Source organism: Balaenoptera borealis (assembly GCF_965194805.1).
Source record: "Balaenoptera borealis genome assembly, chromosome: X".
NCBI lineage: Eukaryota > Metazoa > Chordata > Mammalia > Artiodactyla > Balaenopteridae > Balaenoptera > Balaenoptera borealis.
Genome location: NC_138881.1, coordinates 30,616,467 through 30,688,555, shown reverse-complemented (window position 1 = coordinate 30,688,555; position 72,089 = coordinate 30,616,467).

Genomic DNA, 72,089 nt, shown 5'->3' with positions numbered 1-72,089 from the left:
TAAGATCACCAGGTGAATTTATGCTCTCCAAAGTTCTAGATTTATTGATCAGAACATTTCTCATTAAGCTGATAGCTCTTGAATTCCTTTAAAGCAGTGGTAGAAGTGTTGTCTGGTTCTGAGTAGAGTAGCTGTACTACTTAGGGACAAAAAAAGCCAGGATCATACACCACAGGAATTTACAATCTGAGAGGGATCTTGGTACTTGTCTTGCACATCTTCACATTTTATCGGTGTGGAGACTGTGCCTTAAAACTGTTGAATCCTTTTTGTGAACTGGCACAAAGGGCTGACAATTGAATCTAAGACTTTGACTTCAACCTTTAACTCCAATATTTGACATCAAGTGCACTCATATGGCTTTCTTCTGCTGAAATTATTCTACCATCTTTGGAGAAAACATTATTTCTCATAACTCTAGACATCCTGCTTTCCTCTAAGTGTTCCAATTTTCAAGGAAAAAAGAAAGGGGTACAGTTTGTGGTCTGATTTCCTAAATTTTATGTATTTGTGGGAGAGGCAAATAACACCTGTGCATGGAATGATTTGAAGCACTGCTCTCACAAACATATATACTTGCTGTTTGCCCTGTCCTCTCGCCCTACCCCAAGCACAGAGTTTCTTACTTTCCTCCACAAGAAATTGGGGATTTAAGTAATTTCTTTTTACTGTGGTTCTTTAAAGGATTACTATGTTGGAAAGAGCTGATTCATTATTTTACCAATAGCTTTACAAAACAAATGGGTTTTTGATTGATTCCTTCTGTGACTGGAAGCCTTCAAGGCAGAAAGAAACTGCTAGAGGCCTTTTGTTTGAGGGAAAGAAAATATTTTGATACTATAAGTGGGGTGGAGAGTACAAAAGGGGGATTGAGAGGAAACCAAAGATAAATAATTTATTGAATGGTATTTCTGGGGATTAGCCTGAAATGTGCCTGATAAAACAATATTGAGGAGTCAAGGGAGGGGCCTCACATTGATTATTTTCTGCCTTTTTCACCATGAAATGAAAATTTAAACCCAAGTCAACATGTTTATAAACAACTTCACATATTAAATTCCCTGTATTTGAAATACTTAACATGATTTCTTGGACTCTGTAATGCTATAAAACTCTATTAGGTGATGCATTCCAAGATTTGGTAAAAAGAAAAAATATTTTGTTTATTATTTATTTTTGTTTCTGTTAGATTCATTGATATTTTTGTATTGAAGTATTTAGTATTTATTGTTGTTGGTTTAAAAAAAATTTCTCATGGCCTACAATTCTATAAACAGAAATTAAAATATAAATATTGAGTAGAAGAAAATAAAAAATTTAGTTAACAGTTTTAAATAAAGCCTGCGTGTCAAGAAAAAAAAAATGGTTGAACAATTCAAAATACAGATAGGAAAATGATATGAACAAGTGATTTGGAGGAATGCCAAAGAGCATTGTACAGTAATATGAAATTAAGTTCAGTTACACAATGAATTGGGGTACTTCACATTAAGACATCAGTGACACACTATTTTTTATTTTCCATTACATTGACAAAAATGAAAAAGAATGCCACCATCCAAAATTGGCAAAGCTGTGGGAAAATACACATTCTCATGTACTTTTTGAGAGTGTGTGAATTTGTCTATCATCTTTCAGTGGGGGTTAGTTAGCATCACCTACTGCTATTTAAAACGTCCATATCTTTGATACAGAAATGCCACTTCTAGGAGTGCATGCTAAATAAAAAACCCCACATGGGCACAAACCAAAACAGTTGGAGTTAACTAAATTTATGGTATATCAATACTAGGTAATACTAAATAGTTGTTTAAAAGAGTAAGAGCTTCATATACTAAAATAGAGAGCTGTAGGGACTTCCCTCGTGGTCCAGTAGTTAAGACTCCACGCTCCCAATGCAGGGGGCCTGGGTTCGATCCCTGGTCAGGGAACTAGATCCCTCACGCTGCAACTGAAGATCCTGCAACTAAGACCCAGTACAGCCAAAGAAAGAAAGAAATATTTATTTAAAAATAGAGAGCTCTTGAAAATAGTAGAACAATAAGTATTACAAATCTATTTATGATTTTGCCAATTTATATTTTGTTAATTATGTTGTATTATCTCACATGATACTAGAAAATGTATAGATGTGATGTTTAGAATGGTACTATAATGAATACTGTTATGCATTGCCCAGAATTCTGATTAAAATGGAAGGATTTCCCACCCCTTCCCAGTTTCTCAGTGGGTGGGCTGCCTGCTGACAGCTGTAGGCTCTCAGTCTTTTCTGGAAATTGCCCTTGGCTAAAAAGTCTTGCTTCAGTAAAGATCACAGGGCCTACACATAATGTCTAGTCATTACCAGGGTAGAAATGCCAAGGCTCCTTACTGTAATGCAGGACAACTCTGAAGGGTCATCCCAGATTTCTCCATGGGCTTGGCTGTAGCCTTGGTCGGGATTGCATTGTAGCCTCCTTTTCCCCTCTGACCACTCCTGCATCCTTCATTCCCTTGCACAGGTATTGATCATGGGAGCACTTCCTTATAAACCTCTCACACAGCAATCTCTGTTTCAGAATCTGCTTCCCAGAGAAACCAACCTGTAACATTTAAAGTTTATTAATAATGTGTACTTCCACTGAGGTAAATTTGAATGGAAGGGAAAAAGAGGGCTCACAATTTTTATTTTATTGACACCTGACTTTGAGCTTTTATTCATGTGAGGTCCATCACACTCTGGGTTTATGTCACAATTTTTCTATCAGTATGAAACTGTCTTTCTCTAATTTTAAAAATAGGTCAGTAAGTGAATTCTATTTCAATTACTGAGTTTCAGTTTAAACAATAACCCTTTACCTTATATTTTTTTACCCTGAATTTGGAAGTTCACAGCCTTCTTCAAGATTTTATAGACTCTCATGGGCTTTAAGTTCTCCTTGACATGGAATTTCTGTTCACCCAAAAGACTTGGTTCCTGCATGTTCTTCTACCACTACTGACCCTCTTTCCACTCATGCTCGTCCACATTTCACTTTCATCACTTCATCAGCCTCCTCCTTACCTCAAAGCAGCACCACTGTTAAGTGGAATAGGCTTTGTGGTAATGGAGAATAGAGAATAGCATGAAATAGGAATTCACTTACAATCAAAAGTAAGAAATAATTGTTCTCTAAGTTCTCTGACAATTTCTGGTACTAATACATCTCAGTGGCCCTTTTTCTCCCTTAAACTGTATTTCAACCACCTCCTCTCTTCTCTTCTGTCTGTTCCAAGGCTTCCCAAACCCTGAGACCTCAGCTTGACAAGAACAGATTCTAAAGCCTACTATTTGATTCTTAAAGTGATCTATCTCTCACCCTCTACCCTAGGATATTTTGTGGGCCTACCTTTGCATAAGAAAGAAAATAGTTATGCTGTATGCTAAACAAAAGTTCATCAACCCTAGGATTTCACTCTTAGTAATACAAAAAGTGAACATAAGTATTGAAATTTCAATTTCCTTCAACCTATCTCAGGCCAGACTTTTGGGGAGAGCATTGTATACTATACAAGAGTGTACTACATTAAAAATTTTTTTGGTTACATAAATTGGCATATCTCAGTCTGTCTTTTAAATTGAATGTGATAAACTCCATACATTAGTAATTTTAGTACAAGTACAAACATTTGATTCAAGGGGTCTTCTACATGTCTGCATAATCCTAGCCCCACATTTCTGAAAGGGCTGCTGACCCTGGATTACCCATGTATGCCATGTATAGCTACCATAGCCTGTTGCTGAAAGTATGGAAGCTAACTAACTCCTCTTCATTGAAATATATCCTTTCTTTAATGAATTCCAGAGCTGTCATCTCATTAAAATAACTCTAATTTATCCTTGTTGTTCCTAGTAATTCCATAACCTATGCATCCTAATGATCTTTGAAAACTGTACCACTGATTAACAGAGTCATTCCCCCAAACAGTCATTGAGTGCCTGCTATATACCAGGCACACAGTATTCTAAGTGTTTGGGACACAGTGTGATATAAAACAGAAAAAATTCCTTTCTTATCCTAGAATTTATATTCTGGCAGAGGGTTAAAGCTTATGAGTTTCTATTTATCTACTTATTTACTACTTTACTTACTGTAAATTATATATGCTATGTTAGAAAGTGGTGAAAAAGAAAAATATATACTGAATATATCTGTCAAAAGAGGATAGGTTTTGCTGATATAACTGCGCCAAATCTTAATGTCTTTAACAAAGCATATTTTATTTCTCACTTCATCATCTACAGCGTGGCTGGTTCCTATTGCAGTGGGGAGGGAAAGTGGCAAATTAAGTGTTGGCTCCTAAAGGCTTCCAGCCAGAAGTGATACATGTCATTTATGCTCATATTTCATTAGCCAAAGTAAATCAGATGGGCAAGGTTAACTTACAAGTGTGAAGTCCAGTTCTTCCACGCTCCTAAATAGAGGAGAAGTAGAATCACTATTAACTGTTCCAGAAATTTTTGTGAGTGTGAAGAACTGGGGCATGTGATGAGGACAGTTGCAGCTTTAAGTAAGATTGTAAAGGTAGGTTTCATGGAGAAAATGTAATTTAATCAAAGACAGGGGAGGTAACACCATGGATATAACTGGGGGAAACCCCCCATTTTGTTTTTTTAAAAATCATTTCCCAGATATAGGAAACAGCCAATGTAAGGTCATCAGGCAGGAGCATGCTCAGTGTGTGTGTGTGAGGAACAGCAAAGCCAGCGTGGCTAGAACAGAATGAGCAAGGTGGAGGGCAGTAGGAGGTCAGATCAGAGAGAAAAAGAATCAGCGATAATATTTAGGGCTCTGTAGGTTATAATAAGGACTCTGGCCTTTAAGAGAAATAGGGAGTCATTATGAGATTTTGATTTCCCTGTAGACTGGGCCTCTTTCTCCTCTTAGGTCTTTGCTACTCCTGTTATGAAAGTATTTTCCCTTTTCCTTTTCCCTGATCTCTCTGAAAAACTGACTCTTTTTCCATAATCGACTCTCCAAGTTTGTTCAGGACCTCTCAGTGGCTGAGTGCAAATAATCTCTGCTCTGCCAGGACTCTGCTGACATCACTCCATTACTTAATCACTGGTGCCCTCCTCCCTTTCCCTAGTCATTATATGCCAAATTGTTTACACTTACTGTCCCTCACATTTTCCAAAGCCTTTGACTCAGTAATGCTGCCCTTCAAAATCAGTTTTCCTTGAAAAGACCAGAGAGCACTTTGGTACTTTCCATGCAGTTTCCCTATGTTTTCTCTACTGGACACAGTCCATACCACTGAAAGCTGCCTGAGAGATGGATAGGAGCTATGGCATTGCAAGGACTCCACAGTTTCTTTCATTGGTGTGGGCACAGTGTAATGCATGCTACTTGTATTCAGAGTAAAAATTTATTTGCCCAATATGGCAATGTCAGTTTTCTGAAGCAAGAGACACTAATTAATATTTACAGAGAGTTTCTTTTTGCCATACCAGAAGCATACAGCTACAAGTAAAAAGAGAAAGACTTCTCAAGTGCTCTCAGGAGATAACATTGAATATTATATCTGTATTAGTCTGTTACAGCTGCTGTAACAAAACTATCTTAGACTGGGTAGCTTATAAACAACAAAAACTTACTTCTCACAGTTCTGGAGGCTGGGAAGTCCAAGATCAGGGCACTAAGAGATTTAGTGTCTGGTGAGAGACTGCATCCTGGTTCATATATAGCCATCTTTTTTCTGTGTCCTCACATGCCAGAAGGGGCAAGGGAGGTCTCCAGGCTCTAATATAAGGACACTAATACGATTCACTCTTGTGACCTAATCACCTATCAAACGCCCCACCTCCTAATACCATCACAGTGGGGTTTAGGATTTCAACATATGAATTTTGGAGTGATACAAACATTTAGTCCCTAGCATTCTACCTGACCCCCACAGTTCAGGTCCTTCTCACATGCAAAATACACTGATTATGTTCCAACAGTCCTAAACTCTTAACTCATTCCAGCATTAACTCTGAAGTCTAAAATTAAAAGTCTCATCTAAATATCTAAATCGGATATGGGTGATATGATTCATCCTGGGCCAAATTGCTCTCCAGCTGTGAACTTCTGAAGCAATAACAAATTATATGCTTCCAAAATATGATGGTGGAACAGGCATGGGATAGGCATCTCCATTCCAAAAGGGAGAAATAGGAAAGAAGAAAGGGATAAGGGATCCCAAGCAGATTCAAGCTACAAGGCAAACTCTATGAGATTTTAAGGCTTGTGAGTAATCCTCTACTTGATGCTCTGCCTTCCAGGCTCAGCAGGATGGCCTGGAAGTGGCTCTTTGCATGGGCCCTGTGGCCCTTGTTGGCTAGAGACCCAAATCTGTGGCTCTTTGTGGCCCCATCCTTTGAAACCCCACAGCACATGTACTCTTGGTGCCAGTAGAGATGGCGCCATGTTAACACCATTGGAATTTGTTGCCAATACCCTCTGGCAGGGTGGACACTGTGGCCTGCTCTGTATCAAGGCCTGCTGGAGCTCTTCCTGGGGCGACAAAAGACCATAGGGCTGGAGTGTGGGGAGCGGAGTCCGGGGTGTGAGGTGGTGCCAGGAAGCATGTACCAAGGTGCTGCAAGTACTGGTGACTCCTCCTTTGAAACCATTCTCCCCTCAGATCCTTCTACTCTGGACCTGTGATGGGCATGACAGCTCTAATGAACTCTGAATTGCATCCAGGATCTTTCTTCCATTGTTTTGTAGAATAGCTCCCAGCTTCTGTTGAGAAGGCTGATACATACTAATCTCCTGTCACTTGGCCACACCCTTATTATTCTCTTCTGACCATGCTTTCTCTTTTTTTACAATATGGGTAGGCTGAGAATTTTCCTAATCTTTGAGTTCTACTGCTTTTTTTGCTTAACAATTTCATCTTTAGGTCATTTCTCACTTCTCACATTACTGCTGACTATAAGCAGTCAGGAGGAGCCAAGCTGCACCTTCAGTTCTTTGTTTTAGACATAACTTCAGCTCAATATCCAATATTCTCATTCCTAAGTTCTACCTTCCAATAGAACATGAATACAATTCAGCCAAGTTCTTTACCACTTTATAACAAGAATTGCCTTTCCTTCAGTTTCCAATAATATGTTCCTCATTTCTGACTGAAACCTCATAAGAATGACCTTTATCATCCATATTTCTACTAACATTTTGTTCAGGACTATTTATGTATTCTCTAAGAAGATTGAAGTGTTCTCTACAGCTCTCCTCTTTTCGTTCTAAACTCTCAACAGAATCGCCTTTAAATGTCCATTCATTGCAATGTAGGTGTGTTCTAGCATAAACCTCAAAATTCTTCCAGCCTTTACTCATTACCAGTTCCAAAGCCAGTTCCACATTTTTAGGTATTTGTTAGCACAATGCCCCACTTCTGAGTACCAATTTCTATCTTAGTCTGTTCAGGCTGATATAACAAAAATGTCTTAGACTGGGTGACTCATAAACAACGGAAATATATTTGCCACAGTTCTGGAGGCTGGCAAATATAAAATCAAGGGGCTGGCAGATTCAGTGTCTGGTGGGGGCTAACTTCATGCTCCACAGATGGCCATCTTCTCACTCTGTGTTCACAAGGCAGAAGGGATGAAGAAGCTCTCCTGGGTTTCTTTTATAAGGGTGCTAATCCCATTCATAAGGGCTTCACCCTTGCCATCTAATCACTTACCAAAGGCTCCATCTCCTAGTACCATCACATTAGAGATTGGGATTTCAACACGTGAATTTTGGGGGGAACATACACATTTAGTCTATAACAATATCTAAGCACAGTTTCTGGAGGGAGAGAATGTCTGGGTTTGAATCCTGGCTCTGATACTTACTAGATTGTGCTCTTAAATTCTCCTTAGTTTCCTTGGCTCTTAAAAGAAAGAAATAGGATATATCTCGTATATATTGCTGCCTGGCACATAGTAAGTGATCTATAAAGTTAAGTTGTTTTTATTATTCATCCTCATGCAAGTCAGTGTCTCTGCTAAGGCCCTAGACTACCCCTGATTTAATGGAATGATTTGAAGCCTTCTCAGCTCCCTTTGGTCATAAACTGTCTTTTGCTTTTCCTGCGTTTACTTAATACTGCTATTCCTGCAAGAGCAACCCCATAATAAATTGAGTGACAGCTATTGATTTCTTGGCAACATCACTCTTCCTCTTTAGTTTCCTTACCAAAGTCTGAATGAAATGGTTGCCTCTGTCTTGTTTTCAGGACATTATCAAGTGAGGTTCCTATTGGGTAGGAACGCTCAAGCTGCAATGTGTGCACTATGAAAGTCAAAGCTGTCTACCTGTCAGTTACAATAGCAGTGAACAGCCATGCTTTACGCAATGCCAGCCACCAATGAAAAGGCTGAGAGCCAAAAGATCATGGCTATTCTGTAGCTTTTCCCAGCAGCCCTATGGCTGCTTATGTTGGGCTCATTTCTGGAATTTTGATTAGAAACCCAGAAGTCATTCACCAATTTGAGAAGTGAGAACTTCCAATGACTAAAACCCCCAAATTATTTTTAGAGTTGGGATACTCTTTGGTTGTGTAATTATATCAGAGATATCTACTCTTTGGTACAGTAGAAATACAGTATATGGAATCAGTATTTATTTCCTAAATTAAAAGTTAAGAAAATCAGATTTACTTTTGTTAAGAATTCTCAGATGTTTCCTGAAAAAGACATACACTGAAATTGCAAAATGAGATCTGGGAATTATCATGCCACTTCTTTAATCATCCCTTCAATGGCTTCCTCCTATTGCCTGCCATTTATCATGTGCGTTTTTGACCCTGGATTTCAAGGATCTGCTTCGTCCTCCCACACTATTGTTTAGCCTACCCTCCAATTCATCCTCCATACATTCTCTGTGCTCTAATGAAATTGGCCAAATCTGATTTTATCCAGACATGCTCTCTAATGTTTCTCTTCCATGTGACTACTAATACTAGTCTCAGTTTATAAAATTCTTCCCATCTGTATCAAAATATTTGAGGTGGGCTCAGTATTTAAGTCCACCTCAAATATAATCTTGTCCACTATGTCTTTCTAGAAATTCCTTTGCAACTGGTCTTTTCCTCCATCGATGTTCTACAGTCTATTGTCTGTAACTCTTTTATGGTACATATACCACTCTTTTTTTGCCATAGTTCTGTATTTTCCTTACAGCTACTTGACTATACATGCCTAAAAGGGAAATTTTGGGTGCTCTATCCAGATCCATTTTTGTTCAGGGTGAAGAACGGGTTCCTTCTAATATGCAGTAACTAATAGCAGTACCTATTTTGGGAAAAATACTACTGGAGTGGTTTTGTTTAGGGAGAAGGAAGTGCCTAAGAAATCACTGCCCTCCAGCACGACCTTGGGGCAACCCTTGACTGATGCCTGACAGACTTTGGATTTTGGAATCCCAGCTCCCTTTCTTGTGAGGAGGCTGTGGGGGACAACTCTGAGATAAACTTACACTCCAGAGGTATCCTGCAGTATCAGGGTCTATCTACTCTCTACTGGGATTTGAGATCTCCTGTCTATTGGCTTCCTCTGATTCCCCATTCTGTTTCCTCCACTGCCTTTCCAGTTCCTCTGTGAGCACATCCTTTTTAATAAATCCCCTGCACAGAAATCTCCATCTCAAGGTCTCTTTCTGGAGAACTGAGTCTAAGGCAGATCCTTATGTTAAAAGCTATATCCTGTTCATCATTTTACTTCCCAGAGTTTCCAATAGAGTGCCCAATATACAGTAGATCTTTAAATATTAGCCGAAAAATAAAAGAAGAAATGAATACATTAATAGTGAACTGTTTATTGGTATTTCAGAAAGAAGTCCAAATAACTACCCCAAAAAGTAGAAAACAAAACTTTTGACCATTTGCTACCGCCCTTTACCAACTTCGCCACCAAAGCCAACAGCATTCCCTTCCTCAAGATCATTCTGAGAATAAAGGTGTAGTATCAGAATCATATCATTCATCCATGCAATAAATGTTTATTGTACACCTACAATTTGTCATGATCTTTTAGGAAGATTTTTTATTAAGATAATTTACTCTATATTGTTGCTGTAAAATAAAACCAAGGTGTTACTTGATAGTGAAATGATAACCAATTAGATTAAAGGGCACACATTGATATTAAGTTTCCTCTTCAGTTAATACTCACTCATCCAGTGGGGTTGAATTGTGGAAATGGGATAATAATTTAATTACTGTTTAATATTTCAATTATTTATATTTTTAGAAAAGTGAATTTTTTTGAACTTTCATGCATTTTTAATAAATTGATAGTAAAGATCATTAGTTATGGCTATTAAATGATATTTGAATTTGTCCAACATTGATTTCTTATTAATAGAAAAGTACATATCATATATACTCAAGAGTTTCATATTAACATAAACACACACACATACATACACACTCGGAAAAGACAAAACATTGCCTATGGGAGTTAAAACATTAATTATTTTTACTAACCTAATCAGGAAAACAGAAGAAAAAAAACCCAATAGATTTTCCCTTTTAGGTACTAATATATGGCTCTTGAAATTTCAAAGTAAAATGTTATAATTGGGGTAAAAAATGTTTCAGTCCTCACCCCTTTGAAAAGATTTTTTTTAAACATCTTTATTGGAGTATAATTGCTTTACAATGTTGTTAGTTTCTGCTGTATAACAAAGTGAATCAGCTATATATATACATATATCCCCATATCCCCTCCCTCTTGCATCTCCCTCCCACCCTCCCTATCCCACCCCTCTAGGTGGTCACAAAGCACTGAGCTGATCTCCCTGTGTGATGCGGCTGCTTCCCACGAGCTATTTTACATTTGGTAGTGTATATATGTCAATGCTACTCTCTCACTTCATCCCAGCTTACCCTGCCCCCTCCCTGTGTCCTCAAGTCCATTCTCTATTTCTGTGTCTTTATTCCTGTCCTGCCCCTAGGTTCGTCAGAACCATTTTTTTTTTTTTGTAGATTCCATATATATGTGTTAGCTTACAGTATTTGTTTTTCTCTTTCTGACTTACTTCACTCTGTAGGACAGACTCTAGGTCATTCCACCTCACTACAGATAACTCAATTTCATTTCTTTTTATGGCTGAGTAATATTCCATTGTATATACGTGCCACATCTTCTTTATCCATTCATCTGTCGATGGACACTTAGGTTGCGTCCATGTCCTGGCTATTGTAAACAGAGCTGCAATGAACATTGTGGTACATGACTCTTTTTGAATTATAGTTTTCCCAGCGTATATGCCCAGGAGTGGGATTGCTGGGTTGTATGGTAGTTCTATTTTTAGTGTTTTAAGGAACCTCCATACTGTTCTCCATAGTGGCTGTATCAATTTACATTCCCACCAACAGTGCAAGAGGGTTCCCTTTTCTCCACACCCTCTCCAGCATTTATTGTTTCTAGATTTTTTTGATGCTGGCCATTCTGACTGGTGTGAGGTGATACCTCATTGTAGTTTTGATTTGCATTTCTCTAATGATTAGTGATGTTGAGCATCCTTTCATGTGTTTGTTGGTAATCTGTATATCTTCTTTGGAGAAATGTCTGTTTAGGTCTTCTGTCCGTTTTTGGATTGGGTTGTTTGTTTTTTTGATATTGAGCTGCATGAGCTGCTTGTATATTTTGGAGATTAATCCTTTGTCAGTTGCTTCATTTGCAAATATATTCTCCCATTCTGAGGGTTGTCTTTTCATCTTGTTTGTGGTTTCCTTTGCTGTGCAAAAGCTTTTAAGTTTCATTAGGTCCCATTTGTTCATTTTTGTTTTTATTTCCATTTCTGTAGGAGGTGGGTCAAAAAGAATCTTGCAGTGATTTATGTCATAGAGTGTTCTGCCTATGTTTTCCTCTAAGAGTTTTATAGTGTCTGACCTTACTTTTAGGTCTTTAATCCATTTTGAGTTTATTTATGTGTATGGTGTTAGGGAGTGTTCTAATTTCATTCTTTTACATGTAGCTGTGCAGTTTTCCCAGCACCACTAATTGAAAAGGCTGTCTTTTCTCCATTGTATATGTTTGCCTCCTTTATCAAAGATAAGGTGACCATATGTGCGTGGGTTTATCTCTGGGCTTTCTATCCTGTTCCATTGATCTATATTTCTGTTTTTGTGCCAGTACCATACTGTCTTGATTGCTGTAGCTTTGTAGTATAGTCTGAAGTCAGGGAGCCTGTTTCCTCCAGCTCCATTCTTCTATCTCAAGATTGTTTTGGCTATTTGGGGTCTTTTGTGTTTCCATACAAATTAAAAAATTTTTTGTTCCAGTTCTGTGAAAAATGTCATTGGTAATTTGATAGGGATTGCATTGAATCTGTAGATTGCCTTGAGTAGTATGGGAATTTTAATACAAAAGCTCCATTGAAAAATATAAAGGAAAAATAATTTACATGACTCAAGTACAGGTTAAAGGCTTTTTTCAGCTTATGTGTACCAAGGAGCACCTGAAGACCAGGTAACTGCCCAAGTGGAAACATGATTGGAGTTTTACAGGGCTTGGGGAAGAGAGGGGTGCGTGGCAGGATGCACTTCTCTTCTTTAACTACAGCAAAACTCAAGGTAGAAATGGTTTTCTGTGCCTCTTGCTTAAGTTGGTTGGTGCAGTCCCCTCCTTGCAACTGTCAAAACACTTCTTTCCATAGCTGTGTTTGCAAGCCTTGCAGTTCCTCAAGGTTCATGAGAGGAGGAAGTAGCCAAAAAAAAAAAAGGGGGGGGGTGGCGGCGGGGGAAGAGGAAGAGGGAAAGAGAAGGGAAGAAAAGGTAAAGGAGTCAAGATCAAGGCAAGGGAAAGGGAAATAGGTCTGTTTAAATCCTTTTTATAGAAACCGTATAATTCCTGAAATTTTTCAATAGAAATATCAACATAAGAAACTAGTTATTTTAAAACCTGATGGAAATTTGAAAGTAGTGACCACAAGTCTGACTCAACAACTTTGTAATATAAAACACAGTTATCTGGTCACCCTATTCTATTTTTCTTATTCTATTGCATTTGTCACTTTGTATTTCTATTTGGATTTGGGTCTGAATTTTCTGAACTTGTCATATGACAACAAAAATTTGGGTTATGTTATTACTTTCAGATTCCTATTCATTTTAGTCTGTGATTTATCCTGAGAGTTAACCACATCTGTTGACCAAGTCTATTTTAATTCAACTTCCCTGTAAGATTGTGTTGAGAAATAATCTGATGACAAAACCTCCTCTAAATTCTGAAAATATATTTAAATACTATCATTCTTGAGATTTCTGCATTATTAGTTTTTTCTTAGGAACCACAATCTCCGTAGCATAGTGAGATTTGCTGTCTTTACTGCACTCAGCAAACCGTAGTGAGGTTTAATTTTGACTATTTTGTACATTTTAACTAACAGTTAAATGGATCTATTTTGAAATCACTATAAATAGGAGATTAAAGCAGAACACAAGTGCAGAAATGTGAAGATGTTGCAAAACCATCTCTTTCAAAATGGTAAATAACGATGTATTAAAAAGGATTGATGACCAAGTGCCATCCATTTGATTGCATTAAGTATCAGTTTGAATATATAAAAAGTTCTTAAATAAATAATACTTCAAATAATACATTTTAGACTACATATATATGGTATTTAACGCGATTCTGAACTAACCATAACATTTTAATGCCTCACATTAAGCACTGTAGTCTGAGAACACCAAGAGAAAAGTTAAAAAGAAATAAAATATGGTTTAATAATCTTTCTCTCTTGTGCATTTTGCAATAGAGCTTTCACTAGTTTATTTATTGGCAATATTACTTTTAAATATAAAGTAGTTAAGATTCCTAAAATATTGCTTCCTACTTAGGCTTTCAAGCCCAATAGCTTTCTCAAGCCCCATAGTTTCAAAAATTTGTGCCTCATTCTGCTATTGGATTCTTCTTACCTTTAAAATGGTATTCCAGAGATCCTAAAAGTCATAGAAACAGCGCACAATTGATTATATGGATGACTTTTTGGCATCAAGGAGAAGAATGGAATGGAAACTTGAAGAATGGAAAAATTCTGATGTCTTCAACAAAGCTTAGTAACTGACTTTTTCTATCTAACTCAGTCTACAACTGCCTCAATACTTAGAAAATGTTCTAAGACTATTTCATTCTTACACAAGAACCACGAGGAGATCTACTAAATTCATTACAAGAATGATTCAAACAGTTGCTTGATAACATTTGAAAATAACAGTTCTGTTATTTTTTTACTTTTCACTTTTCTGTTTTGATGATTTTTATATCATAGCATACATAGGGCAAGAGAACTGGATAAAGACATGATCAACCTCTAGAAAAGAAATGAATTATGAGGAAGTTAATTTTGACTTCTTGGGGATATGCACTAGATTTAAAAGTTACTGGCTTTCCTTTCATATGTAGGTTTTCCCTTATTTAAGAAACTCAATGCGCATTTACATTTAATACTCTTTTTTTGAGATTTATTCTGGGTGCACTGCATTTCCCCCTTTCTTCATACTGGACTTAGCTACGGAATATGGAATGTTTTTTGCTGTTGTTGTACATGTACATTTCAGATTGGTATTAAATTTGATTCCCAGCCTTTTTGTTTTATTTCTTCAATATCTCACTTGAAATGTAAAAAAAAAATGTATTCAGGGATTTCAAACATAAATGAGTAACACCTGCCAGTAAGTGTAATTATTTTCAGGAACACACATCAGAAGTGACACTTCTTTAACTTAGACTTGCTACATCATTTTGCTTCCATATTTCCATTTGAAAAATTTAAACAAGTGCTAGAATGGGAGATTCTGTGGTAAAACTTCAAATTTTATTTTTTAAACTGTTTAAAGAAGTTAAGAGTAAGAATCTACATGATTTTGGCATATAAATATGGCTCAAAAGCCTGGAATTACTTAGGCTTCCCTGGTACTAACTAAGCACATAATCAAGTAGGTGGCAGGAAGATATCTGTGTTAACATTTTTAAGGGAACTCTACTTTAAATTTTTTTTAAAAATTTATTTTTATGTACTTGGTAGTATCATAGATTCAATTAAAATATTTTGAGTTTCTTTTACATGTGATGTAATAGCCAAATTAATATGGGCACAATTCATTAAGCTAATATACTTATTTTGAAAGTCTACTTGTTTTGTTTGGGAAAAGAAGCTTTTTGAACAGTTGACTCTTTCTCTGATCTATCTGAGGCTTGTTCATCTTGTCTGGAGAACAGATGGAGATGGGATTGGGTGAACCATGTAATTATTCAACTCATACTCTCCAAAACGCCTGAAAAATGGGCGGGAATGCATGACACAGGTACCAGGAACAACTTGCTTTCATGGGCAACTTGTTTTACATCTGATATAGGTGAGGAAGAAAATAATCCACTCCTTCCCTAATTTGTGGCTCTGACTGCCTTAGCTATTGCGTAGCTCTATTTGGGGATGTGGCAGGATTCAGGGTGGGCCTCTTCACCTACTTTGCCAGAGAAAGAGCCCATGGTGCTTTCTCTTTGTGACCATTTTCAGATGGATTTAGGCAGATGCATGCACAGCACATGTGCAATGGCAGTCATTCTCTCTGCCTCTTCCTTAAGTGCAGAGGCCAAGTCTGCAGTCCTTCCAGCTCTGTTCAAGCCAAAGACACAGAGGAGCAGGAAGAGGCAGAGAGACCAAAACAGAGGTTAGGGACCAGGGTGTGACTTCCACCACTGAAGCTGCAGTAGGAAAAACCATTATCATCCTCCTCTGTGCTCTTAATCAAGGAGTGACATGTTATAATATTAAAAGCTTTATGTAGCAACCCAGTCAACTGCCATGTGTGGGACAAGGATGAAAATAAAGAATTCCCAAGAATTATGGACATGGTTTTTCTGGGAGAAGCTAGATATATTGGATTCCTTAAATAGCTCATAAATATTCAAAGTGTTTCAATTAATTCTAAAACTATTTTAGAATTGGAATAGTCAGGGATGCCAAGAAAGATTATTTCAAAAGCTTATAATTTTCTTTGCAGAACCACTCCATGAAACATTTTTTATAGTTTTGAAATAAATTTTTCAGTGTGGCAGGCAAAAGAGAGGCAAGCAAATTCTAGTAATAATTACTCTCAAGGGAAATAAAACAAACCCCAAACATTTGTTCAGTTTCCCATTAAAAGTCATTTTTCTCACCCCAGTAGAAGTCAAATACCTGGCCAATTGGAGATAGAAAATTGTGCCTCTGGTAACCAGAAATCATCTGACTCTCAGAAATGAGATTTTTTTGCATTCCCATTAGGGCTTTCATTTTGGCTTATTAAGACTAAATGGGCAGCCAAACAAGATTACCTGTCCCTGATAGGAAGGGAAATAAAGTTAATGGTAAGACAAGCTGGCTGGCTCTATTCCTTAGCCTGCCTCCTAAACTACTTCCCCAAATCTCTACCTGAGGACTTAACACCATGAGGAGCTTGATTTACACTTCAACTTGAAAATTTGGTTTAGGAAAGCACTTAGTATTGTATGGGATAAGAAAGGTAGTGCAGGGAAGGATGATGTAAAATATCATCCTGTTTATCCTCCTCCCAGTGCTCAATATTTCAAGTCAGCATTTAAAAAATTTCCAGCCTACTGGCACAAGAACAGAAATATAGATCAATGGAACGGGATAGAAAGCCCAGAGATAAACCCATGCACAGATGGTCGCCTTATTTTTGATAAAGGAGGTAAGAATATACAATGGAGAAAAGACAGCCTCTTCAATAAGTGGTGCTGGGAAAACTGGACAGCTACATGTAAAAGAATGAAATTAGAACGTTCCGTAACACTGTACACATAAATAAACTTAAAATGTATTAAAGACCTAAATGTAAGGCCAGACACTATCAAACTCTTAGAGGAAAACATAGGCAGAACACTCTATGACATAAATCACAGCAAGATCCTTTTTGACCCACCTCCTACAGACATGGAAATAAAAACAAAAATAAACAAATGGGACCTAATGAAACTTAAAAGCTTTTGCACAGCAAATGAAACCATAAACAAGACGAAAATACACCCCTCAGAATGGAAGAAAATATTTGCAAATGAAGCAATTGACAAAGGATTAATCTCCAAAATTTACAAGCAGCTCATATCAAAAAAAAAAACAACCCAATCCAAACATGGGCAGAAGACCTAAATAGACATTTCTCCAAAGAAGATACACAGATTGCCAGCAAACACATGAAAGGATGCTCAACATCACTAATCATTAGAGAAATGCAAATCAAAACTGCAATGAGGTATCACCTCACACCAGTCAGAATGGCCATCATCAAAACAAATCTACAAACAAATAAATGCTGGAGAGGGTGTGGAGAAAAGGGAACCCTCTTGCACTGTTGGTAGGAATGTAAATTGATACAGCCACTATGGAGAACAGTATGGAGGTTCCTTAAAACACTAAAAATAGAACTACCATATGACCCAGCAATCCCACTACTGGGCCTATATCCTGAGAAAACCATAATTCAAAAAGAGTCATGTACCACAATGTTCATTGCAGCTCTGTTTACAACAGCCAGGACATGGAAGCAACCTAAGTGTCCATCAACAGATGAATGGATAAAGAAGATGTGGCACATACATACAATGGAATATTACTCAGCCATATAAGGAAACGCAGTTGAGTTATTTGTAGTGAGGTGGATGGACCTAGAGTCCGTCCTACAGAGTGAAGTAGGTCAGAAAGAGAAAAACAAATACTGTATGCTAACACATATATATGGAATCTAAAAAAAAAAAAAAGGTTCTGACGAACCTAGGGGCAGGACAGGAATAAAGACGCAGATGTAGAGAATGGGCTTGAGGACACGGGGAGGGGGAAGGGTAAGCTGGGACGAAGTGAGAGAGTGGCATGGACATATATACACTACCAAATGTAAAATAGATAGCTAGTGGGAAGCAGCCGCATGGCACAGGGAGATTAGCTCGGTGCTTTGTGACCATCTAGAGGGGTGGGGTAGGGAGGGTGGGAGGGAGACGCTAGAGGGAGGAGATATGGGGATATATGTATATGTATAGCTGATTCACTTTGTTATAAAGCAGAAACTAACACACCATTGTAAAGCAGTTATACTCCAATAAAGATGTTAAAAAGTAAAATAAATTTAAAATAAAAAAATTAAAAATAAAAACTTCCAGCCTGCAGAGAATGGTTATTTGTATGTATAAAGTGTACGGGGCGAGATAGCTGATGGGTGGGACCTCACAGGCTATGGGGGTAGTTTCTATATTTCACTACCGGAGGACTTCTGTCCTAGGACGGTGTATTTTTTTTCCTTTGGGAGTTTAGAAATATTAGCAGGTGTGACCCCAGACAGGTGTCTTCAACTCCTCATTTTATCTTTTTTCCTTTTTTGAGAAACCTGCTTCCCTACAATATGCTCAATAACTTCTTATCCCTCTACCCTTTATGACACAGATCAGAACCTGCTATGGAAAAGATCTTATAATTTTAGTGAACTTGTTGTGCCTTACACTTCATTCTTAATTGTGGAATGAATTATCCTTTCGAAGGCATTTCAGTCTTCACCTAGCAGAAAGGAAAATGCTCTTTAATGGAAATTTAGAAATCACAGCATGTAGCCACTAGCCCTGCAGCTTTGCTGTTCCACTTTGCTCTATAGGGTTTTCCCTCTAATTTGCTGAGAAGGCTCAGGGTTTAGCACAGTACTTCACTACCATCAAGCTAGTTATTTTAGACTAACATTTCCATTGATAATTTTTGTATGGAGGACTCCATTTGTCTCTAGCATGCCTGAAGCATCATGATATAGTTTGTTGTCAGCTCTCTGGTGTACTAGTCTTAGAGGATGGGATTAACAAGGAGTTCATGAGGAATATTAAACTTGGTGATGTAGATCACCACAAAAAATTTACAATACAGTTGGAAAGATAAAATGAACACATGTGAAAACAACAAATCCATGAACCATTACATAAAAAAAAAAAGTATGCTTTAACTCCACAGGAAAGGAAGTTATTATGAGCTGTGATAGAGATAGAGATAGAGATAGATTTTCAGTGAAAAGATTGGTGGTCTATGAAGAGAGCCTGAATGGCTGCTGGGATTTAGATTGGAGGGGGTGAGGTAGGACATCCCAGATAAGGGGGACAAAGGCATTATGGCAAGGAGGGTACAGAGGAAGCAAGTAGATGTAATATTGTGTAGACAGTAATGGGGCAGATTATTGCTGTGTTAGAAACACAAGAATTTAGATTTGATGTGAGAAGGCACAGGGAACCCTAGTAAATTTCATGGTAGAGTGAAAGGATAATGAAATAAAATGGCAAAGGCATATCTTTGTTTGAGCTCTTACTGTGTGACTTTTACTAAGTTACAAAGCTATTTTCATCTTCAGTTTCTTCAGGTACAAAATCAAGACATAGGATTATGTGAAGATTTGAGGACCAGTGAGAAATATAGGAAATACTACTACCACCACCACCACCACCTACAGTAATAAGGAATGATGTCTATTTTTAGTATTTTATGGTTGTTGATTTAAGCAAATTGAGATCCCTATAGTTTCTATGACCCCCTCTCTTTCCTTCAAGAGGTGGAAACTACTTCCTCTCTCCTTGAATCTGGGCAGGTTCTGTGATTGCTTTGATCAATAGAATATTGTAGAAATTATGGTGTGCCAAATTATAGATCTAGGCCATCTTCCACTTCTTGTTTCTTGGAGTATATCTTCTTAGTATACTTCTTCTTCACTATGATTTGAAAAGCCTGACCCATGTGGAGAGGCCACTTGTAGATACTGCAGTTCATAGTATCAGCCATACTCCCAACTGACAGCTACCAATAACTGTCAGTCATGTTGAGTGAGCCAGCAAGCCTTCTTGAAGCTTCAGTGTATTTCAGTCCCAGCCGCTGTCCATCAGTTGGTTCCAGCTGAGACCAATTAACTCACAGACTGTTGATGAAAAATAATACATTTGTTTTAAGATCAGTGTTTAAATGAGTTTTGAGATGGTGTGTTATACAGCAGTTGATAACTGGAACATTGATTTCATTTTTAAATCATGATAATATAAGGGGTATTTGTTTGTTGTGAGTGTTACGTATGAAGAACAGGATTCCAGTTGTGGAGGAGATGAAGGCCTTGATTAGGGAATCAATGTTGCAAATGAAGAGTATTTTTTTCATTAATCATTCATCCATTCACTCAATAAATATTTATTGAGCAACAGCATCCAGTACACCAGGTTTGTGAAAGCTATTTATTATTTGGCTATGGAATTACAAAAAATAATGATACTGTATTGTAAACTTTAAAACTTCATATTTTCCTGCTGCCTCAACATCCCCACAATCAGGCTGTGGGCACCCTGCTCAGGTGACCAAGTGCACCAGTGTGATAAGTCTGGTCCCTGCCACAGGTTCCCTTTCTTGCTGTCCCCTGCCTGTGACCACCGATGAAAACTCAACAATGAAATCCCTTCCGACCTTTTGCTTGTGTACTCCACCCTGACCTTCAGTAAAGGCACTTGTCTACTGGTTCTCACTCTCCCTTGGCTTTTCCCCTGCTTGCTTGAACCTGTCCCTTGGAGCTCCTCCCATCTGGCACACTGTGTCATGTGCTATGCCATTCTCTAGGACCTGAGTATAATAAATCTTTTAATTTCATATGCCTCTCCAAATGTAATTTCTGCATTCATGTTGGAGTGATCCTTAAGGACCCCACAAGGGGACTTATTCCCCCATTTACAACACAGATAACTGTGTTCAAAACATTAAAATCTTACAGTATTGGCCAGGACACTAGCTAAAACCAGACTGTTTACCAGACATACAAGAGAGATTGGAAATCCAACACTGTTGAATGTTTACCAGACATACAAGAGAGATTGGAAATTCAACACCCCTAGACGTCCACATCTCCTACAAAAGAAAAAAAGCAAGCAAGAAGTAAAACACATATACACACACACATGGTGGAGTCAGGAGCAAGTGACATGCTAATTTAAATGCATCATTGACTCAGAGTGTCTAGGTTCAATCCAGGTACCACCAACAGCCAAGTGCAATCTCAAGTAAGTCACTCTTATATAAAACGGAGATAATAAAGCAAATTATAACATATCGTGTTAATAAGTATTAATGAAGTAAATCTATATAATTAATTGTCACCCCCCCCCCTTCTTGCATTGGTTGAATAATTTCCTACCAATTATAAATGCTATGTTTCAACCCTCAGATTTCTAAGATGTATCTCATGTTTCAGCATAATGCATTCCGTGACTTTTCTGTTTGGTTGTTGCAATGTTTCCTCTATTGTTTTCATTCTCATAAGGGAACCTTTTATAGGAAAACATATTTCTCTTAGTAGAGATGTTAATGTAACTGCTTTTGTCCTTTCCTTAGATTTTATATCTCTTGGCTATGACACTTTTTTTCTTCTTATATAAGTTTCAGATGTAAAGTATTATAATTCAATATCTGTATACACTACAAAGTGATCACTACCACAAGTCTAGTTACCATCCATCACCATACAGTTGGCCCCCTTTATTCATTTTGCCAACCCTCCAACTCCCGTCCCCTCTAGTAACCACTGATCTGTTCTCTATATCCACGAGTTTGTTTTTGTTTTATTTTGTTTGTTTGTTTGTATTTTTTTTATATTCCACATATGAAATCGTATGGTATTTAGCTTTCTCCATCTGATTTATTTCACTTCGCATAATACCTTCCATGTAGTTGCAAAAGGCAGGATTTCATTTTTTTTATGGCTGAGTAGTATTCCATTATATACATATATACATCAAATCTTCTTTGTTCATTCATTCATCAATGGAGATTTAGGTTATTTCTGTATCTTGGCTATTGTAAATAGTACTGCGAGGAACATAGGGGTGCATATATCTTTCTGAATTGATGTCTTCATGTTCTTCAAATAAATACCCAGAAGTGGAATAGCTCAGTCATATAGTAGTTCTATTCTTAATTTTTTGAGGAATCTCCATACTGTTTTTTATAGTGGCTGCCTCATTTTATAGTCCTACTAACAGTGCACAAGGGTTTCCTTTTCTCCACATCCTCATCAACATTTGTTATTTCTTGTCTTTTTGATAATAGCGATTCTCACAGGTGCAAAGTAATATTTCATTGTGGTTTTGATTTGCATTTCCCTAATAATTAGTGATGTTAAGCATCTTTTCATGTGCCTGTTGACGATCTCTATGTCTTCTTTGGAAAAATGTCTGTTCAGGTCCTTTGCTCATTTTTTATTATTTTTTAATTTAAGTATAGTTGACTTACAATATTATATTAGTTTCAGGTGTACAACATAGTAATTCAATATTTTTATAGATTGCATTCCATACAAAGTTATAAAATATTGACTATTTTCCCTGTGCCATCAACGTCAGGCGTGAGTGAAATTGCAGTTCGCCCTCCATCTCCTACTGCTGATGATCCTTCAGGTCTACCATCTCCCACATCCTCTCCCTCCTCCAGTCAGTAACTCTTCTTGCTGTTCACTCGATGCCAGCCCCTGTGTGCCAGCTGTTGTACTGTACTACTGTACTTTTCAAGGTAATGTACTGTGAGATTAAAAATGTTTTCTTTATTTTTTGTGTTTGTTTTTTATGTATTATTTGTGTGAAAAGTATTATAAACCTATTACAATACAGTACAATATAGCTGATTGTGGGTACCTAGGCTAACTTTGTTGGACTTACGAACAAATTGGACTTATGAACATGCTGGCGGAATGGAATTTGTTCGTATGTGGGAGACTTACCGTACTAGTTTGCATTCTATATCTGTGCGTCTGTTTCTGTTTTGTTGTGTTTGTTCATTTGTTTTATTTTTTAGATCTCACATATGATGAAAACATACAGTATTTGTCTTTCTCTGTCTGACTTATTTTGCTAAGCATAATACCCTCCAGGTACATCCATGTTGTTGCAAATGGCAAGATTTTATTCTTTTTAATGGCTGAGTAATATTCTATTTTGTATATATGTGTTCTTTATCCATTCATCTGTTATTTGTTTTGTTTTGTTTTTGAGTTGTATGATTTCTTTATATATTTTGGTTATTAACATCTTACTGTGTGTATTATTTGCAAATATCTTCTCCCATTCACTAGGCTGCCTTTTTGTTTTGGTTATGGTTTTCTTCATTGTACAGAAACTTTTTAGTTTGATGTAGTCCCATTTGTTTATTTTCTCTTTTGTTTCCCTTGCCTTTGATGTCAGATACACAAAAACATCATTAAGACCAATGACAGGTTACCATCTGTTTTCTTTTAACAATTTTATGGTTTCAGGTATTAGAGTCAAGTATTTACTCCATTTTGAATTAATTTTTTGTATGGTATAAGGTAGTGGTCTAGTTTCATCCTTTTGCATGTGGCTGTCCAGTATTCCCAACACCATTTAGTGAAGGGACTTCTCCTTTCTCCATTGTATGTTCTTTGCTCCTTTGTCATAAATTAATTGTCCATACATGTGTGGGTTTATTTCTGGGCTCTCAATTCTGTTCCATTGATCTGTGTGTCTGTTTTTGTGCCAGTACCAGCCTGGTTTCATTACTGTCTCCTTGTAGTATAGTTTGAAATCAGGGAGTATAATACCTCCAGTTTTGTTCTTTCTGAAGATTTTTTTGGTGCTTTGGGATCTTTTGTGGATCCAAACATATTTTAGAATAATTTGTTCTAGTTCTGTGAACTATGCATTTGGAAATTTGGTCAGGATTGCATTGAATCTAATTTTGGTCATGATTGGGTTGAATCTATAGATTCTTGGCCATGACTCTTTGACCTTTTATTAGCTACTATGATTCTTATCACAGTCTTACCACCTTATTTTTTTCCTCTTTTGTTCTATCACATCTCTTCCTTCTATGTCCAGGTTCCTCATATTTTCCAAAGAGGAAATCCTTGCTTTTAGGTAAAATCTCTCCTTCACAAATAGCTGATTAGACTGGTTTAATATTTAATAGTCATACTTACATTCACTTCTAAAAGAGGTAATAGTAGGAAGTGTTTACATTTTAAAAATATAAACACATGGATGACTTTTAGGAGATTTAATTGATACCCACGAAAGTACTTGAAAATCTTAATCACTGTGTTGTCAGTCCTATACATATCAATTTCCAGCTTTTGGGGGGGGATAATTTAGACTATTTTCCTTATTATCTTTTGTTCTGTATTATCAAAGTGCTAAACAGATGGTACTTCTAGAGTCATACCCAACACACTGCCAAATACTTCTCTCTGAAATATTGAGCACCCCTCAATTTAATTTAATCTGAAACAATATAAAAAATTCAAGAAAACACAGAATTGTGATAGCATAGAGAAAACTCTACTCCAAAAGAAAGCAAATGTAGTACAGTAATTAGCTGATTTAAAGCTCATTGTGAGAGCACTGCTATTCAGAACTACAACACTAGGTGGCATGATAAGTACAGATTAATAGAAAATAATAAGGCTGGGAGATTCAAATTGTTTCTTAATGCTTCAGGCAAGATAGGCATTATTAAAACAATAGAATACTGCAGTACTCCATTTTCAAACACCAGTAGTCTATGAACGCTTACTTCTCTTTGTCATTATTGCATAAAGAGTATGAGAAGGCAGGATCCAAAGGGTATATACATTTACCTAATAGTCAAAGTTCCAAGATGAGTTTTTCACTAACCATCAGACCAGAAACAATTATAGTAATAGACCTCACACCTAATACAAGCCCACAAAACGTTATGCTTTGCATTAAAAAAAGTTCTCATATATTATTTTATCTGATGCTCACAAAAAAATCCATATTACAGAAGAGGGAGGTAACAGAGATATTAAGTGGCTTGCTCATTATCACATAGACAGTAAGGTGATATTATAAAAATTAAAAGCAAGGTCTTCTGCCTAATGGAGAAATGGCTCACAAAATAAAATGTTCTGTATTTACCATAGGGAAAATTAATAATGGATCTAGATTTTAATCTAGATTTTAATTAAAAAACATGTCAGCGTCAACCCTTTGCTAAGGAGAGTAAGTTGAGCCCAAAGCTCTGAATAAAAAAGCTGTAAAAAATAAAGTTTCTTACCTCTTTAAAATATTTTCCCAACCGATTTGTGGCTCTGTCAAGGCAACGTCATGGATAGTGGTGGAGGGAAACGTAGACCTGGAGAATAGACTAACTTGGAAACAAAATTAACAGAAGGGAGTAAAGAGGAGAGAGTCGTGAAGCATTAGGGGAACATTAGCAACAAGTATCAATAGTTAGAAATGGGTGTGGCATCATCAGCGAGATTAGTCTTCAGGAGCAGAGATCCAGTAATCAGTGATCAGGCCCTGAGAGATGATGTAAAAGTAAGAGAAGGAGAAGACCCAAGTCTCCAGGGTACCCAGGCAAGAGAAACCAGGTAAATAGTACTTAGAAATAAAGCAATAAAATAGAGGCTCAGCTACTGTAATGGTGTAAAAGCAAGTGCTTGGCCACAGAAATGAGGCAATTACCGACTGCTACAACTGGGAATAACACCTGAAAACTTTTATCAGCAAGGCTGGCTGCAGGCTGAATCCTAGAAACAGGCCTAGAATTTGTAATACTGTGTTCCACATACCACATGGTGCCTTCTGATATATGAGATGATAATGAGCCCACAAGTAAAACATGAGAGGTTAATTTATCATCGAAATTAGGTCAGCTTTGATGATTAATGGGAAATTGGTTTTATTATACTAATGGACCTATACAATCATTCTATACAAATTGATTTTAAAAAGATAAATTCTAATAAACATTAGATAATCATGTACATTAAAAATAGCATAAGCAGAATAGTTATTGTTGGTAATATTTACATACTTCATCTCTAATATTTTTCATTGGTATTTGTCTGAAAAATATTTTTGTTCAATATGATATTGTTAATTTAAAAATCTTCATAAAGTTGAAGTTGAATTTATTTCAATCTTTGGAGTTGAATTTATGGCTAATAAATTCAATTTCTTATACCTTCATTGAGTCTCTGTTAAACATACTGTTTTTTATGGAGGGGTGAAATATATGGTAAGTTCAGAGCAAATTCTACAAAATAGGAGATAGTATCAATTCTATTTTTAATTAAAACCTATAAATACATCAGCTCAAATATTTATTTTACAGTTATTTTTACAAATAAACTTGTCAAATAATTCCTCTCTATTTATAAATCTTTGGAATGTTTCACCAAGTTTAAATGCCTAAAAACCTTAGGTCTTCTCAATTTCACTCCATTCAACACAAAATATAAATTTCTCCAATTAAAAATAGATACTCCATCAAAAGATCCTTCTAAGTCAAGATATTTGAAAGAACAGTTATAGAATTTTAAAATTAAATCTTCTACACTCTTGAGTTCTCATCATTTAATATTTTTTAATTCTTCACTCACTTCTCCAGGGTTGAATTTTAATGTTTTCTGCGTTTTAAATCTCCTTCCCTATGATTGCTACTCAATAAAATCTTGAAAGGATGATAATTTAGGACCCTACTTTAAAAAACTTCTTTATTAACAATCTTCAACTAAATATGAAGAAAATGAACACAAAATATAAGAGGGATTGTTTATTTAAATAAAATTGTAGGATACAGAATAATTTACAGAATAGTTCTTCACAAGGTCAAACATTTCTAAAATTCAGTTGAAGACAGGCAGCAAAGAGAAAAGGCATGTACAGCCAGACTGAAGATTGTTTTTGGTAATCACCATTGGCTTCATCCCAGCTTTTAGTCTGGTTACTATAGATGTAAATTTCAACAGCTACAGCTTTTATTTTGATTAGTCAAATATGAATTATGTGAACCTCAATTTTAAGAATGTTTGTATTCCATAGATTTCTTAATTGAAACCCAACATTGTTTTTTACTATAGCACTGTGCTCCATTAAGTCTATATTCCCCCAAAGAATTCTCTTTTCAATATTAAACTTTAAAATTGAATTTATAAGAGCATTCATAACAATGTCGAATGTATCACCTCTGACAGACTGAACTTCTAAAGGTTTTACTTTCATTTTATAAATTGGATGACAAAATTGAACCATTATTGGCTTTAACTTTATGTAATTTTTTTGAAGCACCTGAAGATGACCATATAAAACTGGCATCTTTAACTATATATGAATTTCTTTTGCTAATGGAACCAACACTAACAGTGACTTTTTGTATATGTACAAGAAACGTTAAAATTGAAAATTAGTGAAATTAACTTAGATCAGAAATTATTTAATCTAAATAAAAAGTTATTTTGTGTCTTGTTATTTTCATGTGCTCAGTGATATCATCTGTATGGATACTGAGCGTTGACAAACATTTTGTGCTACTTACCTATACACAAAATCAACTCTCTTTAAAAATGGAAATTCAATAGAAAAACTTGCAATAAATTTTTCTTTCCTTTCCTTTTCTTTTTAGTCATATTACTCTCTAAAGGGCTTATTGCAAAAAAAAAAAATTACCAAACAAATATAAATGAATAGTTGTACATTTATTCCATACAATAAATGACAAAAACCATTATAGTAAAAGCATTCAGACTACTTTTATATGCTCTATAGTAAAATTGCTAAATCTCTAGTTTCTACACATAATTCACATATACTTAACCTATAATTTTCCAAGTTTTCCACTGAAATGTCAAATGACTCCCTGGTAGTCAAGCCATAGCATAAGCCAAAGAACCCAAATGGCAGGCAGGGCAGCAGTGCTAAACACTCCTCCCACCACAACTGTAGATGGGAAACAGTTTCCTGTTACTACTCAGTATAGTCTGAGTTCCCTTCAGGTTGTCAGCAGGAGCCCTGTATGCTATCCTTAAATGGGAGGTGTTCGTTATGCTGAAACTAAGAAGAGTCAGGGAAAGAGTTTATTTTTTGGCCATGCAGCGTGGCTTGCAGGATCTTAGTTCCCTGACCAGGGATTGAACATGCACCCTCTGCAGTGAAAGCGCAGAGTCCTAACCACTGGACTACCAGGGAATTCCCCGAGAAGTAGGTTCTTGACAGTCTTTTTTTTCAGATTTAACCACATGTGGATGTGAGGACTATTTGAACTACACATGTATGTCACATAATACTAGATGAAACCATGGCAGAAGCAAAAAAACAGTAAGAAGTGCTCAAAGAATGTTGGGAACTTTTAAAAAATAACACAAAAGCCAGCCTGAAGGAATTCTTTATGGGGCAAATCAGGGACAGTTTGAGCATCAAAATAAATACAAGAGTAATAAATTATAAATAAGGCAAATAAAAAACTAGAAGGAATTCTTGAGCAACAGAAGCACACCAGGACCATCCAGGTATGCTGGGTTATATGGTCACCTGAATAATGGGTGATATGACAAACAGTACTGGAAAATTTGGAGAGTGGATAGAGGATAGTTCAAGCAGTCCCTTGTAGGCCATATTGAAAAAAATGGGGTTTTTTTTCAAAGTGAAATGGAAAACAAATCATTTTAAGCAGTTGTTTGATTCTTTTTCTAAGACTATTCTAGATGAACAGAGTGAAAGAATTTGGTAAGGTGAGAATAGAGATTCCAGGAGGCAATGACAATAGCCAAGGCAGGAAAAGAAAGTGTTTCCTAAAGGTTAAAAAAGAGGGAAAATACCCAGGAAATGTCATCCTTCCCATCTTTACCTAAAATCTGTGTATTCATTTTTCAACACAATCCCAAACAAGGTTTCTTGCTAACAAAAATCTTTCTCAAATAGCAGGTTGCCACGTTGTGATGCTGCCTCAATCCCAGAAAATTAGGGAGGAAATTAGAAAATGTAAGGTCTCTAGTCATCCTATTTTGTTGCTTAACTTTTAGATTTGTGGCAAGATGATAAATTCACTGAAGATATATAATAAAAAATGAAATGGTATGCAATGCCAGCATTTCTTTTATTTCCTGAAGGAAATATCATATTAAAAAATAAGCAGTACCATCCAAATCATTCGGCATAAGTGGACTCATATTTTAGTGGGTTAGATATTTATCAGGCCGTATTTTGTATTTTAGCATCAACAGCCATTAAAGGAAGAAAAATTGAATGTCCTGTATAGGAGAAGATGCATATCTTCGAAATCACTTTGACTCTCCACTGGAGACTTCAAAGTTCATATTCATAACAACATTATAAGTGCAAAATAATATGGCTTGGCACTAGGGTAAAAAACTGTTTCCCTCAGCTATACTGATGATGATGCATGTTATCTTTCTTATTTATAGAAAATAATATGAACATGGCATTATGAGTCACCTTCACACTTCTTTGCTATTCTTTCCTCCTCACATCAGCCCACATCAATAAGATATTGCCTGCAGAATAACATGCCAGTGTGATTTCCAGTTATTTCAGTATTGAACCTCTCTTATTTATGGGAAAGGAGAGATCAGGTAAAATAAGCGTGCATCTACTCAAATGGGGCTGTGTTCCCAAGCTTATTTAGTCTCAATAATCCAATAGTAAATGAAAAATCACTCATTCCTTATGCCCCATTTGAGCTAAACCCAGTGACACATTGTATACTTTTATTCCTATAGAATTTTTCTGTCTCATTTGCCCAGAGGAATCTGACCTATAAATTCCAACAAATAGATAACATGTAAATTATATATTCCACAATATTTTATATGCTGATCATTATATTCAATACTGTTAAAGAGTCTGAGAAATACCTGTGTGCTGAGGCTGAGAGAGAGGTCATCCTTTAAAACTGTTATTAACCTGACTAACATTTTCCAAAGTACCATGCTATTGCTTACTATACTATGTTATCATTCTCTGTGTGATACCAAAAATAGTGGGGTTGGTGTTTTGAGTCTCTAGGAAGAAGAGCTCAATCTCTGCATGTTGAATGTCTAACGTTATTAAGATAGTGCAGATTGAAATTGAGCATGATATTGGTCATTGATCAAAACAACAACAAAACCCATTAAAATTTCAATTTTAGAATTTGAGAAGTGTTATACTGAACTGTCAGGGATGACTTAAATGAGTAAGAAGTAAACTTATACTGTGTCAGAGCCATTAAACATTTTGGATCTTCTTGTTCATAAATTAACCCACCTAACTTATACACTATAGGATCAGTACTGGGGGAAAGTTATTGATACTTCTGCTATCCAGCTGACTCCTGAATGACCAACTGGGGAATTCATTCGCATGGAGTACTAAGGCTCAAAACAGCTAGTAGGGATGAGTATCTAAGATATGCCTGTATTGTGGTATTCATAGGTTTATAATATTCTGAGGTCTGAAGAAGTATAACCATATGGTAGGTAAAGAAACTCTATGGTAGGAAGCTAACTGTACGGTAGGTAAAGTTCTATGGGAATCCCAAGCTCTTCCCTTGCCTTTTCTTTACTCTCTCACTAAATCATGCAAGAAATTCTATGGTGGGTTAGGTTTAAAGATACTTTATCTGCCACCACTAGTGCATGGTGTTTTCTTTCTCCCTGATTTTGCGGGGAGGGTTTCAAAATTGTGATCCCTTTGGTTCACTTTCTTTCCTGTACTCTGTGTTTCCTAGAGCCAGAGGTATCAGAGCAAGAGCCACTCCATGAGCTTATTCCATTACATAAACCCTTTTCAGGGTAAATAAAACATGGTTGGAGGCATCATCCTGCTCAGTGGAAAAAAGCTCTCTAAACGTCACAAAGATCACCAAAAGAAAAAAAAAAGGCCAATATTATTTTCAGTATGTGTGGGGAAACCTTAAGGGGGGAAAACTCACAAATCAAACATTACAATAAATTTAAAAAATTGAAACATGAACCAAAAAGATTTATTTAAAAATGCTAGGATGGTTTAATGTTCTATAAGCACTGAACATAATTCATCACATTAATAGGTCAGTGAAGAAATATGATGTGATGGCTTATTATTTACTGAACTTGCGTGGTAATGAACATTTGGTGGGGCAATTAGTCACCTAATAGTGAGACAGGACTCGCTGCTGATCCTGCATAGATTTCTCTGTGTTTGAAAAATTTGTCTGTTGTCATTAGTGTACAAAACAGTCTAGGGACCTCTAGGGTTTGAGATCAAAGGAACCAATAGGATTAGAGCCAGGAGTGAGGAGAGTGGTCAAATGGAGACCACAGGACAAAGCATGAGCATTTGGGAAATTAGCATCCTAAAGAGCCTGGTCAGGGGCAGGGGGACTGGGACTCTGACATAAATAGCTTCTATTTAAAAGAAACTGAAATAATTAGCAAAATCCAAGCAGGGATTTAGGCACCAGGAAAAATATAGGTGTAAAGAGCCAGAAAGTATAAAAGATAAGACTTTGATTTAAAGATAAATCAAGAGTCCAAAAAGAGAAGGATACGAGCAATATAAGATTAATATCATTTGTTATCTGGTATATTGAGCCATTTAATGACTAGCCTAGGGTTTTTTGAGTCTAATACTACCATAAATAAGAATAGGAAGGGGATTAAGTGGTATTGAGGTTGGGGTATTTAATGTTGGATATTAAAGAAAGGTGTCAGATGAAAATCAGGCAAACTGAGACGGGGGGATAATGCAGAATGAGACTGTATCTACAATACAAGGGAAAAGGGGAAGCTTGAAGGCACTGTGTGCCTGGGCCCAATTGTCCTATGTATCAGTATATAAAACTGAGTTCTTCTGTTCTTGATTCTTGAAATAATTACTTTTAATGAATGATATTAAATTCAATAGGATCCTATAGGTAAAACCAAGCACAAGGCATAGCACTTAGTATTTATTCAGTAAATATTAATCCTGTGGAAGTGTAAATTGGTACAGCCACTTTGGAAGATAGTTTGGCAGTTTTTTACAAAACTAAACATTGTCTTACCATACAGTCCAGCAATCACACTCCTTGGTATTTATCCAAAGTAGTTCAAAACTTATGTCCACACAAAAACCTGCACATGGATGGTTATGGCAGCTTTATTTATAATTGCCAAAACGTGGAAGGAACTAAGTTGTCCTTCAGTAGGTAAAAGAATAAATAAACTGTGGTAGATCCAGACAATGAAATATTATTTAGCACTAAAAAGAAGAGCTATCATGCCATGAAAAGATATGGAGGAAACTTGAGTGAGTGTTACTAAGTGAAAGAAGCCCATCTGAAAAGGCTACATACTGTATGATTCCAACTATATAACATTCTGGAGAGGGTAAAACTATGGAGACAGTGAAAAGATCAGTGGTTGCCAGGGTTTAAGGAAAGGGAGGGATGAATAGGCAGAGCACAGGCTTTATAGGGCAGTTAAACTATTCTATATGATACTATAATAGTGGATACATGTCATTATACATTTGTACAAATTTTTAGAATGTACACCAAGTGAAGCCTAATGTAACCTGTGGACTTTGGATAGTTTTGATGTGTCAATGTAGGTTCATCAATTGTAGTAAATGTACTACTCTGCTAGTGTGTGTGCAAAGAGGGAACCTACCTCAACATAATAAAGATTAGGTGACCATAGGTGCTTGGGTTTATCTCTGGGGTTTCTATCTTGTTCCACTGATGTATATTTCTGTTTTTGTGCCAGTAGCATACTGTCTTGATTACTGTAGCTTTGTAGTATAGCCTGAAGTCAGGGAGCCTGATTCCTCCAGCTCCCTTTTTCTTTCTCAAGATTGCTTTGGCTATTCAGGGTCTTTTGTGTTTCCATACAAATTGTGAAAGTTTTTTGTTCTAGTTCTGTGAAAAATGCCATTGGTAGTTTGATAGGGATTGCATTGAACCTGTAGATTGCTTTGGGTAGTAGAGTCATTTTCACAATGTTGATTCTTCCAATCCAAGAACATGGTATATCTCTCCATCTGTTGGTATCATCTTTAATTTCTTTCATCAGTGTCTTACAGTTTTCTGCATACAGATCTTTTGTCTCTTTAGGTAGGTTTATTCCTAGGTATTTGGAATCACCATTTTTAAAAATCTGTGTTTAGAAGTATGGTTTCTCTTCATTTTCTAAGCTGTTAATTCATGTCTAAATAGTGAAGCTCTTCTTGCTTAAAAATTATTTGCTGAATTTTAAAATTTAAAGAATATTTTTTGTTTTTGGTTTGGTTTCCAAATTATATGCTGCAACTTAATCTCCTTTAAACAGTTATCCATGCCTTCCTGCTGTCTTGGTTGTCCTATTTGGTTTTCCTCTCTTGGGCTTCAGGGTCTCATTTGGGTTTTGTTATTTGCCTTTTTTTCTCTTGGCTCTGTTTGCCTTGGGGGTTATGTCTGATGTCCAGGTACTTTAAGCAGAGACACTCTCTAGAATGGTGAGGAGTTAGCAGTCTCTGGCTGTCTGGGCTGTCAATACCCTAGGTCACAAGTTGTCAGTTCCCTGTAGAGGCACTGGAAGGATGCCTCTCTGCTGCTTATTCAGTTACAAAGGCTGAGACTCTCTAAATTCAGTAACAGTGAGTACTCATACCACTTTCTCCACTCCTCTGAGACACTTTCCAGTGTTCGTGGAGACCAGTAGCTTCATCAGAAACACTCACAGAAGCCAGCATCACCATTCCACTTGTACATCTATTGATTCTGCTGGCAACCAAGCGACTGTGGTATCCTGAGTTTCCTCCTAAGGCTTTCTGCTGTCGTTCGCAGATCTTGGTCCCACGCAGACAGGAAAAAGTTTTTTGCCAGCTCTTTCTCAAATCAGACCCCAGCAGAACACAAGGCCAATTCTTCACCCGCTGGTTTCCACCTGTCTGTGGGCTCCAGCAACTATTCTGTACATAAATAATGGTTTGGAGTTGGATTGAAATCAGAAGAAAGTGCCACACAGATGTTTAGGCTTTCATCTTCCCCAGAAAGTCATACAATCCTTTGCATTTTCATTTTTTTACTTCCGTCTCATAAAGCACTTATCACAATGAACTGCTAATACATGATTATATTTCTAATTGTAAGATAACCAGGGCTTCATCAGGGCAGGGAGTGTGAACATTTAATTCACTATTTTATCCACAGTGTATAACACAGTATATACCAGCACATATTAGGTGCTAAATAAAAATTTGAGGAGTGAATGAAGTTATGAATGCATGATAAAGAATTGAAAGAAGGTTAACCAAAATCCTTAGAAAATTAGAAATTAGACAACCTCTCAGGACTTGAGCAGGAAGAAAGTAACTGTCAGGAGACCATGAAAATAAGCTGGGGCCAGAATGGAAAATGTCCACACAATCACAGTCGTTGTTCATTGAAGAAATGCATAGTAAAAGAGGCTGGGAGCATGGTGTAAACAGAAAAAAACTTGTCGGTTTTACATATGAGCTACACTCTTAATATTGTTAGATGCTGAGTATTTTGTTAATTAAATTGCCTAATATAATTCTGTGCCAACAGTGCTTCAAAATATGGTGCACAGGGAGAAAACTGCATTGTTTTGTTCAGTGTAATTGGTGTTCTCATGTGTAAGGCATACTATAACAAGAGGGATTCTTATAAAAGGCATAATTATATACCTAATTATTCATTTATTTTCTTTAGAATATTTTTTCTTATAAGTATATTAGGTTCCATTTTAGACCCTGAAGATTGAATGCTGAACAAATCAGAAATCGTATAAACTCCATGGAGTTAATAGGCCAGTGGGAGTATAGATAAATAAAGAGCATACAATATGTCATGATAGGCTCTGTGTTCTGTGTTTGTTAGGGTAAAACTAGCTGTTATAGAAGATAAACCCTCAAATCTCAGTAGCTGAACATGATAGAAGTTTCTTTCCTGCCCGTATACGCCCAAGGGGCAGTGGGCTTAGAGAGGGATTGCTCTGCTCCAGGCAGTGATTTGGGGACCTAGATTGATGAAGCCTCTGATGTATTTAACATGTTCCTTCCAAGGCTGCCTTGAGTGTCTACGTCCAATCAGTGGCTGGGAGAAGATCACTCCTGGATGCCATGTATCTCTCTTTTGTCTATGTTCTGAACTCAATTGCATGGCAATATTCAGCTTAGGAGGTCAGGGAAAGCTTCCATTGAAAAAGTGATTTCAGACCAAAAATCTGAATGATAAGTGATAGCCAGACAAAGAGTGGAGGAAAGAGTTTACTAGGCAGAGAGAAGAGCTAGGGGAAAGGCAAAAGAGAATATGCCATTTTCTAAAATACTGAAGTATTTTATTATGGCAGTGATATTACTATACTACGTAGAACTTAAAATAATGACAGAGATAAAAAAAGAAGAAAAAAAAATAATGACAGAGAAATATCTTTCCTTAATGCCATGAGGTATTACAAATATTTTAAATATTTGAAATTTTGTTATGCAATTTGATTGAAGCAAAAGCTTGTGAGTACAGATATTGTCATTATTTTGAATAACATGTTCTAAGTAAGTGGTTCTTACTACATTTTGTTGAATTTAATCCCTACTATCTTAGAAATGAAGGAACAGGGGCAAAGAGAATTTACATGAATTACTCAAAGGCAACTGTCTAATTAGTTGAAAAAAATTAGAGGGACTTCCCTGGCGGTCCAGTGGTTAAGACTCGGCACTTCCATTGCAGGGGCACGGGTTCAATCCCTGGTCAGGGAACTAAGATCCCACATGCCCTGCTGTGCAGCCAAAAAAAAAATCCAGATTATGTGCACTAATATTAAGAAGAATATTTTAGTTGTTTTCAGTGAGTCAGTAGAGAGCCATCAATTGATGTCTCCATCCCTCTAACCAAAAATCTGAAATGATTTTGAACCCAGACTTCATTTTCATTGAGAAAAATTGAATTTATATACACACACACACATTTCCATAGTGTATATATACAGTATGATAGATATAGTATGTATAATATTATATGTAATATATAATAATAATATGTATAATATATAATATATATAATTCCATATTATGGTATTGTGTGTGTGCATGTGTATATATGTATACATCCACACACACACCTGAAAGTATTATATATATAATGTGCATTACTTTATATAACATATATACAATAATATACTATTGTAGTATGTATACAATAATAACACATAATGTACATTGCTTTCAGGTATATGCAGGTATATGCATGTATATGCATGTGTATCTGCGTATGTATACAAATATATGAAATTATATCTCTATATCTCTATATAATATCTACTATATTATAGATACATTTTATATCTATATGTATGTATTCAACTTGTGTGTGTATATGTGTTTGTGTGTGTACTCAGATATTACTTTTCTAGTTTTGCCTCTTGAAAGAAATCTCTGACTAGTGCAACTAAAGCAATATTATCTTTTTTTAGGCCAGACTGAAATTTTTTTCTTCCTTGTCCTGTTTCTCTTCTCCTACATCTGTCTCCTCTGCATCATTTCTTTCTTATTTCAGGGGTTTTATTTACAGAGATATTTTAGTCTTTCCCTATACACTTGCTCAAGTTTTCCTTTAATTGTGTTCTTCATCTGTGAAGTTAGTAAGGAAGCTTTATGTCCTGCTAACAATTTGCTCCAAACTGCTTCCTGCCTGCTTTTCCTACCAACCCTGTAATGCTTGAATTCTATGCAGCTCGGCCACTCCCTCTGCAAGCACTTCATAACTTTGTCTTACGTTCTGCTCTGGGTTGAGAGGGTCATTTTAATCTCCTGTTGTCAGAAATTATAGTCTCTTTCTGATTTGGGTCCAAGCTGAACCCAGATTCAAGCTGAACCCTTTGAGTAGAAGCAAGGACACTAAGAAATATCCTTCATGACACGATTAAATATCTTCCCTCTTCAGCCTTTCCCTGGTAGATAGGGATTTTTCAATTTAACTTTTTTATCCCACTACCATATGGGCTATATATGTAGAAAGGTTGGCCCAATTCTACTGAAATCAGTGCAGAATTCAGAGAGACAATTTTTTGATTGTCTGCTAAAATAACCCTAAATCATTGATGTGTCACATTATATAAAGTCTTAATTAAACTACAAAACAGCTATTTAAATTGAGCCCTGATGACCTTTGAATTTCTTCTGGAGTAGGATTTTTAAAGCAAATAGATTTATACCATTAATTGTGATAACATTTCACAGGTCACTGATCAGGCTTTTTAACTGATAAAATAGTCTATCATTCTCTTATCACTACTAACAAATAGGTTCAGTAGTGGTTTGACTATAACAGAACAGAAAGAAGGCTGAATGGAAGCTTCAGTCTAGATAAAACAAAGTTAGCGCTGAAGAAGAAAATTCCTTTAGGGTGAGAGGTGAATCAGTCATACTTCACATCATGAATTTCATCAATTTAAGGGAATCAGGACCTGGTAAAAATCTTAAAAGTGGGCTTGGAGCCAAAAGGTCATTACATTTTCTGGGGAATTTTGTGTTCTCCTATTATGTATCTTATTTTTTGAAAAGGTATGGAGTATGTTAAGAGAGAGCTAACAGTGAACAAGAACTGTGGACTGGCTGAAGCCTAGGCTTCTGAATTGGGAAATGATTATTTTATTTCATCAACTTAGAGACAAAAATGTGACATATTCAGAGAGAAAGTTACAAAGTATAATCAAAGCTGGGGATAGTTGGGGTTATTATTATTTTCTTTGAACACGTTCTCCTCTTTCTCCTTTCATTATAAATGTTCACACACACACACACACACGCGCGCACACACACAGAGCCTTATTTCAAAGATACAGATGTACCATGGAGCTAAATACAACAGTTCTGTTAAGGAGATTGAAACATTTTGACAACTTGACACTTTGGAAAAGCCTATTCTTTTCAGATAATGCTCTGATATGAGACAGATGGATAGTGCCAAATTTGACAAAAATATAATAGTCACATCACTCACGCAAGCTGGGATGGCATTTGAAACTTCTCCCAGAGTGCACATTGCTCTGTATCTTCCAGCCATCTCATAGACTGAATTTGAACTTTTTGTTCTGAACTTCCAAGTTATATTCTACTTGGTTGCTGATCCCAACAAATCTTTTACCCCTTCAAATTCAGTGACAGAGTTTCTTTGACTCTAATAGAAAAAAAAAAAACAACTGTGTTTGGAAAACAACAGTGAGTCCAATTACAATCTTATTTTCACTGTTAGCTATTTTGAAGTATTATAATAATAATAATGGTTATGATATATTTAATAACTGTTGAGGTAGTATAATATGTATATAAATTTTTAGATTATTTAATCCTCAAGTAATAAATCTCTGAAGGCAAATATTAATGTCAAATTTTGCATTTGAGGTAACTGGGGTATGGAAATTTTAACTGACTTTTGTAAGTCCCCAAACTAGGAAATGAAAGAGTTATGCTTAAAACTCCAAAGCCTATATGATATTCCTATCATTCTAATCTGTCAGGACTCTTTAACGAGTAGAAACATGTCCAGTGCAGAAAGAGTAAAAACCATATCAGACTGAAAAAAAAAAGTTCTGTAGTAAATTAGCCTAGGAGGATAGATGCAGGCAAAGCCAGGTGCAAAGTTCATAGGAATCATGGTTTCTCCCAAGATCACACAGTAGCTGTAAAATGTAGCAGCTCCCTCTTTGAGTGATTCCTTATCCATGATGGCCCAGATTCACTTTGCTATTCCCATCTATTACTGGGAATGCCCCATTGCTCAGGTGTTGCTCCTTTATGACAGCGTCACATCCCTAGTTAATTCCCCCTTCTCCTAGTCCTGCATCGGAAACAGTATCCAGTCCAGAACTGATCCCCTCATAATCCTTCAGCAGGAAGCCAACCCTTAAAAATGTTGCTTCCATCCTCTGGAAGGACATTCCTCTGGATTGTCCTTCCTCACTGAATGAGTCAATAAATCTGATTTTGTCTGACTACAGTCTTATTCCTGTTCTTTGGCTGATCAACTTTTTAATTTAAATGCTAGTGTCAGATATTTGTAGGGTTATTCCTTGAAGTAATAGAAAATCACGCCTATAATTTGACTGCATAGCCATTGCTGAAAGAACTTGAGAAGGTGAATTGTTTTTTAAGATGCTGCTCAAAAGTTTGTGTTGATAATATGGATGTTTTAAAGTATTATGTGGCAATGTGGGCCATTTGGGAGTCAAAAATAATGTTTATTAGTTTACGAATTAAGCTTGCACTGACTTTCCACTTTATGTCACATAGTGTGCTAGGGGTTAGGAATACAAAACTCAGTATTTACAGAAGAGTCTAGTAAATTCTTTGATGGAGATATACACAATGTGTTGTGGAAGATTACAGAGAGAGAATAATCATAGAGGGAACCAGAGTGGGATCTGGGAGAGGGCATCAAAGCAGGCTTCCTAGATAAAATATCTTTTGACTAGAAATATGAAGGGTGAATAGGATTTAGATAAGAAAAAGTAAGAAATTTGAAGAAGGAATTTCCCTCCAGATGTAATAGTACCTTTAAAGACATAAAAGGATGAGATGAGAATTTCTGTTAAAGGAAGTGAAGGGACATGATACAAGTGAGGTAAACTAAGCCCGCATCCTGCCATGCTTTGTGTACTAATATAAGGGGTTGGGGCATTATCCTGAAAACTACTTGGGACTATTATAAATATTGCCAGGTACCCTACATTAGTTCTATTCCAATATACACTCTACTCACAGTGTGTAAGGATGTGTTTCACACAGCTAGTCTCGTTAACAGAGTTTGGTATCAAATTTTGGATTTTTGCCAATCTGTTCAGGCAAAAAATGGTATATCAGTATTGTTTTCATTTGTACTTGTCAGTTGTCTTTTGGCTTTGCCTACAGTGTCTGTATCATGTTTATTTTTTTAAATAATTTTTGCTTCAATGATCAATCTTTCCTTTAAAACAGACAACATTCCTTTAAAGCATTTCCTTTAAAGCATGGTCATAGTTAGGAAAGCCTTCCCTATTCCAAGCCTCTACAGAGATGCTCCAGTGTTTATTATAGTACTATTATAGCTTTATTCCTTATATTTAGGCTTTTGATCCATTTGAAAATAATTCTTATACATGATATGAAATATGAACTTTTTTTCATGTATGGATCTAGGTGCATAGTCTCCATTTACTTAATAGTCAATAATTTTCTCAGTGATCAAAAATTCAAACTTTATCATATATTAAATGAAATTATCTGGGCCTGTACCACACCACTGTCATTATTTAGTTGTTTTAATTTACTTCCTCATTGCTTTTATTTTTCATCTTTTCCTGGCTATATAAAAATTTATTTTAATGAATTAACTTAGAGATCAAGTTTTCAACAAAAACATTTTAATATGTTTAATTTGGATTGTGGGAAAGTTTTAACTTACCTAGAGAAAAATTGATACATTTTTATGTATATTTTTCTTAACTAAGAACACAGGCTTTCTTTTGTTCAGGGCTTATTTTGTCCTTCAGTAGTGTTTTATATTTCTCTTTATGTCTTACATTGTACTTAAATTTAGTTTTGATTTTTGTTGTCATTGTATGTGGGGTTTATTCTTCCACTGTATCTCCTGTTTATTGTCAGCGTATGGAAAATCTGTTGGTGTCTTCCTGTAAATATATTATTCACCCGCATTAATGAATTCACTTATTTTTTTTGCAGTATTTTGGAGTTGATTGTTTTGTATATTCTAAATACACAATCATACCATCTGCATGCAGTAATGATTTCATATGAGGGAAATATCGAAGAATTCCATGGAAGACAGTAGCAGTAGCAAAAAGATGTTAGATATAGAGAAAAGAGACAAAGATGACTCCAGTTTCATTTAGCTGAGTAGCTATTGATGCTGTTCGCTAAGATAATTAAGACAAACAGAAGTGAGAGAGTGGCATGGACATATATACACTACCAAATGTAAAATAGATAGCTAGTGGGAAGCAGCTGCATAGCACAGGGAGATCAGCTCGGTGCTTTGTGACCACATAGAGGGGTGGGATAGGGAGGATGGGAGGGAGATGCAAGAGGGAGGAGATAGGGGGATATATGTATATGTATAGCTGATTCACTTTGTTATAAAGCAGAAACTAACACACCATTGTAAAGCAATTATACTCCAATAAAGATGTTAAAAAAAATTACAGAACAGGCTTGCGGGAGGAGAAAAAGTCAAAAATGATGGATTTGATTGTGGATACATTTGGTCTGAAGTATCCATGGGATATCCAATAGGCAATTGACTTTTTAGTGTGATGTTGGCTGTAAAAAGTGAAGGTCAAAACAAAGTCTTGGGGAACAGGAGACAGCTGAAGAAGTGGACACTCTGGTAGACAATCTTTAAAGTGGCTCCTATCATCCCTGTCTCCTGGTATTCATGTCCTTGTGTGTCCATGTCCATACTCTCCTCTTGAGTATGGGTGGGCAGGACCTGTGGCTGGCTTCTGACCAAAAGTGACTGAATTTATGTGATTACATTACATGAGATTGTTACATAGAATGGGAATGCCTCATTTGCTAAGAGACTCTCTCCCTGCCTGGTTTTGAAGGAGTGTTTGTGTTAGGGAGGACTATGTGGCCTAAGTTGAGGGCAGCCTCCAGCCAGCAAAAAATAGGCATCGATTCCCCACACTGTAAGGAACTGAATTCTGCCAACAACCACATGAGCTTGGAGCAAATTTTTCTCCAGTCAAGTCTCATATGAGACAACAGACCCGGAACCCCCTTGATTCCAGCATTTTGATACCCTGAAGCAGAGGACCCAGCTAAGCTGTTCTCAGACTCATGACCCACAGACACAGTGAGATAATAACTGTGTGTTGTTTTAACTCGCTAAGTTTGTGATAATATTATTATGCAGCAATAGATAACTAATAGAGCAACAATAAAGAAGAATGAAAAGGAGTGGTCTAAGGTAGAAGGAAAATAAGTGTGTTATTCAGATGTCAAGAGAGGAGAGGATTTCAAGGATGGGAAAACTACTGCACAGTGTCAAAAATCACAGACTGAGTCCAAGCATCATAAGCCTATATGCTATGAGGAAGGGATAAGAAGTACCAATAAGAAATATGAACATTAGCAAGAAAAAATATCATTAGTGTGCTTTGGGACCAAGACTCATGAGAGTATGCTGGAAGTCAAAAAGTATAGATAGGTATAAAGACCAAGTCAAATGATGAGTTTTATAAAACTTCTTTCAGCACTTGGACTTATTTACAGCTAAAATTGCTGGTGATTAATTTCAGTCTGGTTGCATTCAAATAATGTAGTTCCAGCTAATTTTAGGTCATTATTCAAAACCATTTCAAAAGTTATATTTTTATTACATCCAAATATTATACAGTTTTAAAGGATTATTCATGTGAGATAAATGAGGTAATAGTGATTATTACAGCAAAATATTAGCAAATTGATAATGTATCAAAATAAAATCTCTAGCTGTGTTTATGTATATCTAAAGCAACTGGATAAAAGTGAACATATCAGAACAACTGATTATACAGCATCATGTAAGAAGAGAGATAACAGTCATTTTATTGAATTAAACAAATGATATTGACCACATCAATTAGTTGAGAGTTGCATTATACAAAGAACGTTTCTGTGCTAGGAGCACACTGTGAATCACAATTCCAGATGCTTATCTAACTAGTTTGATTATTTCATAGCAATCAATGGTATGATTCACTTAAATAACTTTGGAGTCGGAAAAATGTAATTGTATAGGATATAATGAGATAAAATCATAAAATCACAAAATTTCCAATGTATATTGGTTCAGAATTGATAGAGTCTCAATGGGACTAAATGTAATATAGTACGTTTATGAGGTAGTAACATGAACAACTGGTTGTGAGGGAAGTCTAAAAATTATTTGCCATTTGAAAGGTATTAATGATTTTGATTAAATGTATATCAGATATTTGGACATCTGTATTTCATAATAGCACACTTATGTTTTCAGTGAGGTATTGGTTAACAGTTGAAGGTATCTGGACTTATTATAAACATTAGTTGTTCTATTTATATTATCAAAAGCAAGAGAAACAAGAAAGAAAAACCTTGGTATTTCAATGGTTCTTTCTGAATATATTTGACTTATTTCATCCAGAAAGCCATCCCTTTATACTAAAATTCATTGCAGACACAAAAAGATTTAAGATTAACGAATCCACAGAGATGGAGAGAAATAAGAATTTTCAAACAAGCATCTTCTAAAAAGTTGAATGACCTTTTGACATGGTATTTGCCAGCAATTTTTCCACTGTAATATGGGAAGCTGAGAAATAGCAATAGCTTTTGAAAACTTTCATCCTGCTTTTTAAAGCCTGCTCTGATGTTCAAGCAAATTAAATTTCTCTTTGGTGGTTTCACTGCTGTCATTTTTCTTCATTGATAAAATATGTAAGAACTGCGCACTGGACATTAAACAGCATCCATTTATACAGTGATGTTCCCATTATTCTTTGAGATTTGGGGGCATGCATTAAGGGGAGGGGGCTTTTTATTTCTTGCACTAAAACTAGACTGTTACTTTTGTATACTTCCATCTGGTGTTATATAGTAACTTGTCTGATGCCCCTGACAGGTAGTATGTTAAGCTAGACCTGTATCTCAGCCAGTTATACCATCACAGAATATGGGATTTCAAGGAGAAATATGTATCATGTGATTGCTTTGAAGGTCAGACCACAATAAGAAGAAAAAAAGATAAGGATGGAAACAACTAGATGGTATAAAGACAATTTCCTACAAATTGAGCTGGAGTAAACAAGACTCACCTATATAGCTTGCTCCACAGTGCCTGGTTAGGTGGGCCTGACTGAAAGACACCAAGTATGATGGTCAGTCCCTTGAGGTCTCCAGGTTAGAGTCAAGACTCTGGCTTGGTGAAAGAATCTTGTTTGCATAGCCACAGACAAGGCCAGGATTAACTGGAGTTGTTTTGAAGTTGTTTATGCTTCAGAGTAATACATGTAAGTGGAGCTAGTGGCTTCCTCACATGGTATCCAAATTGATAGTCCAAGGGAGGAGACTAATCAGAATTGGTAGAAGTTATCCAGGTTTATACATGTCTATGAACTTCAAGGGCTGTAGATAACAAGCCTATTTACTTCTCAGTTTCTGAAGCATGTAGTTAAGATGAAAGACCAAGTAGCATGCAGGTGAGCGTCACTTGCTGAATTCCAGATACCATCTGAAGGCCCTGGGCCTCATGAATCATAAAGCTTAAGATCAACCACCATTAACATTTTTTTAATATTAGGGTCGGTTTCTTCTTAGATCAGGCCATGTACTTCATTAAAATACCAACCAGGAATATGACCAACTTACCAAAGTCACTAAGGCCTGGGCTTTTAGGTTTTTGTTTGCATGGAGGTAAAGCACATTTGGGAGACATAGATACTTGTATGAGTTTTATAAGTAATACCTTGATTCTGGGAGCCAGCCCAATAACTTATTAAAATCGTGAAATTGAAATTAGAAGCTTTTCAAGCCTTTCATCTTTGCCCCTTTTATGGAAACAGCAGAGATTAATAGTTAAGAAAAGTAAGGATGGTGTTCCCCATTTGGTCAAAATCAATGATATACAGAGTTTACCTAGGATTGGCTTGAATAATTGGAAGAAGTACTACTTCTTAATATACACTAATTTAATCCAAACAGTAGGAAAGTTTGGCTGTAATGTTCTTCCTCACTTCGTGTTCTCTTTCTGTCACACATGCCTGGAATCATTCATGGAAACATGCTGTCTCTCTCTCTCTCTCTCTCTCTCTCTCTCTCTCACACACACACACACACACACACATACATCCTAGAATTATTCTCAATTTAGTATATAACCTACTCTGTGTACATTCCACTCAACTTTACAACTACTTTAAGGTTTGTATGGTGTTCAATTTGCTTAAAGAACTGGAAAGAATATCAGTGTTTCAGACTGAAAAAAGCTGAATTTAGTGAATATTTTCAGTGAGTTATGTCATCTCCATCCTAGTGTGAAAAAAGAGAAGAAGAATGAAATATAGAAAATCAAAAGTGGTTGGCGTACTTTAAAAACTTCATGGACCATACAATACAGGGAAGGAAAATACGTGTATTTATATGACCAGGATCTTAATAAAACTGCACAAAAAACCTGCAAAGAATCTTAAGCAGCTATATAAATAGCTTTGACTTCTGTCTTCTGATTAAAAACAAAACAAAACAAAACAAAACCCCAAAAAACTTTTATCCCCACAGGAAAGTTGATTTCAAAAGTTTTTTTCTGGCATTTGGCTGCTATTTTGATATTTAGTGCAGCTACATATATAAATGATGGAAATGATAGTCATGTAATCATCATTACATATTACCCACTGTGCTCCCTGTGATTGGCAGGCTTCTCTGTGGTCCCTACTCTATGCTACATAACTTGGGCAAAGATGTATAATAAGAATAATTAGTCATAGGTAATAGAACAGGCCTAATGAGTACTGTGGATATTTATATAAGGCCCAGGATATTGGATGAAAATGAAAAAAAAAAGGATGAAAAAATAAAACAATGAAATAAAAGAATGAATGAAGGAAAGAAAAAAGGCAGAAAGAAAGAATGAAAGAAAGAAAGAAAGAAAAGAAAGAAAGAAAGGAAAGAGGGAGGAAAAGAGGAAGGAAGAAAGAAGGGCAGTAGAAGAAGAAGCCAAATCGAATATAAATTCAATCCAACAAAAAGGAATGTGAAGACCAGAGAAAATAAGGAGGAGAAGAAAAAATAGATTCAGAACCATATTTTTGAAGCCCAGGATAGTAAAAGCTTTATTGGCTGTTTACGAGTAGGAAAAGCTCAATGGAATAAGATAAATTCACTTCATAAAAAGAAACTCGGAAACTCATTTGGAAGGCAGAAGATGCTTTAAGAAAGAATTCAGACACAGGTGTGCAAAGGATATAGCACACCATTGCTTAGAATTAGAGAAGATGTGTCTAAACAACACAGTGGTCCTCTGTAGTCATCGTTGATATTTGGTGCCAGACAGATAAGGTGTCATGATTGTTGTCTTGATTTTATGCTGGTATTTTGGTATTCAGTGGAGACAGCTAATGCCCAAACTTCAAGAAGTAGCATGGAGATAGTTGTATTTACCATTGTCTTAGTTTGGGTTCCCCCAGTGTGGAATCTTTGGTAAGGATTTCTGTGCATGTGGTTTATTTGGGATGTGATCTCAGGAAACAGGGTGATGGAATAGGAAAGTAAAACCAAAAGGAGGGGAGGAAGGGCTCTAAAGGATACATTCATGAGGAGGTTACAGCTGTGGGAGAATAAACCTTGGAATTTTTCCACTGAGGGATATTCACCAATTCCCATCCCTCACTGGTTGGAGATCTGGGGGCATTCACTCCCCTCCATGGCATTTTTGGATTCCACCACCCATAGAATAGACACAGGAGTCTATAGACATGCATGGGAACTTGAGAAGTCCACAACAGCTTCTGCTACAACCATGTAATAGTCTTCCTTTTCACATATAATATAACAAAGATTTACACTTTAGAGTTCATCTATGCCTTGTGGACTTACTTCAAATCATGAAAAATTTCCAAAATCACTCTTATACATTTCCAGCAGGTAGAATGATTACATTACACTCTTGAAGAATATGATTTCAATGAAGCCAGAAATTTTTGTTTTGTTTTTCACTACTTGTATCACCCAACACTTAGAATATTTCCTAGCTCATAGTAATTTCTCAATAAACATTTGTGAATAAATGAATTAATGGAGCTGCATCAAACAACAAAAGTCCAGGGCTTCCCTCGTGGCGCAGTGGTTAAGAATCCGCCTGCCAATGCAGGGGACACGGGTTCGAGCCCAGGTCCGGGAAGATCCCACATGCCACGGAGCAACTAAGCCCGTGCGCCACAACTACTGAGCCTGTACTCTAGAGCCTGCAAGCCACAACTACTGAGCCCACGTGCCACAATTACTGAAGCCCGTGCACCTAGAGCCTGTGCTCCACAACAAGAGAAGCCACCGCAATGAGATGCCCGCACACAGAAAGCCCGTGCACAGCAACGAAGACCCAACGCAGCCAAAAATAAATAAATAAATAAAATAAAAAACAACAACAGAAGTCCAAGCCAGTCTATTTTAAACATTATTAAATGTGTCACCTCATAACACATTAGCAGTCTTTAGAGTTATCTATTAGTTGTAATACCTTTCTCAGAGATTCTCCTGGCTCTGTTTTCTACCAATGAATGGTTGGCACATTTGCATATTAGGAGCAAGATGGCTTACTCAAACCCAGGCCTCATATCTCAAAACGACCAGAGAAAAAGACAAGGGAGAGCTGCTTCTGAAAAAAAATTCAAAAGATTATAGAAGAGCTTTCCCAGAACTCCGCAGCAAAACTCTCCTTTGTATCTCAATGTTCTAAATCACATTAAATGCCCTTTTCTGAAACTAACACTGGCCAAGAAGGTGGCGTAACTCTTTAACCAATCATCCTGGGAGTGTGGCCAGCTTTTCCTGTGGCATATAAGATACATGCTACCCACTTGATGCCTAAACAGAATTGGAGCTTTCTTAGGAATCGGGAGGGAAATGGCTCATACACTGCATAGGCATCTGTTTATTGGTTAATAGCAATAACATTTACTTCTACATATTCTTTTTTTTTTGTAACATCTTTATTGGAGTATAATTGCTTTACAATGTTGTGTTAGTTTCTGCTGTATAACCAAGTGAATCAGCTATATGTATACATATATCCCCATATCCCCTCCCTCTTGTGTCTCCCTCCCACCCTCCCTATCCCACCCCTCTAGGTGGTCACAAAGCAGGAAGCTCATCTCCCTGTGCGATGCAGCTGCTTCCCACTAGCTATCTATTTTACATTTGGTAGTGTATATATGTTAATGCTGCTTTCTCACTTCGTCCCAGCTTACCCTGCTCCCTCCCCGTGTCCTCAAGTCCATTCTCTATGTCTGCGTCTTTATTCCTGTCCTGCCCCTAGGTTCTTCAGAACCATTTATTTTTAGATTCTGTATATATGTTTTAGCATACAGTATTTGTTTTTCTCTTTCTGACTTACTTCACTCTGTATGACAGACTCTAGGTCCATCCACCTCACTACAAATAACTTAGTTTCGTTTCTTTTTATGGCTGAGTAATATTCCATTCTATATATGTGCCACATCTTCTTTATCCATTCATCTGTCAATGGACACTTAGGTTGCTTCCATGTCCTGGCTATTGTAAATAGTGCTGCAATGAACATTGTGGTCCATGTGTCTTTGTGAATTATGGTTTTCTCAGGGTCTATGCCCAGTAGTGGGATTGCTGGGTCATATGGTAGTTCTATTTTTAGTTTTTTAAGGAACCTCCATACTGTTCTCCACAGTGGCTGCATCAATTTACATTCCCACCAGCAGTGCAAGAGGGTTCCCTTTTCTCCACACCCTCTCCAGCATACTTCTACATATTCTCGTTACCAAATACCAACATGATGAAAATCCATACAAAAGAAAAGAAAACTGTGATGCTTATTATTTATTTATAGCCCTCATTCTAAGTTCCAGGGTATAAGTTTGGGTAATTTACCATCATTTTGTGACGTAGCACATGTATGTGTAAGTGTACGCTGGAGAAAGGCTTTTCCTTTTTGGCCATATGGAAAAGTGAAAATGGATTGAAAATTACTATCTTTCTGTTGACAAGTTAATTAAGTCTCATAATCAGTCACAGTCATTTGAACAGCATGGTTGCTGGAATGAGAATTAGTAGTAGGATACCTCAATGGACGAATGGGACACATTTTGTAGAAAGAAATCCCTTTGATGAATACACAAATGTTGTGAAAATATGATGAAAGGAAAACCATGTTTTAAAAGAGAAAAGACAATTTAGTTATTAGTCAGACAATGGGGCAGATGTTAAGGAAATTTATTCAAAAATCCAGGAATGGAATTGTGCTCTTTAAACATTAATCTTATTTCACTCAACATATTATGTTAAACTATTTTATACCTATTTTTCCCCACTTGACTGTACATTTCTTGCATATAAATATGATGTTTTATCTTCTCCTCTTGTTCTGAGCACATTGTCTTTTATACAAATGTTTGTTGCATTAAATTAAATGAAATAATTTACTTTTATAAACCACACTAAATCACATTATAGATTCCACATTGTTTTCAATTTTTCCTCAAAAAGTTTAACTACTGGTAATGGCTAACAGTGATATTTTCCTAATAATTCTCACTATTTACCTTCAAAAGATTGACACCCCAAAATGTTTTCTGGGTAGTGAAATTGTGGAAGATAGAAAATTTGGTATTTTCCCAACTAAGATCTTGTTTTATATATATATATATATATATATATCTGAATATAACTTCACTTGTAATATATGTTTACTTCAGATGTTAATATTATAATATTATTGGTAGCAATGATCAATTTTATAGCTATTTGCAGACATTCCAGAAACCAAAACTAAATTAATTGTTAGCAAAAGATATGATTCCTTTTATTGTTATCTATACAAATATAAATTTTACTAGGTTGCAATATCTTTAATAAACAGCAGTTTTTTGTTTTATGAACTAAACGTTTTATTCCAGAAATGTCAATATTGTTACATAGCTTTATAACAGTCATTTTCAATGCTTGCCTAAAGTGTAATGGGATTCCTGTACTATAATTTAAATAGCCATTCTGCTGTTGTACATTGAGGGTTTCCCCCCCCATTTTTTGTTACCATATCAACATTCCAATGAACATGTTTCACTTATAATTTTCTCCAGTATAAATTTCTTGATATGGATTCATTGTGTGGGAACACATTTTTTTTTTTTTTTTAGAATAACCTTATTTTTCCTGATTAGGGGTCTGAGGAGTGTCTAAACTTCTCAGACACATGATCTTGGGCAAAAAAAACACTCATAAGGTCTCTTGGTCTTAGCTTCCTCATGTATTGGAAAGAGAGAATGATAGAATTTGTGCTTTCTTATGATAGGATTACTTGGTTAAAAAAAAAAAGAAAAGAAAATCACTTGTGTTAAAGTGAAACGAAAATAAAAAAGGGAATTTAAAGAAAACCAAAGCAGCAAAAAAGCCTCATCTGCAACTCAAACAAGAATGTGAGCAGTCTTCTGTGACCAAGGTTCCTCCATCTCACCATTGCCCGTGTACTTTCTTTATGGCTTTTCCTTTTTTTTTTTTTTTCTTTTTGTGTTTGTTTTGTTCCTCTCTTTTTGAACCCTGCCTTCCTTTTCTTCTCTTGCCCACAGTCCATCATGGTGAAATGCAAATGAGGTCACTTTCAGCCCCTGAGGTTGCATGACCTTCTATGCCTAAGGCTCACACATAACTTATAAGCGATTCTTTCTGCAAATTACCAGAGAACAGAAACTATATGTGCCAGCTTGGATCAGATGTCTGTTTGGCCACAACCAGAGGAAAAGTTACACGATATTTAAGGATTTCAGTTTCCCATTCCTTTTAGTGTGCTAAAACTGGAAGTGATCTGAATAAGCTACCCAGGTTTGCAGCATCCCAAAATGTATTTATTCATATCTCTAGAAACACTTCATATCTGGTAAAGTGATAAGTAAATTTTTTATTCATCAGCATTATTCATCGATAATATTATCAATTTTATGCATCAGTAATCTTTGACTAGCTCTCATTTGCTGGGCATAGTGCTATATATTATGAAAACAAAGAATGCTAAGACACAGCCGCCTACATCTTCATCTGTTTAAATTGACACCCTGTTAGGAATGTAGTATCTACTGAAAAAGAATCTACATTTTGTCAGGTTCCCCAGTAAGTGCTGTAAGTACTATGCCTACATTATGCATCATTGGACTGAAAGGCAGGACACATGAAGTATTTAATTTCTGGATCTGTTTCTAACCCAATTCATTCGGTTCTGTTTCTTTGTCAATACCAAACTGGTTGCTCTAAGTATTGCTAGACCATGGAACAATTTTCTCCTGTGTAATTGCTCAGTGCTTAAAGTATAGGCTTCTGTCTTGATTACATAAAATTCATCAATTGTATTTTGCATATCTCTTCCTGTTGAAATTTCTCATTCTTAATTGCTCTGGTAAAAGTCTATGCAGTACAACAATGTCTAGAAATCTAGTTCATCTGTGCAACTCCTTTTAGTAACTCTCTTCTATAAGAAGTGTTATAAAAATTCCATGTTTTTACGTGGAGGGAAAGTATATTTCAAACTGTTTCCTAGAAATCTTTTCCCCATAATTCAACTATTGTTTTCTTCATGGCATTTTCATGATTTTCACTGTAAGTGAAACATATATATCTATGTTTCCCTATCTGCTTACTACACTTAGAAATTTGTTGTTTAACTCTTCCCTAGCTACTACATGTACATTGCACATATATAACTTAATGTGGATTTTAAAGAAAAAATGGGACATTTCTAGAACTTGATATTCATTATGTTTAAATTTTTTTATTCTTGAATTTGTTTGTTTCGCTCATGGTTACTTGACGTAACCAAATATCTTTCTTTAGATTTTCTGTGTAATAAAGGGGTTGGACTAAATAATATATTGAGTCACTTTCAACTCTGACATTCATTTATTTATTTATTCCTTTTTTCAACAAAATTTATTGAACACCACTGGTAGGATATAATGCTGTTGGTTCTGGGAATGCAGAAAGTATGCGTAGCCTGGAAGCAACTGCAGCTGACAAGGCAAGATGGTTATGCTGGGATGACATTGACAGGAATAGCAAGCAAACAGTAAGAAGAACATCCCTTCTTCCCTCTTCCCATCTTCCATCCTTCTCTGGTGCCCTTGCTGGCAAAAGGTAAATGCCTTTTGCACAGTCCTATCTGCAGCATTATGTTGAACATTATTAAAGGGTTGATTTGGATTGGGATATGCTATATATGACTGGCACAGTCCTCCCCTTTTGCTATGGAGCATTTATTTACAAACCACACTACATATTTGAATTTCCGTACAACAACAATATTAACTTCTTCAAGGATTGGCTAACAAGATGCCAATCTTTTGTACAGTGACAGTCACATCCTCTTTCCTAAAGGAGGGGATACTAAGTCCCAACTGATAATGTACCTATCCCTAGGCAATGTTAAATCCTTTGCCAGTTCAGTCACAATCTCATTTCAATGCTTTGTAACTTAAAGACTAAATTTTAAGGTTAACTTCCCCCATATCCTCTATAAAGTAGTAATTTAAAAGGAGAAGGAATTAAAAATAAATATTACTTATCTACATACATCTAATAATCAAGAAAGAAAATATGCATATCTGAGGTAGTTGTCATTTTTGTAAGTGATCATAACGCCAGAGTTGATAATTATAATTTCCTTCTTTTACACCACTAAATATTATCTTTGTCTTCAACAAGCATTTTAATTAATCTGGATTCTTTACCTGGCAGGATGACCCCAAATTTCATAACCAAAAGATCTGGATCCTCATTTGTTCTGCAGCTTTTTTGGTTGCTGTTGTTTCTATGATCTTCTGTTAGCATTTACTATTGTGCAAGAAAGTAATAGAGAACCCTAAAGAATCCTCTGGGTTTCAGACATAGCCTATCCTTCCCCATCATGTAGTAGCAACCCCATTTTTTCTGGGAACAACCGTCTCAGCCAATGGAGTAACTCCCTTATTTGTTCGTTGGCTCAGAGGCATGTCACAAATGTCCAGGTACTGTACCATAAAGTATCTTGCTAATTTCTGTTCATCAGGTTCAGTCTGCCTGATGTTATCAATTTCTGAGGCATGGCGTTATGAACAGCTCTGTCAGCCTCCCTATGGCAGAGACTAGGCATATTGACATAACCTTGAGACAACGCAGTGAAAATCAACTTCTGCTGCTGCTCCTTGCAAATTGGTGTAGAGACAAAAGCATTTGCCAGATCAATAGTTATGAACCTTTGCCAGGGCTGTGTTGATTTGTTCCAGTAAAGATACCACAGCTGTAATAGCAGCTGTAATTAAATAACCATCTGATTAAGTTTACAATAATTCGCAGTCAATCTCCAAGATATGCACAGGCCAAACAATTCAGTTGAATGCATTTTTCAAGCCTTTGATGGTAAGACTCCTCTCAGTAGTTTCCTCTAGGAATCAGCATTACTTTTGGTTTATTTTCCCAGTAGGGAAAGGAAGACAGGAGGCCTACATTTAGCCCTTCCTAGTCTGTCACCCATGATTCAAGAAGACAATTACACATTCAAGAACAGGAAAAAAATAACTACAGGGTGAGCTTTTGCTCCACTGATCCTATGGGAGACCGATTTGGGCCTATTCTACTTTAATCACTTGACTGCCGTGTTGCCTATTGACTGATAGACCAGAGTGACACTTTTTTGTCTCCAGAAATTATTGTCAGTTCAGATCATTATCTAGTAATTCATGAAACATATGGATATTTCCCTTTTTCCAGTATAAAATAACCTTTGTAAATGGCTATAGATCACTTTGGGGAAGGTTTGAAGAAAAATTCACAAACTTGCAGGACTCTTCCTCAAGGAAGCCTGGCTCTCCATCAGTCAAAGGGCCTTAGGGCTGTGAACTTGCTTAAGTCCAGAAACTGAGTGACTTTCCATTTTGACAGTTTGAGTCAGGCTTCTAGCTACATGACCTAGATATTTTTCTGCTATAGAGATATTTTCATAGACTAACCATCTATAAAATTTCTTTGATTAATTAGCTACTGCTCCAAATCCCATAGGTCAAAATATTGTGATTATGATTTTGTTCCTGCTGCCTGTTTGTCAAATGCACACACCTTGTCTCTGATGGTTAAACACTCGGTCTTTGTCACTCTGGAATACATTCACCCCCACTGAAATAGGGAAACTCATTCGCTGGTGGCATCTTTTACTCTCTGCACTGTTACACAGGAGAAAGCTACTGTAGAGCATTTCCAGGAAGTCAGTGTTCCCATCTGAAGGTATTTCACAATGTCTTAGGGAAGGGCATGTCTTCTCCGCCTTCTCAAAGGTTATAGTGTTTGGGGTGGATATGCAGGATGCACGTAAGTACACTACAACATCCCTGTCTCCCTAAACTCTTGTTATTTCTTCTTCTACAGGGTGCCATGGAAGTTCTAGTATCTCAGCTTCTTTGAATGTAAGCCATTGCAAGTTCAAGTTTCAATTAACCAATCAAATAATGTCTTAAAGCCACTTACAGTTCATCTTACCATATTTAACCCCAAAACTTTTGTAGGTGTATCCATATCAATAAATTCAGTCTGGTTCAATAATTTATAATATCATACTTGGCTTAGACCAAAGATTCCCTTAGAATCTATTCTTGCATGTATTTTTTAAAAATTATTTATTTTTATTTATTTATTTATTTATTTTTGGCTGTGTTGGGTCTTCGTTTCTGTGCGAGGGCTTTCTCTAGCTGCGGCAAGCGGGGGCCACTCTTCATCGCGGTGCGCGGGCCTCTCACTATCGCGGCCTCTCTCGTTGTGGAGCACAGGCTCCAGACGCGCAGGCTCAGTAGTTGTGGCGCACGGGCTTAGTTGCTCCGCGGCATGTGGGATCCTCCCAGACCAGGGCTCGAACCCGTGTCCCCTGCATTGGCAGGCAGATTCTCAACCACTGCGCCACCAGGGAAGCCCTCTTGCATGTATTTTTCCCACATTTCTGAAATACTTTTGGAGTGCAAATTATTTCTTCCTGGGTCTGATTTAGCACTTGTCCCTCAGAGTAGGCCAGTGTCTAACTCTGTTTATAGTTCTAGAATTAATAAGGGGTGGTTGTGATGGAGCTTGAGCAGAATATGCATCTGCTTGTGAGACAATTGCCTCAGTTGATGATATTTTACTACCATAACATAAGTGAAGCCTACTATCTTCAGACACAGAAGTAGGGTCTGCTTCCTACAAAAAGGGAACATCAGAGAGTCTTGGAAGTTTGTTTCATATCTTTTTCCTTTTATTTCTCCAGAGATCGACGTTCCAGTTCTTAGAGTCCCACTCCTTTTCAACTGAAGCTATAAATTTCACATTAGACACTTGACAATCTGTGAATTAAACTCTCATTGTAATCCTACAAATAATGCAGTTAATTTTGGGTCTTATTTTCAGGGACATTTGATATTATAAGAAGTAAGAAATTGTTTACAAGGCTGCCAAATAAGCTTTCTGTTCATCTGACTGTGACCTGAAGTGTGTTTAAAGCCCTGAATTTTCATTGTCATTTTATAAGCTCTCTAGTGGAATCAGAAGTAGATATTCCAATCCTCAACCCTTGTGATCATTAATGCTAACATAATGGTCAAGTTCATCTGTGCTATTCAGTGGTAGCCGCTACTCACATGTCTATTTAAATGTAAATTTAATTTTAATGTAATGAAATAAAAGTAAAAATTAATCTCCCAGTTTCACTAGCCACATTTGAAATGCTCAATAACCACAAGTGGCTACTGGCTACTCTATTGGACAGTACAGATAGAACAGTTCAATCAATGCAAAGAGTTATACTAGACAGTGATGCCCTAGAGACCTAAGTGGGTATCTATACTAGATACACATACTCAGAGTATTCATAATATTGAATTTAATAGCCCGAAACTGGAAACATCCTAAACACTCTTTGGCAGTAGAATGGACGAACACATTGGATAAACACAATGAAATTGTAGTATGTTAGTCAGTGAAAATGAATGAACTATAGATACACACCACTTGATGAATCTTAGCAACAAATTATTGACAGAAAAAGACACAAAACACATACATTATATTTTATTACCATAGAAATAAAATATCATTTAGTGATGCACAATTGGTTGCAAAATGGTAATGATAATAAGGAAATTATTACTAAAATATCCAGATAAGTTGAGGAAGTTGTTCACATCAGGAAGGGATAAATGGGGACTTTCTGGCTGGTTGGTGATATTATTTTGACTTGACAATGGGTGTTTACTTAATAACTACTTGTTAACCTATCTGATGAAATATGTATGTTGTATTTTAAAATAATATGTGCTGAAATAAAACCAGAGAAAGAAAAACAATTCAAGTACAGTTAAGGAATTAAGGGCCCCATTACATTCCTGAAAGAAAAATGCTTTTCTCTTAAACTGCTCTGCACTTAGAATCTCAGTACTTGAAGACCTACATGTTTCTCATTATGGAGGAACAGAAGAGGATGAAAGTACACAGAATCTTAACTGATATTCTTACTATCTGACTTGCTTTAATATTAAAGGGTGGGGGAGACTTACTATTACTGACAATATGTGTATCTCATATTAAAATAACTTTAAGAACTCTATTAACTTAAAACACCCAGGAAAACCAATTAGGACCAGAACTTCCCAATGCCTGCTAATGTTGGAATTTCTGTATGGTTCTGTCAAATATTCATTACAGATAAAATGATGAGAGAACTTAGAATGTATTTGTGCACACTTTTATTCTTAATAAGGAATTTGACACTCATGATCATATTTAAAATCATCATTGGATCTTGCAACTCAACACACAGTGTATTGCAGGTGTGGATTTCATGTAATCATTATTAGAAATCTTTAATTCTTTAAGTGTGCATGTGTTTATATATATGTGTTGAAGATATTTTAAATTTACAATTTGAGTATTTCATAAAACCTTTAATAAACTAAATAAGACTAAAATTTCAGTCCACACATTTGTGGATTTATGAAACAAATACTTATTATTAAATAACAAACTTGTAATTTAATCTATATTGGATCTGTCCTGAGAACTACATCTAGATTGCATATTTTTATTTATATTTTCATATCAGTTGGAATACGATACATAGAAAACATACCAGATTAAAAAGAAACATTCACATTGCTCAATGTCTATCTCGGTACTCAAGAGCATACTCACAGGGATCTTTCCTGTGGAGAAAATTGAAATATGGCTTCTGTTTCTTTCTGTGCTGTGCATTCTTCCCTAGGTTATGTTACGTCAGTTCAGATATAATGAAGAGCCAAAAATGAACAATGATTCTAAAAGATCAAGATCACTGGGGCAGGAATTTAGATTTGGATAGAGGTTGACCTAAAAAAAATTCAGAAGGGAGAAAGTCTGTTGGAATCATTCTTGTCAGAAGATTGATACAGGAAGGGGTTTTTATGGCTTAAAGAAACCAGAAATAGAGCTGGAAACTTCACTTCCTCAAACTCTTTCACTCTAGTCAGAGTGGCACAGGTAGTTCACCCATTGAACACCTTGACCAGACTGTTAATCTATACTTTCTCCATTGTTCCACATGTTGAACAGGTTGTGAATTCAGAGATATCACTTCCTATTTATATGTGATGGCTTCTTGTCCTTTATCACTTATTGTGTTGGGTGGTTGGTGCTGAACGCTGAGGTATACGATGGAAGGTAGGTGGAGTTCTATGGATAGGAGTAGTTGGAAGAAATTAAAGAAACTATGTGATATACCTGATTACTTTTATGAACTTGAATGATCCAGTAAATTATTGTTCAGCCCTTGGAAGGGATGGATGGTGTAAATATCTAATGGGCCAGGGATTTCTCCTTGTGACGGGGCTATATTAGAACAGTATTTGTATTGGTCCTTTGTATATTAAAAGATATCTTACAGAAATTAATAGATGTCCTGCAGCTCCTCCAGTTTCTGATTGGTTTAGAGAGAGTCCAGATTTTGATGTTGTACAAAATAGCAAGAATAAAAGCTATAAATCATAAGAAATTGTGGATTTTGGGTAGAGACAAGTAGCAATTTTTTAATAAATTAATTCCACAGGGATAATATGATATGGATGAGTCATATTGTCTTCAACAGAGATCTTTATATGGTATGGCCACTGGTATGACATAATGTAAGGAGGTGTCTTGATGGATCTAGATACCATGAGATTGGTAAATGTATTTTCTAAAATCAGGATATGAAGTTCCTGTGGACTACAGCATGTAAGGGGAGAATTATTTGAGAAATGTTTCAGCTCTAAATCTTAAAGATTACCCTTAGTGTGACTCTATTTTTCTACTTAGACACTGTTATGTAAAAGCTACTGCTTGATGTAAATGCTTAATTAACATGGTGAGTTCTAATTGCTGGTTAATGGCTGTAAAGTTTTGTGTCTAGGGGAATCCTCATAATGGCGTATTCTACTTTCCTTTGGTGTTTTGACAAACATGATATGCCAGATAGTCAGCAGTTTTTGTTGCATGGAACATACTGCATGTGAAAATTATTTATTTCCAAAAATTCGTAACTTCAGTCTGTGATAGCTGGGTTTTATTACTACAGTACCTGGAGTACATTAAAATTAGGGTCTTCACATCTCAAAGTTAGCTTTGTTTACCAGTAGTCCCTTTTCAAAAATAGGATCAGAACCAGCTTCCTTGTAAAGTAAGCACAAAAAGGAAATCAGTTGCATGGAACCTTTATGTCTTTAACTAGCACGCCCTCAAGAGTAGTGTTTGAGACATCTATTTGAAATTGGGGAGATTTGTTTGGAGTTGAACCCACTTTTTAGTTCCTAGAATGCTGTTGCAGTTCTGGAATGCATACAAATGGAGACTTCCAATTCTAAAAGTGATTGTTTATTAGAGAATGAGGATGAAAAGATTCAAGATTGAGAACCTTGGACTTCCGTAAGAGATTAGAGCACAGGATGACAGAAACTTTGGGCTTTGTCATGAGGATGTTCTGACAAAACTGAATCTGATCCAATAATTGTTCCCAAAGGTCTTTTTCTCCTCTCTTTGTAATTATAAATCTAATTTAAAGTTTTATTTAATATACTTTGAGTATATAATACATTTTATATGATACATAAAATATACAATAAAGACTCATTTTCACAACTGGCCCCCTTTCCCCATTCTCCATCCCCTCTACCACACTATAGGTGATTATATTTATTGGCCTATGAGCTTATTTATTCATCTGGTATTTCTTTTGTTAAGTACATGCAAAACACACAAACACACACACAGGTAGGGATTTTTACACTCGCCCTTACTCACATAAATATAGCATACCGTATGTGCTCTCTACACCTTCCTTTGTTAACTTGAAAATATATCCTGGAGATTCTCAGTGACAATATGTAGATAATTTCCATCATTCTTTTTTTTATAGCTGTGCAGTACTGAATTGCATATGCAGTAGTTTATTTAACAAGTTCCTACTGGTGAACAGTTGGGCTGTTCCAATACTTTGTTATTGCAAATGATCCTGAAATAGATATGCTTACAGATTTTTAATTTTAAAAGTGTGCATGTATATCTGTTGGACAGGTGCCTGGAAATAGGACTGCTGGGTCAAAAGGTAAATTCTCTATTGTGTCACATACTGATTTTCCCCCTCCACAGAGCTTGTACCATGATACATTTCCACCAGAACCGTGAGAATGTTTCCCCACAACCTCACCAATAGATAGTGTTGTCAACATTTTGGATTTTTGCCTATTTGACTTATAAGAAATTATACCTCTGAGTAGTTTTAATTTAAATTTATATTACTATAAGGAATGTTATACATCTTTTCATTTGGTTAAGGAGCATTTGGATTTCTATTTATGTAAAATTTCAGTTTATATTTTCTACATTTTTAATGAAGTTTGGGTCTTTTTTGTCTCAGTTTCTAGGATCTATTTATCTTCTGTATATATCTTTTTCTGTGCTTTCAAAAAAATTAAAACTTGCCTAAAAATGTTTTATGCCAAGTAGAAATTCTGGCATTTTTGTAGTCAAGTCTTTCACTTTTTCTTCTTTTTTGGTTTGTAGATAGTGGGTCATAGTTAAAAATATTTTCCCCATTCTAATTTAATAAATCACTTATGTTTCTTCTAATATTTATATGATTTTATTTTTTACATTTAGATCTTTCATACATTTGAAATTTATCCTGTTTATTGTATGAAATACTGGTCCAACTTTATCTTTTTTTTTCCAAATGGCTACTTAGTTTCCTAATTTCATTTATGAAAATACTATATCTATCCCCCTTATTGAACCCTTTTTGTGCACCTTAATTATAATATGAATTCCAAGTGTATATAGGTCAGTTTTGGCACTCTCTATAAAACCTAATTTGCCTGTCTAAAGCTAGTATACTCAATAGTTGTGGTAGGCAGAATAATAGCCTCCCAAAGTTGTCCATGGCTTAATCACTGGAAACTGTGAGTGTGTTACATGGAAAATGGAAATTAATTTTGCATATGGAATTAAAGATGCTAATCAGCAGACCTTAAATTAGGTATATTGTCCTGGATTTCTCTGGGAGGGCCCAGTGTAATCATAAGTGTTCTTAAATGTGGAAGAGGGGGGCAGAAGAGTGTGTTTGTGTCAGAGTGATACAGTGTTAAAATGCTTGACTGACCATTTCTGACTTAGAAGATGGAAGGAATGTGGTGGCCTCTAAAACCTGCAAAAGACAAGGAAACAAATACTCCCCTAGAGCCTCCATAAAGAAATGCAGCCCTGCTAAAACCTTAAGTTTAACCCAATGATAGCCTTATTGGACTTCTGATCTCCAGAAATATAAGGCAATAAACTTGTGTTATTTTAAGTCACTAAGTTTGGGTACATTGTTATAGCAACAATAGGAAACCAATACAGATTTTGATATCTGGAAGTAGGGTGTTGATGTAAAAATTACCTAAAGATGTTGATGTGGCTTTGCAATTGGGCAGTGGACAGAGGATGGAAAATTTTGAGAAGTATGGTAGAAAATGCCTATATTGTCTTGAACAGATTGTTAGTAAAAATACAGATGTTAACACCTTTGCTAGTGAGGACTTGGAAGGAAGTGCGGAATTTGGTAGAGAAAATATTAGAGAATATTTAAGTAATCACAAACAGATTGTTGATAGAAATATGGGCATTAAAGTTCTGCTTCGTTGAAGGCATTGAAAGGAATGAGAAACATGTTATTGAAAAATGGAGGAAAGGGAATCCTTATTAAATAGTGGAGAAAATTAAGCAGAATTGTGCCCTTCAGTTTTGTGGAAAGCAGGTTTTTAAGTGCTGAACTTGCTACTTAGCTGAGATTTCCTAGCAAAATTTTGAAGGCACAGTCTAGTATCTTCCTGTTGCATACAGTAAAATGTGAGAAGAAAGATATAAATTGTTGTGTCAAAAGGAACCAGGACTTTATGATTTGGGAAATTCTCAGCTTATCCAGATTGTAAAAGATGTTAAAATTAAGAGATTCATTCTCATAAAAGAGTGCTCTAGTGAAAAAACAGGGTGTGGCTGGATAGTTTATGCTAATCAAAATGTCAGAGTATTCAGTTCTCTTTTAAGAGATTAAGTTTGTGACTCATACAGTCCTTTGACCATCTTAGTCAAAAATAGAGATGGAAATATTTAGGAAAACTCTATGGAGGAGTCTTTTGTCAAATAGAATGAATTCCTGTGACATATATGGGAAACCCATAAGATTATTGACAATTTTGTATTAGCAGAAGCACTACTAGCTAGTATTAAAAGTGTGAGAGAGAGCCAGAAGAAAAGATGGTTGTTGTACTCACAAAATTCTACAGGTGATAAACAGGCTGATAAAACTACCCACCTGCAAACACAGCTACCTTTTATGAAAAAAGAAGAATGACTTAGAGTGAGGAGACTTGAGGCCAGATTGCAGAACCAAAAATCACACAGGATTATTCCCACGTCTTGAAATCAAATGGACTTTGCCCTCTTGGATTTTCAATTTGTTGAGACTGTTGACTTCCTTATGCCTTCCATTTTCTCCCTTTTTGAATGGGAATATCTATAACTACTATTCTATGCCTGTCCCAACAGGGTATTTTGTAAGCAGGTAACTTGTTTTTGAGTTTCACAGGTTCATATATAGAGAAGAATTGTACCTCAAGATGGATTATACTCATAGTCTTATCCATACCTGATTTAGATGGTTTATATTATTAGATTTGGGACTTTTAAGCTGAGAAGATGTAGATGAGATTTTGGACTTTGCATTGATGCTGCAATGTATTGATATTTAGGGGGATGATCAGATGAGGTGAATATATTTTGCATGTGGAACAGGCATGAATCTTTGAGGGCCAGAGCACTGACTATGGTAAGCAGAATAATGGCCTCCCAAAGATGCCTACATCCTAATTGCCAGAACCTGTTATATTACATGACAAAGAAGAATTGAGTTTCCAGATGGAATTAAGGTTGCTAATCAGCTGACCTTCAAATAGGGAGATATCCTAGAACATCTCCATGGGCCCCATGTAATCATAGGGTCTTTATATGTGGAGGAGGAAGGCAGAAAAGTCTGTGCCAGAGATATGTGACGTGAGAAACACTTGACTGGCCATTGCTGGCTTTGAAGATGGAAGAGGGCATAAACCAAGGGATGACAGGAAACTCTAGAATCTAGAAAAGAAAAAAAATTGATTTTCACCTAGAGCTTCCTGAAAGGAATGCAGCTCTGCAGCGTCTTTATTTAAGCCTAATGAGAACCATTTGAGACTTCTGACCTCCAGGATGTTAAGGTAATAAATTTCTGTTGTTTTAAGCCACTAAATTTGTAGTGTTTTGTTAGAACATACAGTGGTGAAATACTGAATGTTTTCCTCCTAAAGTTAGCAACAAAACAAGGATATGCTCCACTCTCACCACTTGTATTAACATTGCAGGGGATTTAGGTAAGGAAAAAAAAAAAAGGCACCCAGATTAGAAAGAAGGAATTGAAACTATTTCTAATTGCAGATGACTTGATCTTGTGTATAGAAAATCCTAAGAAACCCCCTTAAAAACTACTGGCACATATATACAATGGAATATTGCTCAGCCATAAAAAGAAATGAAATGGAGGTATTTGTGATGAGGTGGATGGAGTTAGAGTCTGTCATACAGAGTGAAGTAAGTCAGAAAGAGAAAAACAAATACAGTATGCTAACACATATATATGGAATCTAAGGAAAAAAAAAAAAAGGTCATGAAGAACCTAGTGGCAAGATGGGAATAAAGACACAGACCTACTAGAGAATGGACTTGAGGCTATGGGGAGGGGGAGGGGTGAGATGTGACAGGGTGAGAGAGTGTCATGGACATATATACACTACCAAATGTAAAATAGATAGCTAGTGGGAAGTAGCCACATAGCACAGGGAGATCAGCTTGGTGCTTTGTGACCGCCTGGGGGGGTGGGATGGGGAGGGTGGGAGGGAGGGAGATGCGAGAGGGAGGAGATATGGGAATGTGTGTATATGTGTAGCTGATTCACTTTGTTATAAAGCAGAAACTAACACACCATTGTGAAGCAATTATACTTCAATAAAGATGTTTAAAAAAATAAAAAATAAAAAAAATTAAAAAAACTACTGGAACTAATACACTAAATTGGTAAGATTGCAGGATACAGGATGAATATATAAAAGCCAATTGTATTTTTAAACACTAACAATGAACAATTAAAAACAAAATTAAGAAAACAATTCCATTTAAAATAGCATTAAAAATAAAATACTTAGGAAAAAGCTTAACAAAGAAAGTGCAAAATTTACCCTCTAAAAACTACAAATAATTTTTGAAAGATATAAAAAAGACCCCAATATATAGAAAGATATTCCATGTTAATTAGTCAGAAGACTTAATATTGTTAAAATGACAATACTCCCTCAAATTGATCTGTAGATTCAACACAATCCCAATTGAAATCCCAGAGGCTCCTTTGCAGAAATGGACAATCTTATCTTAAAATTCATAAGAAAATTCAAGGGATCAGAGTATCCAAAGAAGATCAAAATTGGAAGACTCACACTTTTGTATCTCAAATTTAAGTACAAAGCTACTGTTATCAAGACAGTGTGGTACTGTCATAAAGATGGACATATAGATCCAGGGAACTGCATTGAGATTGCAGAATAAACCTTCATATTTATAGTCAGTTGGTTTTTAACAAGAGTGCCAAGACAATTCAATGGAACAAAGAATAGTCTTTTGAACAAATTGTGCTAGGACAATTGGATATACACATGTCAAAGAATGAAATTGGATTGCTCCCTCACACTATACACAAAAATTAACTCAAAATGGATTATAGATCTATATGCAAGAGTTAAAGCTGTATAATTCTTAGAAGAAATTAGAGAAGTAAATATTTTTGGCCTTGGCTTGGGTTAGGCAAAACCTTCTTAGATATGACACCAAAAACACAAGTGATAAAAGAAAGAAAATGGAGAAATTTGACTTTATGGAAGTTAAAGACTTTCCTGGTTCAAAAGATACCATCAGTAAAGTGAAAAGGCAGCCCCACAAAATGGGAAAAATATTTACGAGTCATATGTCTGATAATGGGCTTGTATCTAGAATATATACAGAATTCCTATGACTCAATAATAAAAAAGACAACCCACTTTTGAAAAAGTAGTTAAGGACTTGAATAGACATTTCTACAGAGAAGATACACAAATGTCCAATAAGGACATAAAAAGATGATGAATATCATTAGCCATCAGGGAAATGCAAATCAAATACACAAGGAGATACCACCTAATATCCACTAGGACAGATGTAATCTAAAAGACAAATAAGTGTTGGCAAGGATGTGGAGAAATTGGAACTCTTATACACTGCAGATAGGAAAGTAAAATGGTGCAGCCACTTTGGAAAACAGACTGGCAATACCTTAAAAGGTTAAACATAAAGTTACTGTATGACCCAGCAGTTCCATTCTTAGGTATATACTCAAGAGAATTAAAAACATAGGTCCCCACAAAAACTTGTACACGAATGTTCATAGCAGCACTACTTTCAATATCCAAAAAGTGCAAACAACCCAAATGCATATCAACTGATGAATGGATAAATAAATGATATTATATCCATACAATGGAATCTTATTTGGCAATACAATTAGTGAAGTACGGATACATGCTGCAACATGGATGAACCTCAAAAACATTATGCTAAGTCAAACAAGGCAGTCACAGAAGACTATATATTGTATAATAACATTTACAGTCATCCCTCAATACCCATGGGGTTTGGTTCCAGGACACCCCGTGGATACCAGAGTCTGTGGATGCTCAAGTCTCTTATGCACAGAAACCTCACTACAAATAACACAATTTCATCCCTTTTTTATGGCTGAGTAATATTCCATTGAATATACGTGCCACGTCTTCTTATTCACTCATTTGTTGATGGACACTTAGGTTGCTTCCATGTCTTGCCTATTGTTAACAGTGCTGCAATGAACATTGGGGTCCATGTGTCTTTTTGAATTATGGTTTTCTCTGGGTCTATGTCCAGTAGTGGGATTGCCGGGTCTTATGGTAGCTCTTTTTTTAGTTTTTTAGGGAAATTCCAAACTGTTTTCCATAATGGCTGTACCAATTTACATTCTGCTAAGGAATGCCCTTGAGATCGGTACCTACAGTGGGGGTGGGGTGGTAGGAAGTGGGAGAGGGCAGGAGGAGAAGTTGAGTTGTGGTGCATGCCTGGGCTTCTCATAATTGCTATAAGGGGGCTGAGAATTTGAGGGACTTTGGTAGTAATCATATAGCTGGAAATTGAAGGCAAAGAACTGTCAGACGAAAAGTCTCTGTAGATGTATTCCTTATGAAATCTCGGAGCCCTGCTCTTTAAAATTTGATTGGTATACTCATTTCAGTGGGGATCCTGCAAGTGGGAAATCGGGTCTTTTGTACATTATCACATTTGGTGGGCAGACTCTCCTATCTCCTAATGTGAGATCACAATCAAGTTGTAAGTTTACTTCCTTTGGAATTCAGGGAATAAACAGATGAAGCAGATAAATGGAGAACCTGTGGGCATAGCTGGTATTAGAATTCTAAATTTCTCAAGAAGATGGTATGTTTACAGTTCTCTGACTGGGGAGACTGTGGACAATGTTATATGATCTCCCCATGTGTAACCTGATGGAATGTTTCCGTTTATCAGTAGGATGTTGCCATCAGATATGTTCACCTGTGTGCATGTTTTATGCAAGAGGAATTATTTCAGAGTAGTTAAGGGCATAGCTTCTAGTGTCCATACACCTAGATTCAAATTCCAGCCCTGTCTTTTTATAGTGTTCTGACCTTGGGAAAATTACTCTGTTGCTTCATCTCTTATTTTGGGAAGGAAAAAAATAACTATTTACATATATCATAATTGTATTTGTGGAGATAGGATAATTTAAAAATTGCTTCAAACCCTGCATAGTTCAAAAACTGTGAGGTGCTATTTTTATGTAGCTGGGCTTGATCATGCAAGGCATCCAGGGAATGTCAGCAGTGCCCTATGTGTAAGGTGAAGTAACACTGCTGTGCTGTAGATGAAAGTGCGTCTGTGATATGGCTTCTTCTAAATAAAAGGATGAATGAAAAGCTGTTCATTGAGGATACTCCATAGCTCCCTAAACTCTTTCCATTCAGGTTTGAATTCTTCACCCCTATCCATGTTGCTACACACTTTTCTCCTGGAATACTATGTTACTCATGCCCAGGGAATAAGTAGCTGATAGCTTTATGCTTGATGCTCAGGTGGTGGTCAGGAGCTTTTGGAAACATTAGATGAAGGCCTGATTGCCACACACTGTCTATATCTCTGCTGTAATAAGTCTGTCAGCTATTCAGAATTGCAATATTAGGTGGCTTAACACAACAAAATTTTATTTTTCATGGCAAGGTTGGATGCAGGCAGGATAATGATCCCCCCAAATAGTGATTCAGTGATATTGCTGGAAAAGAATTATTCTACAGTAATGTTATAATATGCTACCCTTTTTATCCATAAATGTTAACATCCAGGATAGGATATGTCAGGTCTACCTAACAGAGGAAATTCAGACCGGGGTTAATGTGGGAGCATATAAAACATCTTTTAATTAATTAGTGGAGACGTTTGGGGAATATTAAATCTACCCTGTTCCCCTTTCTCTCATTCAAGCTCAATACTGACTCTATGCAACCTAAAAATCTCTTCTTTCTTGTTTTTCCTCTGGCTGTTAATGCTGGCATTGACCTATGGAAAATATTTGAGAATTATGAGAAGGATGAACTGGTAAAGTAGGATTTAGTTTTACAACTGAAGTTGTAAAGGGCAAAAATCAAACTCTGAACTGAATAATTAAATGAATGTATTTCCTTTACAAACCCCATACATGCAAGTCTTCTATTTCTTTGGATAACTTGGGATTTTGCTTTTGCTACATTTGGTAACTTTCAGTGCTTTTTTTTAATATTATTATTTTTTTTTAGCATCTTTATTAGAGTATAATTGCTTTACAGTGGTGTGTCAGTTTCTGCTTTATAACAGTGAATCAGTTATACATATACATATGTCCCCATATCTCTTCCCTCTTGCATCCCCCTCCCTCCCACCCTCCCTATCCCATCCCTCTAGGTGGTCACAAAGCACCGAGCTGATCTCCCTGTGCTATGCAGCTGCTTCCCACTAGCTATCTATTTTATGTTTGGTAGTGTATATATGTCCATGCCACTCTCTCACTTTGTCACATCTTACCCTTCCCCCTCCCCATATCCTCAAGTTCATTCTCTAGTAGGTCTGCATCTTTATTCCCGTCTTGCCCCTAGGTTATTCTGACCATTTTCTTTTTTTTTTAGATTCCATATATATGTGTTAGCATACGGTATTTGTTTTTCTCTTTCTGACTTACTTCACTCTGTAGGACAGTCTCTAGGTCCATCCACCTCACTACAAATAATTCAGTTTCATTCCTTTTTTATGGCGGAGTAATATTCCATTGTATATATGTGCCACATCTTCTTTATCCATTCATCTGTCGATGGACACTTAGGTTGCTTCCATGTCCTGGCTATTGTAAATAGAGCTGCAATGAACATTGTGGTACATGACTCTTTTTGAGTTACGGTTTTCTCAGGGTATATGCCCAGTAGTGGGATTGCTGGGTTGTATGGTAGTTCTATTTTTAGTTTTTTAAGGAACCTCCATACTGTTCTCCATAGTGGCTGTATCAATTTACATTCCCACCAACAGTGCAAGAGGGTTCCCTTTTCTCCACATCCTCTCTGGCATTTATTGTTTGTAGATTTTTTGATGATGGCCATTCTGACCAGTGTGAGATGATATCTCATTGTAGTTTTGATTTGCATTTCTCTAATGATTAATGATGTTGAGCAATCTTTCATGTGTTTGTTGGCCATCTGTATATCTTCTTTGGAGAAATGTCTATTTAGGTCTTCTGCCCATTTTTGGATTGGGTTGTTTGTTTTTTTGGTATTGAGCTGCATGAGTTGCTTGTATGTTTTGGAGATTAATCCTTTGTCAGTTGCTTCATTTGCAAATATTTTCTCCCATTCTGATGGTTGTCTTTTGGTCTTGTTTATGGTTTCCTTTGCTGTGCAAAAGCTTTTAAGTTTCATTAGGTCGCATTTCTTTATTTTTGTTTTTATTTCCATCTCTCTAGGAGGTGGGTCAAAAAGGATCTTGCTGTGATTTATTTCATAGACTGTTTTGCCTATGTTTTCCTCTAAGAGTTTGATAGTGTCTGGCCTTACATTTAAGTCTTTAATGCATTTTGAGTTTATTTTTGTGTATGGTGTTAAGGATACACCTTATGGTATGGTTCTAATTTCATTCCTTTACATGTAGCTGTCCAGTTTTTGCAGCACCAATTATTGAAGAGGCTGCCTATTCTCCATTGTATATTCTTGCCTCCTTTATCAAAGATAAGGTGACCATATGTGCGTGGGTTTATCTCTGGGCTTTCTATCCTGTTCCATTGTTCTATATTTCTGTTTTTGTGCCAGTACCATACTGTCTTGATTACTGTAGCTTTGTAGTATAGTCTGAGTTTCAGTGCTTTTGATGACAAGTTTTGCATTTGCCCTGATCGGTATAGCATTCTGTTTGTAACCTGCATTAAAGTATATTTTATCATTTTCTGGTCTCTTTTTATTAAATACACATGTGTAGTCCAAATTGTAGTGTTTCAGACTTATTGGTTAACTGTATTCATTAAAAATATTAATTCTAGCATCAACACTTCACTTCTATATTTATTGTGAATTTTCATGGCAACTTCATAAATTCATTCAATCAAGTGGACTGAGTTGCTTCTCCATGTGAATATTAACTGACCTCTGACTGATAATGTGTTATTATTTCAGTTGGCATAAAGAGGAAGTAGACTTTGTCAAGAGTTTCAAAGATGTGTAAGGTTTGTTTATGTACAGAGGGAAAGAGTCATTTCAGGAGGAAGGTGAAAATGAACAATGGTATCTTTTTGGGATTTCTTAGGACAGAAGTTAATAGGCAGCAGACGTCTTGGAAGATTATAATGGGAGATGAAGCTGGAAAGCTAGATTAAGGCCAGACAAAGGAGGGCTTTTGAACATAAAGTTAAGGATTTTCAGCTATGTTTTGTAGGTGTTTCAGGAGGATTATTTTTTAATCAATGTGCAAGATGAAATGGCTGGTAGGAGGCTGGAGGCAGGGAAACCAACTGGGAGGTTTTATTAACTTTGGCTAAAATGTTATGTACCCATACTTAGTTAGAGGCAGAGAAAATGGAACAAAAAGAATAAATTTAAGAGATACTAAAAGGAAAAAACTAACAAGGCCAAGGCCAGTTTGTACTGTATCTATGTAAAATGTATTATATTCATTGGGTTTCAAATTTACAAAGCACTTTCACATATAAGAGAAGCCAAAGAAGGATTTTGAGTTTCAATCCCAAGCAAACAGAGTAGTGATGGAGTCAATAATAGAAAGAATCTATATCTATGTATCTATCAATCAATCATTTGCTGGAGCAAAAGTTTGTTTTTGTTAACGGCTAGATTTTAGGTAATTTGAATTCTAGTGATAGTAAGACAATCAAGTTGAGCAATTTTAGCCTCAGTTAGAGACATGTGGGACTGCAGGAAAGGGAAGCCAGAGTTGAAATTATAACTTTGTGAATAACAAGTAATAAGGTGAGAGTTGATTACAGTGATATCTACTTCAACCAGACAATATACAAGTAGTTTTGGTGGAGCCTTTGTTTCTATGATTTCCACATTTATATAGCTATCTGTATACCATAGCTCAGTTGATTATTTTCATTTGAGAGAATTTGGATGATAGAAAAATTACCTGCTCCTACTGAGACTACATATGTATTTAACTACAGAGTACAGATTCCTAAGCTCACAAGATAACCACTATTTTTGCCCAAATCTTAAAACTAAAATGAAACCATTTATTTAAGGAAGAAGAGTTCATTATGAAAACTTCATTATATTTCAAGGTTTACCATTAATTTTATCCAAACACTGTAAAGTTTATCATTGTCTGAGCTACCTTTTGGTTTTTCAGGATATGATGGTAAGCTTAAATAATGAACCAGTAAGATTTCTGGTTTTTTTTGGTAAGTATTTTGATTGTCTCATGCCTTCCTATTACTGATTTCTCAGGATTTTTAGTGCAGCAAGGGCATTGCTTTTATAAGCATCCACCAGTTTGCCATTCCTCTTTCTAGTATAAAGTCTAGTTTAAATTACAATTGATTCTTTAGCATTTACATAATATAGCATGTGTTTCAGTCATGTTGATGCATATCTCACAATTATTTCCCTAGTTATGACATTCATATTATTTCTGTTGCCCTGTTTAATACAGAGGTATGGAATATATGTGTATATATTTATCATGTAAATATGAGACAGTTGAAAAATTGCAATGAAGCCCAGAAGTCCCTTCATTTAATTTGAGAACTATGACTGTCTCCAAAATGCTGTCTAATGTCGATTCTTTGAACAGAATTGTTTATATTATCTCAAATAAGATTAACAAATAATTTCCTTTTTCATATGTTAAGGCAAAGTAGTTTTATACAAAGACATGTTACAGTACCCATCTAGAGTCTTTGCTTTTATTTGTTCCAATTTATATCTAATACTTAATGCATCAGTGCTGTCCTTCCCCTTTCAGAAACCTCTTTAATTTCATTCACCATTACAGTGATTCATTATCCTTGTTCTCTTGTCTCTTCTGATCTGATGCTTTATTGCATATTCCTATAATAGTTTTCTTCAAGCAACACTTCTAATTTCTGGCCATTAATGACTCTGTCCCAATTTCACATTTCAAAATCTGCCTTTCCTCATCAATTCTATGAGTTTCTAGTTACCTTCCATTGCTAATTTGAAGTTGATGACTTTATATAATCCCCTTTACATTTGCCTTCTCATTGTGGATCAACAGTTAAAAACAATTGACAGGGAGGACCCACTAAACACTAAGGTAATCCATAGAAAGAGAAATTTAGATTCCAGAGGCAATATATAGCAGGGATTTTTAACCTCAGAACTATTGATATTTTGGACTGCTAATTTTTTGTTGTAGAGGTGGGCTGTCCTGTACATTGTAGAAAGTTTAGCAGCATTCCTGGCCTCTACCCACTAAATGCCAGTAGCGGCCACCCCACCCCATCTGAACGGTGGCAACCAAAAATGTCTTCAGACAATGCCAGTATACCATGGGGGCCAAAATCACTCACTGTTGGGAACTATGGATTTATAGGGCCACTTGAGAGGTCCATTTGCTTTGAATCTAGAACATTTTTTGATCTCACAACTACATTTTTAAGTCTTTAAATATTTAATGCTGCCATTGGCACATTATCCTTCTACTGGATGTAGCTCATGATGGCTTTTCAATACCCTTTTACCTCTAGTTCCTGAAGTAACTGTTGTCCTATTCAAGCCTTTCAACTGAGATCCAGTGCAAAACAAGGTTTAGCCTGTATATGATGTTTAGGAAACTCTAAGATATCAAGGACACTTGAAATTCAGTATGATTAAATATGCTGCTGTATTATGGGAGCAATATTGGAAGAGGAATTTGGGATTTTATAGTGACCTAGAAAGCCAAGGGTGAACATGGACAAAAGAGACTGATCATTTAGCAACAATCCCAGGGTGGTTGACCTTAAGGACTATGAAGGTTTATCCTGAACCAAAGTAAAATAAAGATATCTGCACCTGGCATTCTGTTATTATTCTGGTGAAGGTATAAATTTATGTCACATTTCTGGAAAGAAACTAAATTACTATACATTGAATGACTCTAAGAATATTGATAATTTCTTAATAAATAATTACCTTATCAGTCATCTATATGTAACTAATCACTCGTTTCTCCTTATTAGACCTTTCTTTTGAGCTCTAGTCACATACATCCAACTGCATACTTCATATCTCCACTCAAGTATTTTAAAGCATTAAGTATTTAAAACAATTGCAAAACGAAATCTAAATTTCCAATACTCTCCCTACTACCTGCTTTT